We start from the raw sequence: 72089 nt of genomic DNA on the forward strand, positions 1-72089 counted from the left end.
TCCATGACAACACTGAGGGGGGTGATTTTTTTGTACCAGGCTAGTTTTTACTTTATTGGAGGTTAAAGTTTAAGAATAATAAGGGGCACAGCCTCCCATGCGGTGGAACTAATGTAGCTAATTCAGTAAACGTCAGCCAGACAGACGTATCTTCCTCCCCCCAACGTCAAATACATGCCCTTTTTTGGAAGAGGAAATGAGGCGGAGTCTTGTCAAGTTTGACAAGATGGAGACTCCCAAAGGCGAGTACGATTGGATCAAGTTGAGAGAACGGACCTCGGCAGAGAGACTACGTTCAGTTTTTATACAGTCTATGGCTGTCATGCAATGTCTATGAAAACCGCTCTGAGCTCCAAGCACGGCTAGCTACTGTTGACCTTTTAATGGTGAAGTGGGCCAGATAATACCAGATCCCTGTGACTCCTGTGACATGTTGACATATGACCAGGCTGTGAAATATGTTTACAAAGAAAATGTAATTAATTGTGCTGAGCACCACTTCACCACTGCACGGTGTGTTTTCGTGTAAATCATAAACTTGGGCTGTAATAGAGAAGAATGTCTATTAACTAACTGATATTTTACGAATTGATTTTGTCATCTCTGATGATTTCCCTCTTTTCCTTTTCCTCTGGCTACTCAAGTTTCAGCTGAAATAAAGTCCCATCAAGTGAAAATCTAGAATACCATACCAACCACACCAATATATCAATAATGTAGAATATTTAGTATGACTTGCATGAAGTTGTTTTACATGCAGGAATTTTAATCCCATTTACTAGACAGCATGTATACGATAGACCACAGCTTACATATAACAACTATGCGGCTGTGATTTAAATCCACTTTTGTCTCTTGTTTTAGGCATCAATTGTTTTTATTTGTGTCTAACTCCTAGAACATCCTGTTTTGAGCATTTACTGACAAATAAATATCAAAAATAGTTGTGTTGTCAGATTTTGTAAATCTGCTTCCAGTATGGATGAAAGCAAGGACACACCTGAGAACATGAGTCCGGGTCAGAGCTCCGATGCTGAAGCCCAGCATAAACGTTAGCAGCACTGATGCCGCCACAGCTCCTGCAAACTGCCCATCTGAAAAACGTTCCTGCCTCTCCCCTTCAGACACAACATCCCTCCTGAACCTCAACGAATCACACTGCTTGTATTCCTGGTTCTTTTGATTGTCATGACTAACATGAAGATTATACGGCCACAGCATTGTTCCCTCTGTGTGCTGCAGGAGGCAGTAATACAGGCCACTGTGTAGGATGCTGCAGTTGGGGACCACCAGGCTCCCATCATGGTTCATAAAGACAGGGTCCAGCTTACTGTGGAAATCAGGGGTCTGGACATCTCCAAAGGGGGTGTGCCAGTACTGGACCACACCTACACATGAAAGGAGGAGCAGTTACAGGTGAGGGGTTATAGAGCTGCGGGTGTATGTTGATGGAGTGACAGCCATGCAAGAAATTCAATTAAAGTGTAATTCCGGCGCAAAATCATCCTATGCTCTTTTTGTGGAACAACAATTAAAGGAGAAATCCGGTAGAGTCGCTAACGTGGCTAGCGTGATTAGCTCGGGGCAGTACGGAGAAGGCATTAAAACGCCTTTTTTTAACCACCTAATACTGCTGAAAATAACAGTAAACCTCTGTAGTAGCATGAGGAGAGTCCCTACACAGAAAACAAAGCTAGACTAAGAGCACTCATGTCTACACAAGACTTAAAAAAAGACTTATACATGCCTTTGTTACTAGTAGGCTAGATTATTGGAATGGTCTCCTTGCGGGTCTCCCCCCAAAAAACAACAACAACAAAAAAAATAGGCAGCTACAGCTTGTTGAGAATGCTGCTGCTAGAGTTCTAACAAAGACCAAAACATTTGAACACATTACACCAATTCCTAAATCCTTACATTGGTTCCCCGTATGTCAGAGAATTTATTTCAAAATATTGCTGCTCACCTATAAATCACTGCATGGCTTAGGGCCAAAGTATATAATTGAAATGCTTTTGCTGCACAAGCCTTCTAGACACAAATCTGTTAATGGTTCCCAGAGGAAATACAAAGCATGGGGAAGCATTATTTAGTTACTATGCAACAAATAGCTGGAATAAACTTCCTGAAGATTTAAGACTTGCCCCAACTATGATTACTTTTAAGACAAAACTAAAAACCTTTATGTTTGATTTGGCTTTCTGTTAAAACTTTTTATATTTGTTGTTCTTTTCTTATCTCTTTTCACGTTTTTATGTAAAACACATTAACTCTGCCTCGTGTATGAAATGTGCCGCATAAATAAAGTTGCCTTGCCCTGTGATCTGCTACAGGTTATATCCTTTCTGTACCATCATGCCATACAAGGCATTTTCCCCCTGGACAATCATACATTGGAACAGATACTAAATTGATTATTCACATGAACTGAAGTAAATTAAATTGCATGGATGTGGAGGCAGAACTCTCTGTACTGTCTTCTCTGTTTGTGTTGGTCCCCGTTTACTAACCTGCCTTCTTTCCATCACCACAGTGTAAAATCAGCTCTACCTCTGGATGACCTTTGACCCTGCAGCTCGGTGCAACAGTCAGAGTGCCCGGGTCAAAAGCTGCTCTTTCTGGATTCACTGAGCCAACCAGAAAAGCTGTAAAAGTTAACCACCTGGTTAACATTTTGAACCTGCACAGGAAATAAGAGTCAGGTGTTTTTATAGTTCAAGTGCAGTAAATGACTCTGTGACAGTTGGATTCACAGCAGGGCTGCAGGTGCTGGTGGAATATGACTAAGTACATTTTCTAGTATTGAGTATTGAGGTACTTGAACTTTACTTGAGAATTTCAATTTTTTTGCTACTTGTACTCCACTACATCTCAGAGGTAAACATTGTACATTTTACTCTACTACATTTATTTTTAACGGCTTTAGTTTCTTTGCAGATTTAGATTATAGAAACAAAAAATAAATCAACTAATAAGTTATGGAATCATTTTGCATAATGAGTACTTTTCCTTTTGATACTTTAAGTATATTTTGATGCTACAGTAATAGTTTTGTATTTTACCTTAGCAGTAGTTTGAATGCTTTTAGTTTCTACCCTGTGGTATTGCTACTTTAGTAAAATAAATTAATGACTCTTTCACCCCTGGCTGCAAGAAACAAAAGAGAAACCACAGTAAGCAATAGTGAGACAAACAGAGACAAGGATAATTAAGACTGGCCGTACTTTCATCAGATGGACACAAGCACAACTCCAAATGAATGCTATTGCTCTGTAAGTGTCATATGTGAAAATAGTCATTCTGCCATACCAACGTTATTAGGCTTTAATATGTTGTGATTTATGGGTAGGGTTAGGGGTTACGCTAGACCAGCAGCCCTCAACTGTAAAAAAAAAAAATCATCACTGAACATCACAAGATGATCCATGAGATGGATGGAGGATCTCACATCTGATTCTACCAAAACTAACCAAATTTGAAGCTCAAATGTTTACATTTAGGATACAGGATTTTGACAGTTCTACAAGTCAAAATCACACAGAACACCTGACATATGGTAGGCAGTGAATCATTTACATGAGGAGTAGAGCTCTTATGGTTCTCAAAACATTGGCCTTTCAGTGAATATCTGTCAACCTGTTAAAATATGTCTTTTTAGTTAGCAACCCCTGAATTTTAACTATATAAATATATTTACCTGTGACAGCTTGTAAATCCTCTAAATGCAGCAAGGTTCCTTTCTGTTAACTCACACCGTCTGATGGAAGTGTTAAGGTGCTGGAAGTATTGCAGTCTCCTCTGTCTAAGTATAAAGTGCAGTTTCTCACATGACACTGTGGATGTCTTCTCCTCTTATGATGTTAAAGATTAATAGCATCACAGAGGCAGTGGCAGAGTTTTATAAAGCCACCTGCTTTCTGTACAAAAGCTGTTCTTGACCTAAAGTTTTATAGAAGAGAAAAGCCTTGGGAGGGCGGCCAGCTTGATCACATAAATATGCTGCTGTCTACCTCTGTTAAAGCACCATTAAGAAATCAATTGTTCTCTTGTGCTCTACTGGCTGTAGGAACTGCAAAAACATCAGCCTCATTTCCATCCAAGTTAGCACATTCTGAAGAAGCTGCTGCTGCTGCTCTGTAGCCTGGAAACCAGTCCAATCTGTGAGCTCATGTTTTATTTGCCCTGGCAGATACATCTTGCCCCCCTCCCATTCAAAGAGACTTCCAGCAGGCCGTGGTCCAGCTTATCACAACTGTTGATCTCATAGAGCGGCGGGTTTAAGATGATGCATGACAACTTGTGGAGCTTTCGCACTTTACCCAAAATAATTGAAAACATCAGTTTTGGCTCACACACCATTATGCCGGAGACACTTCATCGAGCAAACACTTGGCTGAGTAAAGAAGAGCGCTACTGAGGCATTTTTGAAAAAAACAACCAAGATGGCTGCTTACCTGACACGCCAGTTGGTTTGTTACACACAAGCAATTATTGGAAACTGGTTGGAAAAGGGTGGCGACATAAAAAAAAAAAAAAAAAAATTGGCAGGTGATTGGATGAACCATCTGCCATCACATGCAACTACAACCAATCAGAACCATATGGCGTAGTATGAGAGCCAGTCGGGAGAATAACAAAAGCATCTTTCCCATCAAGGAAAGCCTTCATGGTTCCAACAGTTCTCTCAAGATCATTTTCCAGGACTATCCCCAGACATTTACAGTGATGGTCGAGCTGGTATGATAAACAGGGATCGTGCAGTCACAGCTATCAGGTGACATGTGTTCCAGTGCCTTTAACCACAGCAATCAGTGAAGGGACCTCACCCAAGGACACTATCCTCACACACCCAGTGTGTGTTGGAGGTCACATTCTGATGAAGCAGAACAGATCCAAAATGTCTCCAAAGAGCAGAGATGCAATTCTGAGGTTCCCAAATCTGACACACTCCATACTGTGGCTGCGCCCTGAAATCACAAACAGAATCAGTGACGAGACAACCCATGGCAGAGGACAAATCCCACTGGAGATGTGCTTCACTTTGTGCCGAGTAATACTCACTGTGTTTGTATACTTTCACTTTGGTTATATAAGGACCAGATGGCTCATAGGAATAATCCAAGTATGTCATATTCCTGGATGGGCAAACTCCCATGACCACCAGAAGTCCCGAACTCCCCAAACTCCTCCCACACATGGGATTTTACAATGGCAACCACCCCAGATGCACTTTCACTAACAATCTTACAATAAACTGTTAAACTCTGAACATGAAAAATTATCATTTAATTCCAAACATCATGTGTGACGTCGCAGAGTCAAAGCTAAGGCAAAGGGTGTTGGTGGGAAAAATGGCACAGGGAAGAGCTTGCCTAGGCAGCAGAAGAACACCTCATTATGACACGGCGCAGGGGAAAGAGAGGAGGTCACTGATCCTTGAGGAGGTGCGAGCAGGAGTTGAGGAGAGGCGAGACTGCCAGATGGTGGGAATGCGGAAACAGGGTGCCTGGACGAGATGGGAGCAAGCAGCAAAACACAAGGTCTCCTGGACTGAGCTGTGGAAAGCCAAACCCCATCGGATAAAATTCCTGATCCAGGCAGTCAACGACCAGTGGCGATTGCTCTAAGACTGCAAGGGAAGCTCAGCTTCGCCTAAAATGTCACAAAAAACAAAAAAACAACAAATAAATATGCACTAGAAAGCCTTCATTTCTAGTTCAGAATCAGCTACTTATCACAGGTTCATCGCCACAGCGCTTTACACAGTCGGACGCTCTGCTTCTACTGACTTCAATGGGGAAGCGTAGAGCGGGTTGTTCCACTGCAGTGAAACTAGATGCTCATTAAATCAATGCTGGGCTTTGTCCCGCCCATCGGACGCTCAGTGTCTCTGGGGGTTTATGGGACATCTATTTTTAGTTGCTTTGCGGCTTTGAGATGTAAGTGAACTACAGAGTCCAGGCCTGAGGTGTTAGCTCTCCTGTGTTGGGCCATGCGTTAATGCAGTGGTTGTTTTGTTTCTCCAATGTAGAGATCTTTGCATTCCTCGTTGCATTGGACAGCATAAACCAGGTTGCTTTTGTGGGTGTGTCCTTGGGATGTGCTAGTCTCTGTCTGAGTGTGTTACTGGGTTTGAAATACATAGGGATGCAGTGTTTGTTGAAGATCAAAGATCTGTTTTAGTCGTTTTGCATCTTTTGTGGTCATTTTACATCAGCTTTTAATCGTTTTGCATGTTTTGTGGTGGTTTTACATCTTTTGTAGTTGTTTTGCATCTGTTTTAAGTCACTTGGCATCTTTTTGTGGTGGTTTTGCATCTGTTATAGTCATTTTACTATATCAGATGCCGCCTATATTGAATCTTCGCAATAAAATTTGAGGGAAAAAAAGGACAGTACATCCTATGCTACATACTCCCGCGGTAGGTGGCGGTATGCACCTTCAGTTTGTGTTGCAACCCACCACAAAGAAAACAAAAAAAACAAGTAGAAGAAGCACATCCTCTCACGTCACGGATCAGGAAGAGCAGTTTCTTGACGTAACGTCAGTGTTCACTTCAAACTGCCAAATAAGCAAGTATTATCATTCCATGTTTTTTCTTATGTAGTAAACCCTGTACTTTTGTTCACTATATGATTTTGCTCCTAAGTCTTTACTGGTGAAGGACACGCTTAGTTGTATAAAATAGACCGCTAATCCTAAACAACTGAAAGCTGCAAAGTTAGCACCAGTTAGCTGCAAAGCTAACGTTAACTGCCGAGCATAATGATGGAGTGAAAGCTTCCAATGACTTAGGGCAAATAAACAGAGGAAGACCGATAGACAGTTTAGCTTACTGGCTTAATTAGCAGGTTACACATGTGTATAAAACCATGTAAACAGTATGTTCCCATTGTGATCTCTTGTCTTAACGTTACATTCTTTCATTTCGGTCAGCTTGACGAATCGACATTAGCAAGCTAATAGTTGTTATTCAGACCAAGCTAATCTCCCCCGTCAATAATAACAATGAAATGCTCATTTTCCCCGGAACTTTAAGCGGACTATGACACGTAGCAAGAGTGAGTAAATTGTCGGCCATAACGTAAAAAACTAGACTAACCGAACTAACTGAAGAGCACTCCGCTCCCCAGTGCCACTTGCAGTAGTCTGACATCAGCTGTACCCATGCTCTACCATTGTCTTAGTTATTCAGATTTAATAGTAAATATGGCAGTTAAGGGGAGACACCCCAGGCAAAATAACGATTTGATAAATAAATAACTTTTGGGCTGTTCCTCAACATTTCTCTTTTCACACTAGCAGGAAGAAAACATCCAAAATGCTCATTTAGGTGTTTTCATTTCTACAATCCATACCTTTCAAAGGTTTTCTTAAAACTAGTTCCGCTTCACAAAGAGACCAAACTTTCCAGTTTAATTCCTATCTATATTCTGATGGTTTTTACAGAGGGCTGTGTAGGGATGGGAATTGATAAGAGATTATCAATTCCAATGCCACCGTAGATTCTGCTTATCGGTGCGATTCCTTATCAATTAACATATCAGTTCCAGATCAGTGTGTTAAGTTCCTGGTGTGCAGGGGAGAGATAGCTGATGTCTTAACACGTGGACTGTCCTGTCCTATTTGTCTAAGCCAGGTATCTTAATGGCAGTCTTGTATAAAATATTTGAAAGCAATATTTGAGTATCTTACCAGAAAATGACTTTGGTAGAAGTTAAAGTTACTTCTTGCTTGATTTACGCCTTCAGTTTCTCAACAGTCCGAGGTCTCCATTTTCTTTTAAGGCTGTTGCCAGTATTTTCTCATTTATGAGTGATAAATAGAGATATTTCAATTCTCAAATGTAAGTAAAATTAGCTCTTATTTCATAAGATAATGCAGAATTTGCATATTTATACAACAATTTCAGAACTTACTAAAAATATTTTTCTTAATTAAAAGCTGCTGTCATGGTCACGCATTTACAATTCTACTCTGCTCTCTGTATCGTGCACGGCGGAGTTCCGCCCCGATGGGCACACACAGACACATTTACACGCACATAGGTGCGCTCACTCCCAACAGCAGACAGAGAGTGAGTCAGAAAAGTTATTTGTGATGTAAATGTATTAATTGTACGCAAGTGCCCCCTATACTTGAGTTGAGTTTGAAAATGGTACTGCAGCACGGGAGAGGGTGACACTCAGCTTCTAGAGTCCAATAAGAGCGCACTCACACTGTCCTTCCGCACAGCGCCCCGGGCTTTAGGGTACTTGTCCCCCCCTCCCTCTCCCCCCGCTGGCCAGCCCGTTTGTACTCACACTGCCTGGGCCTCGCGCAAATGCTTCTTGCTTGTCCATACGTCATCCCGCCGTAACACGTCACACGCATTGATGACGTAATCGCGATGCGTTGCTTTGTTTACAAATCTTTCCATAGACCGCAGAGTTTTTGTGCGTCTTGTCCAACTGTTTTTGAATATTTTCATCCGACCAAATCTGCAGTAAACACTCCACCTCCACATCACACCAACGTGAACCTTTCGCCGCCATTGTTGTTGTTGTTAAATGTTCGTGCATGGTCCGTCTTTTCTTTTCTTTTTTTCTAGGTCCAAACAGGCGCACATAAATGACGTGAGAGCCGCCGTAGGCGTCGTGCTCGTGCTCATACACGTGCGCACGCTCGTGCTTGTACATGTGCAAATGCGCTCTACAAAAGCCCACCTCTCTCAAACGGGCTGTGGATGGCCGCAGCTAGGCGCGGAGCGGTTGTACTCACACTGGTCAAACGCACTAGGCTATACCCGCAAAACCTGTTTTGGCCCCGGTGCAGAAGGACAGTGTGAGTGCGCCCTAAATCGTTATTAGCTGATAGCAGCTACTTGGACAGTAAGCCGGCAATTTTGCTGCCTTCTTGCCGTCCTGGAATGCGTATTTAGACAGACCTGACTTAGCCCCCCAATGTGCCGACTCAGACCCTACAAGTATTGGCGGCTTGAGTTCCATGTAGAGTTTTTTTTTTTTTTTTTTTAACTTCAACCTATTTAAAACTTCTTGTTGTTTTTATCGTTTTGAAAATGACACTAATGTTACAGGGCTAATCGCTTTCCACGCATATGATGTGTGTCAAGAAAGAGCTGTGTTGTATCAAAGTGCTCTTTGTGAAGAGAATGTCACTCACTGCTTTTCCTCTCTGTCCATTTGACGTTAATGAGAAACACAGTGGTATCTGGCGGAGGTGAATTATGCATTTGCCGAAATACAGGAGATGCTAAAAGAAATATGGTGAATCTATCACCAAAGCAATTTCAGTCAAAAGCAACTGGACTTGGTTATTTGTCTAGTAAGACGTTTCAACTCTCATCCAAGAGGCTTCATCAGTTCATGTACGCATCTGACCAGGCTGGGACTGGTCCAACTAACTGGTGTGGAGATCCAGGTATTTAACCTCTCGCAAGGCCGATGATATCACTGAAACCCTTTGTGCTCCGTCGTTAGAGTGGCAGTTGTTGGTGGGAAGTAGGTTTGGACTTTGTTAGTGCTCTATTGAGTCTTAACGACAGTCGGACAGTTAGTCACAGGAGGCCATTTGTGAACAGTTGTTCTTTGAGGTTAGATAGTTGGATCTCCTGGGAAGGGATGAAAGGGCAGCAATTTAAATTTGAGATAAGTGGTGTCTCGGACCTCCTCCTCTGTTTAGCGATGGTTTCTCTACTTTTGCATAGATGGCTTCTTTTCCTCCTCTTTCAAACCATCTGCCCTTTCTGTTAAGGATTTGGACATTGTTGTCATCATAGGAGTGGGCTTTCTCCTTGAGGTGTAAGTGGACAGCAGAGTCCAGGCCTGAGGAGTTAGCTCTCCTGTGTTGGGCCATGCGTTTATGCAGTGGTTGTTTTGTTTCTCCAATGTAGAAATCTTTGCATTCCTCGTTGAATTGGACAGCATAAACCAGATTGCTTTTGTGGGTGTGTGGTTTTCTGTCCTTGGGATGTACTAGTCTCTGTCTGACTGTGTTACTGGGTTTGAAATACATAGGGATTAGGGGTGGAATGGTTTATTAAAAAAGTCTGTCCCATTCGGTACACTTGTCATGGTTGGGGACACGTGTTTACCATTCAGTTTATGAGGTGCAACGTAGCGCAAGCCTTCATGACAGCTGCCCTCTTTCTTCAAGATGGCGCCGTGCTAGTGGCAGCCTATCGTAGCAGCTCCCGGTACTTTGTACTTTTTACTAGGTTTTTGTTGTGTTTTTAGCGTATTTTTTTTATTTATTATCTGTACCCCGCGCTGTGGATACACACTGTCCACACATCAAGATGTTTATCATACGGTTTGGATATCTCTTAGTTAGCTTTTTTGTGCTTTGGTCTCTCCTGGTGACTGGAAGCCGTGCCTGCCCTACAGCCGGCATTGTTTACAGTCGCGACCAGCTGATCGCCCTGGGGCCCCAATCCCCCTTCGTCGGGGAGAGACCCACAGTACCGAAGGAGCTAAGGAGGAGACGGCAAGGCTGCAGAGCAGGAGCTAAACGGAGGAGGAAGTTTAAACCCTGCATCCCTGCAGTTATTACTGGAAACGTAAGGTCCCTGGCAAATAAGATGGACGAACTGGAAGCGCTCGTCAGGACGCAGCAGGAATACAGAGAGTCCAGTATCATGTGTTTCACGGAAACGTGGCTACACGACCAGAGACCGGACTCAAACGCCACCATCCCTGGCTTCCATACGGTCCGAGCCGACAGAGACACCACCGCGAGCGGCAAGAAGAAAGGAGGAGGACCCGCCGTGCTCATCAACAACAGGTGGTGTCACTGTGGAAATTAACCAGGATTTTTCCTTTCTTTGTAAGTGTTTTTTTTCCTGTTTATAATGTAAGTCCTTGATTAACATAAGAATCAAGCTGTAAATGAGTGCTGGGGATTGTAGATAGGAGTCACAGGGGTTTGCAAATGGTGACAAACGGGGGGTCGTAAACACTGATAACACCCACTGGGGTCATAAATATGGGGTAGTGTGTTTTGATTGCTTTGATGTGCCTTGTGTCTGTAAGGATCTTTTGATGTCATGGTTTTAAATGTTGAAGTGACTTGAGGAGAGGCAGAGATTATTGAGACCCAGCTGTCGGTCTGACCTCTCTCCTGTCTGCAGCAGTATTTAGTAAAGATATGATTTGAGAAACACTGAGGACTCCAGAGAATTTCTTTCACATTTGGCGACGAGGATGGGATTGGACGTTCTGCTGATCAGGCCTGAGTCCTGACTGAAGGTTAAACCGGTAAGGAAAAATTCCGCTCCACCAAAGGAGGACAGGATTCCGCCTGATGTCAGGAACGGGTGCTGGACAGCAGACGCTCCATCCATTTTAAACGTGAGTACAGTGTTTTTTAAATCATATCTCGTGTGTAATTTTGAAGACAAGCTTCATTTACTTGTGGGGTTTTTGAAGCTCAAAAGAATGTGTGTGTAAAACCTAGGCGACAGTTCGAGAACCTGTGTGTGGTCTGCTGTCAAGATATTCAGTAATTCCTGTGAGTTTGAATATAAGGTCCGACGAGTCTATTTGTAGAGGTCGGATCGTCTTTATATGTCCTTTGTGGTTTCGAAGACTAGTTTCATTTTCTGTGTGATTTTGAGGCTCTGAGAAGGCGAGTTAACCTAGGTGACAGTTCGAGACAATGTGGTCTGCTGTCTGATATTCTATAAATCCTATAGGGTTGAATATCGAGGTCCAATGTGTCCCGTTTGGAGATTGGACCGTCTTCATATTTTCTGTGTAATTTTATTTTGTAGAGCTAGTTTCATTAAAAAAAATATATGCGCTTTAAGGTATACAAGTGATGTCTTAAAATAGACATAAATGAATAGAATGTGTTGTGAGAAGTGTTTTGGGAAAATAACAAACAAAAAAACATAAGCATTTAGGGAGAAAATGAATGATTTCTGAATCAATTATTTAAAGGAGTAGACATTTTTAAAATGCAAATATAATTTGCATGAGTGTAGGGATTCCCAACTGCAATAAAATGGGCGTATGAATGTGGTAAGAAAAATAAACTTTGTGGTAATTCACTTCAGTGTCTAAATATCCAGTTTGGATATTAAAGGGTGCGTTGCTCGTAACGAATGTGTTGTATAAACCACCTGGCTGAAAGGTTATCCGAAGTTAGTGGATGTGTGATAAGATCTAACCATCTTTGTATGGGAAGATCAGCGTGTGTGAAATAGTCTGAGTGATTGATAAGCCCATTGAAAGTGAAAAGCACATCCGTTTAAGTGAATCAATAGACAACATGGGTAACAAAACTGGGAAATTCAAGTCAGTATCTGATCCTCTTACGGGTCCTTCTAAATTAATGGCAGAGAAATGGGGTAAAAGTGTTGTTGAAAATGTTCCACTGTGGCACCATTTGACTGAAGAAGTTTTTCCTATAATAGGCACATTGAGCACTCCCGGGCACATCTCCGTGAAAGACCGGTTTTGCAGCCCGGACATCGAGCTCATTGCCATCGGACTGCGTCCTTATTATCTGCCACGGGAGTTTACCAGTGCCATCGCCATTACTGTTTACATTCCGCCGTCTGGAAATGCCGACGCAGCGTGTGGCGTCATCAGCGCTGCGACCGCGGCATTACAGACGAAACACCCCGGAGCATTCGTCATCATCACAGGTGACTTTAACCACGTCTCTCTCTTATCCACTCTTCCAACGTTTCATCAGTTTGTCAAATGCACAACAAGGGAAAATAAAACCATAGATCTGCTGTATGCAAACGTTAAAGAGGCATACAGCTCCACTGCCCTCCCTCCCCTGGGAAGGTCAGACCACAACCTCGTCCTGCTCTCCCCATCATACACGCCTGTGGTTCAGCAGCAACCAGTGACAGTAAGAACTGTGAGGAAATGGTCTCCTGAGGCCATGGAGTCACTGCAGGGTGCTCTAGAAGCCACTGACTGGGATGCACTGTACAAACCACACGGTGAGGACATTGATGGCATTACTGATTGCGTCTCTGATTACATTGGGTTCTGCATTGACAACACCATCCCCAGTAAAGAGGTCCGCTGTTACCCAAACAACAAACCATGGGTTACCAGCGACCTGAAGGCCCTACTCAACGAGAAAAAGAGGGCCTTCAGGTCAGGGGACCGTGCAGAGCTTAAGCGTGTTCAGAGATAACTCAAACACATCATCAAGGAGAGTAAGGAAAACTACAGGAGAAAACTGGAATCCAAACTGGAGAACAATAACACCAGGGATGTATGGAGGGGGATGAGTGAGATCACCGGCTTCCAGAGGAGAGGAGAAGGAACAGCAGAGGGAAATGAACAACGTCCGAACGAGTTTAACCTATTTTTCAACAGGTTTGACCCCAGCTCCCCCAACAGCCCACCTGCTGCTCCTCCGAGCAACTACCTCTTCTCACAACCCCCCCACAGCTCTACACCAGCCCCACAACCCCACCCCAACCCCCGCAGCAGACACCAGGTTCCACCACCCCCTACCCCACCCCCCACCTCCCTGCTGGCCCCCACCACAGTCTGTCTCGCACCCCCCACCCCCATGACCCTCGCACATCCCCCACTGCTACCTACAAACTTCTGCAGCAGTCACCACTCTGCACTACCAGCCACCCCCCAGTCCGGTCTCAACATCACAGCCAGCCAGGTGAGGAGAGAACTGGAGAAGCTCAGCCAGAGAAAGGCCGCCGGACCGGACTGCATCAGCCCTCGCATGCTGAAGGCCTGTGCCAGCCAGCTCTGCGGAGTTCTCCAGCACCTCTTTAACCTGAGCCTCCACCTTCAGAGAGTGCCAGTGCTCTGGAAAACATCCTGCCTTGTTCCAGTGCCCAAAAAAGGACATCCTGTGTCACTGGATGACTACAGGCCGATTGCACTGACCTCCCACATTATGAAGGTCATGGAGAGGCTGGTTCTTGCACACCTCAGACCCCTAGTTTGCCCATCACAGGACCCCCTACAATTTGCATATCAGCCCCATGTTAGGGTTGATGATGCACTCATCTACCTGCTGAAGGAAGCCTACTCCTCCCTGGATAGACCCAACACTGCTGTCCGCGTCATGTTCTTTGACTTGTCCAGCGCCTTTAACACAATCCAGCCCAAGCTGCTGAAGGCCAAACTGGAGAACATGCAGGTGGCTTCTCCTCTCGTCACATGGGTAAATGACTATCTGACGGGCAGGCCGCAGTATGTGAGATTAAGAAACTGTGTGTCTGACCGCCTGATCAGTAACATCGGCGCCCCCCAGGGAACTGTGCTGTCGCCCTTCCTCTTCACCACCTACACCGCAGATTTTAAGTACCGCACTGAGTCGTGTCATCTGCAGAAATTCTCTGATGACACGGCCATTGTGGGGCGTGTAGAGGGTGGAAGGGAGGATGAGTACAGGGACCTGGTCGGCAATTTTGTCAAGTGGTGTGAGGAGAACCACCTGCAGCTGAACGTGGCAAAGATGAAAGAGATGGTGGTGGACTTTAGGAGGAACAAGCCCCAGCCCTCTCCAGTCTGCATTGGTGGGGCAGACATAAACATTGTGGACTCCTACAAGTACCTGGGTGTGGTGCTGGACAACAAACTGGAGTGGACCACAAACACACAGGCAGTCTACAAGAAGGGCCTGAGCCGGCTTTACTTCCTGAGGAGGCTCAGGTCCTTCAATGTCTGCAACCGGATGCTTCAGATGTTTTATCAGTCTGTTGTCGCGAGCACCATCTTCTTCGCTGTGGTGTCCTGGGGTGCGGGCATCAAAGCAAAAGACGCGAACAAACTGAATAAACTCATAAAGAAGGCAGGGTCTGTTGTTGGCTCTAAGCTTGTCCCCCTGGAGGTGGTTGTTGAGCACAGGATGCTGGCAAAACTGCTGGTGATCATGGACCATGTCTCTCATCCCCTCCATAAAACCCTGGACAAGCTTCAGAGCAGCTTCAGCAGCAGACTCATTCAACCCCGCTGCCTTAAAGAACGGCTACGGCCTACCTGCTGCCGTCAGACTCTACAACGCTGCACAACAACGCTGAGCGACGCTCAGGGAATAAACTTACACTACTCAAAGTGATCACTGACACGCACCTTATCTCACTTGCACATTAAAATCCACATTGCACATTTTAATATAGTGTTTTATCTGCGATACTGTACTTCTATTTTATTCTATTTTATTGTTGTTCATATTTTGTATTTTATATTTTATCTTATTTTTAGTACTTCTGATTGCTCTGTACCGCTGCTACGATGACCTAATTTCCCCTCGGGGATAAATAAAGTTATCTATCTATCTATCTATCTTATCCATCTCAGCGCTACCGTCTCAGCGTGTCAAATCCCGGCGCGCTGGGAGACTTGCTCCACGCGCTCCCTGTAGGCGCACGGCCACAACGGTACTCACGCCCCCTCACGCCTCTTGAACTTTGAGGCCTATGACTAATATTTACATTGATAAAATAAAGACATTACATGTACTCCTATGTCACTACATTGTTTTACAATATGTGATGCTCATATTTTTCCGGCCCATCATTTTGGATAATTTTCGTCAACCGGCCCCAATTCCAAATGAATTGAATAGTCCTGATGTAGCCTATTTCAGTCAGTTCAGTGATTGCTGTTTGTGTGTATTTTAGTGAAAGAAAACCTATTCTCTTCATTTTTTAAAAAGATTTGATAATGTATAAGTGTTTATATTCTTACCTATAAGGCAAACAATTGTTTACCTTTTTGCCAAAAAAATATATAAACACGTAAATGCAGCAATGTCTCTCCTACTGTTTCAAAATCTCACTTCACTTTAATTTAAGTGTTACAGTTATCCCTAAACAAGCTGCCTCGATATATTTCAGTTTTTGCATGACATGTTCTTAAGCATATCTGATTAAAAAATAATCTAATTAATGGGCTATAGATCTGATACATGGTATTTTCCGAATCTAAAAGAAATAGAAAAAAAACAACCGAACCGAAAACCATGACCCCAAAACCTTGATATGAACCGAACAGTGGATTTTGTGAACAGTTCCACCCCTAACAGGGATGCAGTTTCTCTGATACCCCAGCCACATACGGGATGACTATGTTGTTTCTCTTGCTTTCTTTTTCAACCACTTTGGTTTTCTTTCTGGAAGCAGCTGCCGTTTTCACAAAGGTCCAGCTGGTGTAACCTCAAGTCGTGACTCTCAAGTGCTTGTGGTCTTCCCCTTGGGCCTTTGAGCTGGTGGGTACGTTATCAGCTCTGTGTTGCAGGGTTCTGATAACTCCAAGTTTGTGTTCCAGGGATGTGGTGGGAGTCAAACAGTATATATTGATCAGTGTGAGTGGGCTTTCCGTATACCCCAATGTGGAGGCTCCTGTCATTCTCCATATTGATGTCAAAGTCTTAGAAAGGCAAACTGTTGTCCTTGACTTCTTCTCTGGTGAACTTGATGTTTCTGTCCACTGATTTTATATGTTCGGTAAAAGTTTGCACCTCTTTGGATTTGATTTTAACCCATGTGTCTTCCACATATCTGAACCGGTGCTACTCCTTTGAAGGATCTCAAAGCCTTGTATTCTACCTCCTCTTTGAATATATTTGCCTTAAAATCTCCAATTTACAATGCTGCCCTTTCATCCCTTCCCAGGAGATTCAACAATCTAACCTAAAAGAACAACTGTTCACAAATGGCCTCCTGTTACTCCAACGACTTGTCGTTAAGACTCAATAGAGCAACTTCCCACCAATGACTGTCACTCCAACGACGGCCGTTGGCACTTTGAAGCACAAAGGGTTCCAGTGACATCATCGGCCTCGTGATAGGTTAAATACCTGGATCTCCACACCAGATAGTTGAACCAGTCCCAGCCTGGTTAGATGCATACATGAACTGATGAAGCCTCTTGGATGAGAGGTGTAACGTCTTCCTAGACAAATAACCACGTCCAGTTGCTTTCAACTGATATTGCTTTGGGGATAACGGTGACCTGGACAAATGAGAACATTCACAGGCTTATGGCGAATCTAATTTTTTGGTCGGGAAGGTTTGGTTTATTTGAACAGAGTTCTGCTGATACAGACAGTGGCTCAGAGCGGACTGTGCAGCCATCGAGCGATTCATGACTTATTTTCAAGTTCTTTGGTGACCCAATCCATCTAGTTAGTGCTAGCTAACACACACTGCACACACACACACACTGCCCTGTTGTCACACATTGACGCAATTTATGGTTTTAATTAAAACACTGTCATTCCTAAAGTACCAAAACTAAATAAAATGAGGTACTGTGATATTTTACTTTGTTATTGGTATACCTTGCAACACTACATCTAACCTGTTAAACACTTTTTCTCTCTAACTGTCTGCAGCCAAAGCTCAACAACTAAGGAACTAGCACCGCTCTGGCAGACATGTCATACGGCAAAGCAGAGAGCTACCGCCCTCTCCCACGGGACTTCAGCACCGTCATACAGACATGTAGCTCCAACATCCAGAAGATCACACAGAACAGTAAGTGCTCCTCTTACCGCCATTCATCCTGCAGCTGGCCAAAGACCGCCAATCACAGAACCGACCAAACCCCCATAACTGAAGTAATGAACTTGTAGAGCACTTCTCCTAGCATCACATGTACCCAGTAAGGTAAATCACAGACACACACACACACACACACACACACACACAGTAATGTAAAAAACGCACACACGCACACACACAAATTGTGTTTTGTTTACTGTTATTTGTTATTTGTGCTTTGGTCTTCATGTGCTAAAACCTCACGAGTACTTTGCCTCCTCCTGCCTCTATCCATAATTTTGACGTGACAAATTATGGATAGAGAAGGGCACAAGCCTTAGCTATCCCTCCAGGCTCATGACTCTTTAGACTGAGAAGTGCTCCTCTTTGTGCTACAATGTAAGACTGGCCGTCTGTGGGCGCTCATTCACTTACCAAAGGCTCATTCCAACCAACTCACCAACGACCAGGGGCGTAGCCACCATTTCAGAAGTGAGGGGGACAGATTTTTCAGGAGTAAGCCAACTTCTATTGACTGATTTATCATTCTCACATTCAATTGCACCTCTCCTTAGCCACAGTACGGCAAGTAAAATGATCAAAATCCAAAGTTTGCCAAACTCTGGTTGATATGACACAGAATGACTCTCAGGCATCTTCAGGGTAGATTAGGGCTGCCACCAAATAGTCGACCAAAAAATCATTAGCAGACCGAAATTTCATTAGTCCAGTGGTCGCAGGAAAAAACAAACAAACATTTGAAGCCGTGTCTTGTCAAAATTAAGTGAAGATCTATGTTACTGGCGGCTGCCCTAAAAGGCTGGAGGGCTTTTAATTCGAAGGGCCAGATATAGGAAGTTATGACACTCACTCACTGTTTGTTTTTTCTAACATGGCAGGCAGGTCCCTTTTTACATCGTGGTTAGACAGTTAATAATTAATAGCCAATCGTGACGTGACATGACATTAAAAAACGTCTAAAATATGGGATCACTTTGAAAAGAACAAGGATGAACCCAAGAAGGTCACATGCAAACTTTGCGAGGAAAACTTTGTCTATCACTCGTTGATTAGTCGACTAATCGCTCTACATGACAACTACTGGTTAACCAAGAAAATTCTTGGTCCAGGGCGACCCTAGGGTAAACAGCCACATAATTGAGGACATGAAAAATGAAGGTAAAAGTTCAGTAAAACATTGTTCTATTAGCAGTTATGTTAAGTCAATAACACACACAATTGCATGAATGTGACAAGGTAACTGGGTAATAAGCCACATAATTTAATGGCATGAAAACAAAAAGTGACATAAGGTGTATTGGAAATTTACAGTATATAACAGAAGTGAGTACACCCTTGTGCAGTATCACTTGAATGTCAAATGATTCAAAACAGAATCACCTTACAGTATTTGCATTATTTTAAGCTGACAAGCAGATTATTTCCTCTTATGAACAATCAAAAACAAAAACTTTAGAAATACTATATTGAAAATAGAGGCCTCAAAGTAGAAACACAATGCAACAAAAGCGAATACACCTGTGATTACTGACACACAAGTTAGAAAACCTGTGATCACTGAAACAAAATTGAATACACCTGGGATTTCCAATTAGACCAATTGTATGAACATGGTTATAAAATGACCTGTGAACACCAAAACTTTCTTAGTTTTGGACCTATAGGCTGTGTCCTTCTGCATGTCTGCATCATGGCTCCACATGGAAAAGAATTGCCAGAGGAATTGAAACACCTGAATGTGCAACTTCACACAGATGGAAAAGGATACAGGAAGATCGGAGACCAACTAAAAATGAGTGAAAACACAGTTGCAGCAGTAATCAGGAGGTATAGAATGAGCCATTGCACCACTAATCAGAGTGGCTGTCCTCCTAAAATGACGCCACGGACAGTTTGCTACGGGCAGACGTGCTTCAGACTTGGCACAGGGGTTATCAAAGGTACCGTATTTTCCGCACTATAAGGCGCACCTAAAAACCTTCAAATTTCTCAAAAGCCGACAGTGCGCCTTATAATCTGGTGCGCCTTATATATGGACCAATATTGAGCCACAACAGGTCTCGCAACTACGGTAAGCAGCCGCCCCCTCTATTTCCCCCCGTAGAAGAAGTAATGCGCGGGGCATCTTGAGATATATATGACTGCGCGAAGCATGCCGTTTCATTTCCATTTGTGTGTTTGTGTAAAGACCCCAAAAGGGCTCCTATTAAGAGACACGCTTACAACGCAGAGTTTAAACTCAAGGCGATTAGTCACGCAGTAGAACACGGGAATAGAGCAGCAGCAAGAGAGTTTAACATTAACAAATCAATGGTGCAGGAGTGGAGGAAGCAACAAGATGACCTCCCCTAACTGTTTTGTTGACATTCCCTTTAGCGCAGCTCCATATAATGGATGCATAACGTAACCCCAGCCTCGACTGTAGCGTCTATTCTATGCACCTTTATATATGAAAAAAGTTTCAAAATAAGCCATTCATTGAAGGTGCGCCTTATAATGTGGTGCGCCTTATAGTGTGGAAAATATGGTAATCGGAGTTTCTGTGACAGCTCAGACAGTGTGAAGGACATGGATTAAGTCAACCTCTATGGACGCCGTCCAAGAAAAAAACCCTTGCTTGCTTTTTGGCACAAAACTGCAAGATTAAACTTTGCTAAAGAACAAAAATATAAGCCTGATAAATATTGGGAGCATATTCTTTGGTCAGATGAGACCAAGATAAATTTGTTCGGCTCAGATGGTGTCAAGCATGTTTAGCGTGACCATGGCCAGGACTAGCACAATGAATGCGTCGCCCCGACAGTTAAGCACGGAGGTGGTAGGGTGAGGATGTGGGGCTGCATTAGTGCAAAAGGTGCTGGAGAGATGACATTTATAGATGACACCATGAATGCATGTGGATATACCAAAATACTGGCTGACAAGATGACTCCCAGTCTCCAGAAGCTTGGCAGAAGAGGAATATTCCAGCTTGATAATGATGCAAAGCACACTGCCAAAATCACACAAAAGTTCCTAAAGGAGGAAAAAGTGAAAGCTATGACCTGGCCAAGTAGGTCACCTGACTGGAATCCAATAGAACACATTTGGGGTATTTTAAAGAGAAAGGTAGAGCAACACAACCCCTCAAACAAAGAAAATGTATCATCTCTTCAGAAACTTGTGCAACAATGGTGTCCTCCTACTCAGAAGTGATGCAATAACTGTAAGGTGATACAATTTTGAATCTGACATTTCAGTGATATGGCACAGGGTTGTACTCACTTCTGTTGTATACTGTAAGTCAAGTACGACAGCACAGAGAATATTCAGCATATTCTGTCAAATGTGTAAATTAAACGAAAATTTAAAACACAATAATACAGTACCCAAATAATACCTAAAAATGGATAGATAAATAAATTAATAAATAAAAAGTCTGTTTGGAATTAGATATAAGCTACGTCTTTAAACATCTGTCAGTATTTCCCTTTTAAACCAAATGAATCAAAGGCTGACCTGTCTACAGGCTCTTCTGATATCACTATATTTTAAAACGTTTTTAAAATTTTTAAGGAAGCCTCCTGCAACGTGCTCATATAATGCAAGCATGTATGTGTATATGTATACAGTGCATCCGGAAAGTTTTTGCTTCACTTTTCCCACACTTTCTTATGTTACAACCTTATTCCAAATGGATTAAATTATTTTTTCCTCAAAATTCTACAAACAATACCCCGTAATTAAACATCAAAGAAGTTTGTTTGAAATTTTTGCAAATTTATTTAAAATAAAGGGAGAAAAAAATCACATGTACATAAGTATTACAGCCTTTACCATGGCATTCTAAATTGAGCTCAGGTGCATCCTGTCTCCACTGATCATCCTTGAGATGTTTCTACAAATTGTCCACCTGTGTTAAATTCAGTTGACTAAACATTTTCGGAAAGGCACACACTTCTCCATAGGGTCTCACAGATGACAGTGCACTTCAGAGCAAAAACCAAGCCATGAATTCCAAAGAATTGTCTGTAGACCTCAGAGAAAGGATTGAATCAACACAAAGATCTGGGGAACAGTACAGAAAATGTCTGCAGCACTGAAGGTCCCTATGAGCACAGTGGCCTTCATCATCTGTAAATGAAAGAAGTTTGAAACCACCAGGACTCTTCCATGAGCTGGCCGCCTAGCCAAACCATCTGGGGAGAAGGGCCTTTGTCAGGGAGGTGACCAAGAGCCCGATGAACTCTGACAGAGCTGCAGAGTTTCTCTGTGGAGAGAGGAGAACCTTCCAGAAGGAAAACCATCTCTGCAGCACTCCACCAATCAGGCCTGTATGGTAGATTGACCAGACGGAAGCCACTCCTCAGTAAAAGACACGTGAAGGACTCTCAGACCATGAGAAACCAAATCCTCTGGTCTGATGAAACAAAGATTGAACTCTTTGGAACTGGGAGACTAGTCAGGATCGAGGGAAAGATGCAGCAATGTACAGAAACATCCTTAATGAAAATCTGATCCAGAGTGTGCAGGACCTCAGACTGGGGCAGAGGTTCATCTTCCAACAGGACAATGACCCTAAGCACACAGCCAAGATAACAAAGGAGGGGTTACGGGACAACTCTGTGACTATTTTGAATGGCCCAGCCAGAGCCCTGACTTCAACCCGATTGAACATCTCTGCAGACACCTAAAAAATGGCTGTTCATCAACACTCCCTATCCAACCTTATGGAGCTTGAGAGGTCATGCAAAGAAGAATGGGAAAAACTGCCCCAAAGCGCTGTGCCAAGCTTGTAGCATCACACTCAAAAAGACTTGAGGCTGGAATTGTTGCCAAAGGTGCTTCAACAAAGTATTGAGCAAAGGCTGTGAAAACAAACTTTCACATTTTTGAGGAAAAAATTATTCAAATCCATTTGGAATAAGGCTGAAACATGACAAAATGTGGAAAAAGTAAAGTGCTGTGAATACTTTCTGGATGCACTGTATGTAAGTGGAAATAAATCTCTCACTCTTGTCCGAAAGACATTTCCTTGGCCACTTCTAATGTCTGTCCTCCTCAGTGATGATGCTTGCTCTGTCTTCACCTATGTGCTGCTCTCCCATGTTCGGTCTATTGCAATAATACAGATTTTAAAAGATCTGAAGATTAGAAGATAATAGAATTGAGAATAGTAGTTGTGAAACAGCTGTGCAAATAAATCTCAAATTCACTTGTGCTTTAGATATATTTTCTCAACCAATTATTATCTCTCCTCACCTGTGAAGCCCCTGTATGACCGTCAGTGTTGCTTTCTGCTCCATCTTCTCTTCCCTGCTCTTTCTATTGTAGAAATAAATAAAAAAAATATGTGCAAAGCAATTGTGAGCACAGATTCTGTGAAGAAATTGAGGAGTTGGTCTACTCCTAGCATCAAATAATTTTAGGAAAGGTCAGGGGGGTTTGGGGGTGGTGAAGTGAGCCTGTATCTGCTGCTCCCAGCACCATGCGTAATTACGTAACGACGTAGATGGTGTTTATCTTCATTTAATCTCCTGAAAACAACAGCAGTCTGCTACACACACCAAATGGCTCGGCTATAACGGGACTCTGACCGCAGTGTTTTAGTGGAATTCATAAATTAGCAGCTTATTACTGGAGCGGTTAATTTCATCCTGCACTCATGTCTTTTAGGCTTACACTGTTGAAACAGAGCAGCTAACAGAACAACAATTTAGAGACCGTCCTGCAGCTGAAGAGAGGAAAAGAGACCGTGAATGACAACAAAACACAGTATAGTTTCTCGCACTGAGCTGAAATGAAAACACTGTGCTGCAACACATGTCTTTTGGTTTAATTAAAGGAATTCTTTTTTAAGGAATGTGTGGGGGGAAAAAGGGAGATCCAAAAATACAAAAATTGAAAACTGAACATCTACCTAATGAAGGAATATTCATGATTCATTATGTTTAGGGCCCAGCCCTACACATCAGATAGATTTTCACCGGCAAAGGTGGTTGTTAAACAATGAAGACAACGGGTCTCTGGGTGAATACCTGATTCAGATTGCCTGCAGGGTGTCCATTAAAATTTGATATAGGACACTATCTTAGTAGTTCCAGTGAAACTGTCTGCTCACTATCTAAATGAATGCGCAACACTTATTGTAGAGCCTCACTTCCTCATCCTCTGAACACCACAGGATGGAGACTGTAACACTGAAGCTGCCCTTCTAAACCTCGTATGCCAGTGATCATATCACATCCCACTCACTGTTCAACTCACTACTTAAGGCTGTTAGCAGAAAGTACCCATGGATTTTCATTCATTGCAAAAATCTTGATATTGATTTGGGGACTATACTATACTAATGTGTTGTGGCATTTTTATACATGGATGAGATCTTCCATTCCAAGATTGAGGCTTACCACTGTGTTTTATTCTCATGACAGCTGCTCAGATCAAGAGCATGGTGAACCAGCTCGGGACCAGTCAGGACACCAGTGAACTCCAGGATCGTCTGTATGTATCCCCCTTACCTCCAGTCTACCAAACACAGACACATTCTGTCACTTTGACAACTTGTGGCTAGTCACCATGATCTGTTATGAACAGTTGGAACTACGTCAGAGCCACTAAACTCCAGATCTCTGCTAAACTGTCCAAAATGATTTGTGCCTCTGTGATTACTGGCATTATCAGACAGCATTGTCATCCAGAAGGCATGTCAAAACTTACTTGCAAAAATTGTTGCAGCAGTTTTTGGGTTGACCATTTGTTACAGATTTGGTGCTAAATTAAAAGATTTTTACCACTCAAGAATTGATCAGGATGGTCAAAGATCTCTCCAAAATACCACATTAAAACACCCAGACCTTGAGGAACACCATAGAAAATTCATTGGATTGGATGGCGAGCACTTGTGTTGTGTTTACTGCTCAGATACCCCCTTAATGTGAATACAGTGGAGATTAAAATTAGAGAACAAATGATAAATAGTTGATTCTTTCTGGAAAACTGTTATTTTTTTAGAATAGGGTGTGTCCAACAATTGACTTAATTGTGGCAGGGTGAATGCAAATGTTTATGTGAACCTCCTTCAGCAACATGCAATACCTCCACTGTAATTGTCTCCAATCAGCTGCAATTTTCATACCAGACAATGTCCCCTGTTACACTGCAAAACAGGTGAAGCAGTTCCTCGAAGCAGAGAAAGAATATAGAAACAATGAAATGGCCACAGTCCAGATCTAAACCCCATAGAAAATCTCTGGAAAATTCTTGTCAACAAAGTAGTGTCTGAGAAACCCACTACAGTTACTGAACTGTGGAAGAGACTGAATCAGAATGGACCAAAATCAAACCAGAGCAGTGTGAGAAACTAGTGATGTCCTGTGGGTGCAGATGTGTTGAAGTCATTCAAAGCTGTGGCCTCTACACTTCCTGTTCATTTTTGAATCCTAGAGAAGAAAACATTGTTGAAATCTTCTATTCTGACACAGTGGTTACTGTTCTCTAAGTTGATCACTGTTTTTTCACAAAATAAAGGTTTTTGTTGAAGTGCCTTGGTTATTTAAAAAAACATGCTAGTACAGCAGTGGTATAGCCACAGAAGATATTCTATCAAATTATTTGTTCTCTAATTTTGTATATATATAGACAGTATACAGTATATATAGGAAAGCCATCCATTGTCTGTATGCCCTAGGTCTACAGTTTGTTGTTATAAAGACCGCCGCTGTCACACATACACCTGGGTGCCAATTCCATGCTGATGATGTACAGTTGGAAAAATTTAACATACTGTATCGGCCAACCCTAGCAGATACGTTTTGCCACCCTCACAATGAGACAGATGTCCAGCAGCTTGAGATTTGACCGTTTATCTCACGTGAGTCTGGTTAAAGATAATGACTGAGGAGCGTCATGCTTGAATGTAGTTACTGGACGTAACTGGCATTCTCTGCCCAGCGCAGCTTACCAGGCTCACGAAACTCTGATCAAACTGTGAAACTTGGCAGTGCTGATCAAATAACTATAAACATTCCATTACTGTATTTTCTATTTCTATCTTTGTTCACCTAATCTAAACTGTTTGTGTTTCCACAGGCAGCAGATACAGCATTACACCAATCAGCTGGCAAAAGAAACCAACAAGCACCTGAAAGAGTTGGGATCAATTCCTTTGCCCACATCACCATCGGAGCAAGTAAGTATCTGTTCAGTTTTGAGCTCTGCTTGATTTTACCCTATGTTCATGTTCAAATGTATAGAAGACATGTTCAGTAACTGCTGGTGCATTCCCGTTCACACAGCTAAATGGATGTGGTCAGATGCATCCCAGACAACCTCTGAATGTGCTTGTCTGAGTGATCGGATCTCAATGCGTCCTGGGTGCATTCACCCCTGTGACCACATTCTTTCAACAGTGTGTACATGGGTCCTGTGCTTAGATCGGGCTCAGAAAATCAAACCCAACCCTACCCGAGCCTGTGCCAATTAAAAATTCAGAGTTGTTTAAACTACAGAAATCTGTATTATAATTATAATGAATATACTAATATAAGTACGAAGCATGTAACCGTTTTTTAAATTCAGAATGTAATTGATCACAAAAAGATCTGAATGAAAAAAGGTGAACAGTGATGAACACACACAATTAATTAACTTGTTTGGGTAGCCTAGGACTACGCTTGGGCTACTATAACATTCAAATATTAAAATTAAATAATTATTTTAAACAAAATAAATATTTTTAAAGATATTCCGAAATGTAGGGCAAAAATGCTGTTTCACGTATCTAATAGGCTAATTCGATATGATCTAAAACACAGCCTAAAAAATGAACAAGAATTAACTTTGGATGGCCTAGTCTTAGGTTGATGGGCTCGTCAGTTCTGATGGTAGCCTCCTGTCTGAGCCTGTAGATGAATTGTGGGGGATTGATTGGGCCAAGGCTATATGCTGCCTGCTATAGATAAATGTAACCATCATATAATATAATTTTACTCACAAAGCAATAGCCTACTTACATGGTTCTGCATGTTGTAATGTTGACGCAAGAACAAGATTGCGTCCACAGTTGCGGGTTTCAGAGCGGTCCTTCTCTGCTCTATCGTTCGGTATCGTTCCAGTGCTACACCTGCACATGGCTAATTAATATGCATGTCCATGACATCATGGGACAGGATGAAGAACTGATACTGACTGATGTTTGTGTTCTTCATTCTTCCTAAACTTCACTCAGTATTGTGATGTCAGGAATATGATTTATACTTTTTTCTATTCACACAGTGATCCACAGTTGCCTGGAAAGGCAGCCATTGAGCATTGTATCATTTCAGACTGAATTTTTTAGTTTGGGCCCTGAAAACTCTGACTGATGGAATTTGTGGCTCATTGCACCTTTTTAGATTTCTAAAATATGCACTATACATTTAGGTGGTGTAATACCTCAAATACTACATTTAGTTTCAATTTAAAATATGTTCATAATCAAAGTTAAAGGCAAAAATGAAAATGTGTTTTGAATTCTTTCACAGCTTCTCTATGAATTCGTCCTTGTCTTTCTAATTGGTCTCTTACTGTCTGTCTCTGCTCTGTGTTGTCCAGAGGCAGCAAAAGATCCAGAGGGATCGTCTCATGAATGATTTCTCAGCAGCTCTCAACAACTTCCAAGCAGTCCAGCGGCGTGCAGCGGAGAAGGAGAAGGAGTCGGTTGCCAGAGCGAGAGCTGGATCACGCCTATCAGTAAGTAGCAGTCAGTGCTAGTTTCACACCACAGGATGGCAGATAAAGATTTCACCTTACCACATGAGTGAGACAGTGAGCGGTGGAACATCGGGATCATGTGAATCATGTCTTGAGAATCTGTGTATTTTTCCCTCTCCCTCAGACTGAAGACAGTTCTCGGGATGAAAAGCTTGTGTCTTTTGAAAAGTAAGTGACTAAGCTATGCTTATTATGAATTTCCATATATACATGTTAATTACCATATATTCCCATTAACAACCATATATTCCTATTAATTCACATGGAAAGTTTTCAACTCTTTTGCAAAAGATTCCTGTGCTTTACTTATTTACTTAGACAGGCTGCACGGTATCAGAGGTAGTAAAATCGATAGAAAAATCATTCCTGCTGTATTGAGAAGGGAAGGAAGCTTTGGTGGCCTAGGAGGGTTTATTTGGGCTGGCAGGAGACAAAGGGTCCGGTATAAATAAAGAGGAGGGCGGAGGGTCTCTGTCTAATCTGAGGCAATATTTTTATGCAGCCCAAATGAGGTTCCTAGTATGCAGATGCTGCCCCCTATATCAGACTAGATGGTAAGACATACTGTAGAAATCAAGGTAGGTGCTTTCCAAATCCAAGCAGTATTAGGTATTAGCATTAGGGAATAGAATTAAGGGAATATAATTAGGGAAAGTACGCCAAGAAAGCAGTAATGACATTATCAAACAGACCCTGAGGATTTGGAGAAGATAATAAAAGAATACAGGAGGGAGGAAGACATTAAAGTTTTAACTTGGCCTACCCTGGATCCCAACTTCAAACCAGGAGATTATGATATTGGATTCAGAGTGTGGTGGGACAAGGGAATCTCAGCAGTATGTACGCTAAAAGTTTTGAAGAATTAAAAAAAAAAATTTTTCTAGGAAATAAATACTGTTTCTGATACCTACAAATAAGGTATTACCATGATAAAATAATTAAGCCAGCAATGTCTGAAGAGGGTAATGCAGTGAAATCCTAACAGAATCTTAGAAAAAAAGAGCAAAAAAATTATTTCCAAAATATATCAGGGCCTATAGAAACAAAATAGGAATTACACAGGATATACTAAAGCAAAATGGAAGAAATAATTAAAGATATGACAGGAGGATTGGAGGATTGGTGTTCAATGTGGAAAGCACAGCATTCATCCTTAAGCTCCAAGAAGTGGAGAGAATTTGGTTGGAGGAATTTGATTTGCTTCTTTATAACACCACTTATCATAACTAAACAAATTCAGTCACAGGTGTTTGAGGCAGTGCGGAAACATGGACACGAATCACTCATGTTTTCTGGTTATGCCCAAAAATTCAAATATTTTGGGGAAAAATGTGTCTAACGTTAAAGAAGCTGCTGTGATATGAAACCCCTAACAGTGTTAAGGTACTTTACTTGCTTTAAAAGTTGTCATTTTGGAAAAAAGACTGGTGTCCATGTAAAATATTGATTGCTTGTAAGAAAACTTTCACTAAGAACTGGTATTAGCCGGACTCTCCAAACCTCAAACAATAGATGGAAACAGTTAAACAGATCTATGCAATGGAAAAGATGACTTTTTTCTCTGATCCAGAGGAGCGATATAAAAGTAGAGGACGCCACATGCTCAGGATAAGCTTTGAGCAATTAAGGATAGTGGAAGTAATACAACACAACAATACTGGTGTGCCCCATTTTATGTTCATGCCTTGTTTGTTTGTTCTTTAAAATGTATTCAGTTATTTAAAAGGAAAAACTAAAACAGTCCTTAACTAGAAATGCACCAATATGAACTTTTGGCTGATACGATAACCGATATTAGCATTGCTGTTATGGACGACAACCAATATTTACCAAATGTCGATATGACCTTTATAAAAATAAAATGTAAATGTCCCCACTGTAGGACTAATAAAGGATTATCTTATCGTATCTTCAAAGTTTCTATGATGATCATATTCGGTGTATACAGAGAAATGTGTACACACTGTGACTTTGAAATAGAAGGGTCTTTCATAGTCAAAACATTTGGAAAATCGCCTATAAATCATAGTTCTAAAGCACTATTCAGGGTTCCAGACTAACTTTTTTCACTAGGAGCACTGTGGCCCCCAACTGAAAATTTTAGGGGCTCAACCATAAATTTTAGGGGCACACACGGTAAATCAATAATAGATGCAGAAATTACAAAGTGCGATTTCAAATTCAGTGTCACATTTTTATTGTGCTCTTTTGAAGATGCAACTTCGAAGGTAAACCATCAGCACTATCACTGAAATGACAGTACAATAATAAAAAATATACCATACATTCAGAATAAGGGGTGTTACGAGACGATACACGATATTGTGTCCACGAGAACAAGACGCAACAAGATTTTAAGACTATTTTAAAATTTCAGTATTTTCTTTACAGCTGTGGTGGGGCTGCAGGTGTCTTTGCATAGTACCTGTGTTAGCCGCGGTGTAGCCTACTGTACTCGGGGGTATAACCGTAAGATAACTGTAAGATTTTCATTTATTTAATTGTTTTTTAAGTTAATATCTATCAAAGAGTGAGTTAAAACAATAGTGATTGATCAATTGACCAATTAATGAAAGCACTTGTTGCCTCTTTGTTGAGTATTCCCATCTGTGTCTGTGAAGACATTCCCTCTCTAGATGTAAATAAGTCTCCATGTTAGTGACTCTGCTGACAGAGGTTGGTCTGCAGGTGGAGCTCGTCTGACATTTATGCTGCGTTCACATGTATACATGCGTGCGTGTGTCAAAATTTACAAAGGAGAAAAAAAAATGGCCGCATGTGACAAGATGGAGGCTCTGAAAGAACAGAGCCAAACAAGGATCGCAATTCTTACAGTTTATGACTTTAAGTCAATTTCTAGTTCCATCTGAAATAGCTAAAACAAACATCAGGAACATGTTCTGACTATAACTTGACAATATTTATTTACTTTATTGACACTGTAGCCTTTGCACATATCCCAACTTTCGTTCTCAAAGTAAACTTAACATTGCAACAGTGTTTAAATCTGACACTAAATTCTAGGCCTACTTCAAGGATCAAAACTTCTCTTTTCATTGACGACACACTGCGACTGTCACAGGGCTCAATGTGCTCTATAAACTAACAAAATCCTGGGTCCTCCACTATGGAAAATGGTTTGTCGTCAAGAGCAATCAGCTCTATTATTTTAATTGTAATCGACCTGGCCTTGGCACTGTTCTTGCATCTCCTGCATTGCATACTGCAATTTGCATGTCTTCTATTTTTTACAATGGAAAACACCCAGACCCCGGACACTGCTTCTCTTTCGTCTTTAGAATGTAAATCCTTTGCTGTGTTGTTGCCTCTATGTGGCCCCCAAAAAATAAATAAACGGACATCAGCTAGGCGGAAATAATTGTTGTTAACACTGGACCAGTTTTGCTCATTAGACTGATGCCGATGTATTAAAAAAAAAAATCATTCATTCACTCATTCAGACCAGTGTAATCAGACTAACAAATACATAGATAGACCCAGGAAGAAGGTCATCTGTGGTTTATCGACAGTATTTTGGAGCTGTGCTAAGGTTTATGCCATTACAGCTGAAGTCTTTGTTCACACACATTATTCCAACTCTTTACATGTTTTTTAAAATGTTGTCCTGTGTGTGTAAAGCCAAGACGACTGGGGTCAGATGACCACTCAGACAGAGGAGGTGGCCATCACAGAGGAGGACCTGGAGCTCATTAAGGAGAGAGAAACCAACATCAGACAGCTGGAGGTCAGCCTTAGCTTACTATTTCTAACATTAATACATACCCGAACACAGACCATGGCTACTGGCCTCAAATCTACCGTCATGGACCCAAAACCTGCACAGCTGATTCTAATTTTTTTGTGTTTCAGTCTGACATTTTGGATGTAAACCAGATCTTCAAGGACCTGGCAGTGATGATCCACGATCAGGGAGAGATGATTGGTGAGTAGCACTGGGGTTGTTCCAGGGCTCTGTGGATCTCGAGTCCTAAACACACACAATGAACAATGCTCATCAAAAAGCCTCAGTATGATAAAGACAGTGAAACACTCGGTATGATAAAGACAGTGAAACACTCGGTATGATTAAGACAGTGAAACACTCGGTATGATAAAGCCAGAGGAACACTCGGTATGATAAAGCCAGAGAAACACTCGGTATGGTAAAGACAGTGAAATGCTTGGTACTGTAAAGACAGTGAAACACTCGGTATGGTAAAGACATTGAAACACTCGGTATGGTAAAGACATTGAAACACTCGGTATGGTAAAGGGAGTGAAACACTCGGTATGGTAAAGACAGTGAAACACTCGGTATGGTAAAGACATTGAAACACTCGGTATGGTAAAGGGAGTGAAACACTCGGTATGGTAAAGACAGTGAAACACTCGGTATGGTAAAGACAGTGAAACACTCGGTATGGTAAAGACAGTGAAACACTCGGTATGGTAAAGACAGTGAAACACTCGGTATGGTAAAGACAGTGAAACACTCGGTATGGTAAAGACAGTGAAACACTCGGTATTATGAAGCCAGAGAAACACTCGGTATGGTAAAGACAGTGAAACACTCGGTATGATAAAGACAGTGAAACACTCGGTGTGATGAAGACAGTGAAACACTCGGTATGGTAAAGACAGTGAAACACTCGGTATGGTAAAGACAGTGAAACACTCGGTATGGTAAAGAAATTGAAACACTCGGTATGATAAAGACAGTGAAACACTCGGTGTGATGAAGACAGTGAAACACTCGGTATGGTAAAGCCAGAGAAACACTCGGTATGGTAAAGACAGTGAAACACTCGGTACGGTAAAGACAGTGAAACACTCGGTACGGTAAAGACAGTGAAACACTCGGTATGGTAAAGACAGTGAAACACTCGGTACGGTAAAGACAGTGAAACACTCGGTACGGTAAAGACAGTGAAACACTTGGTATGATAAAGACAGTGAAACACTCGGTGTGATGAAGCCAGAGAAACTCTCGGTATGGTAAAGACAGTGAAACACTCGGTATGATAAAGACAGTGAAACACTCGGTACGGTAAAGACAGTGAAACACTCGGTACGGTAAAGACAGTGAAACACTCGGTATGATAAAGACAGTGAAACACTCGGTGTGATGAAGACAGTGAAACACTCGGTATGGTAAAGACAGTGAAACACTCGGTATGGTAAAGACAGTGAAACACTCGGTATGATAAAGACAGTGAAACACTCGGTATGATAAAGACAGTGAAACACTCGGTGTGATGAAGACAGTGAAACACTCGGTGTGATGAAGCCAGAGAAACACTCGGTATGGTAAAGACAGTGAAACACTCGGTATGATAAAGACAGTGAAACACTCGGTGTGATGAAGACAGTGAAACACTCGGTATGGTAAAGACAGTGAAACACTCGGTATGGTAAAGACAGTTAAACACTCGGTATGGTAAAGACAGTGAAACACTCAGTATGATGAAGACAGAGAAACACTCTGTATGGTAAAGACAGTGAAACACTCTGTATGGTAAAGACAGTGAAACACTCGGTACGGTAAAGGCAGTGAAACACTCGGTACGGTAAAGACAGTGAAACACTCGGTACGGTAAAGACAGTGAAACACTCGGTACGGTAAAGACAGTGAAACACTCGGTATCGTAAAGACAGTGAAACACTTGGTACGGTAAAGATAGTGAAACACTCGGTACGGTAAAGACAGTGAAACACTCGGTACGGTAAAGACAGTGAAACACTCGGTACGGTAAAGACAGTGAAACACTCGGTACGGTAAAGACAGTGAAACACTCGGTACGGTAAAGACAGAGTGAAACACTTTATGATAAAGGTAGAGTAAATCACTGATGTAAAAAGGAAAATCTTTTGCTGTCTTGGTTCAGACCACGTTCAAGTTCAGGCACAACTAAGTGCTTAACATGTCTTTTGGGCTGTAAAACAAATAACAGGAGATGGTACCCGGTGAGAGATAGGAGATGGTATGCAGTGGCAGAAAAAATTGCATAGTGAAAGCGAGGTTTGTGGAGAACCAGCCTTTACACTGCAATTAACATTAACTTCATAACAATTGGCGTCAGCGAGGGACCTATTGTTTTTCTTATGATTCTTCTTCTTTTTCTATTACCAAATGAATTGCCTTTTTGAGGGCCTCAACATATGTAAAAAGTCCCCAAAATTTGCCAACCTGTCAAGTCTGCTGTAAATTTAGGTATTTTATGGCTCTCATGCAAAAAAGACGCACAAAAAAGCCTCAAGAAGCCATATCCTTAACCCGACAGGCCATTTTCAATTGAATAGGCAAATTTGGACTTTTGATGGTGCCGTACTTTAACAAACTCCTCCTAGAGATTTAACCTTATCGACTTCAAAATTGTCCAGTACTTTTTCAAGACCCTTGTGATCAAAGTTACCTCATATTGTTTTGTTTCTCTGGAGGGTGTGGCCATGGCGTGGCCGTAGCGTAGCGGGGAACATTGGCGTCACATCAGAACACATAAAGTAGCAATAACTTGAGCAATAATTGTCCAATCTGCCCCAAAAATCTAATTGACTTACAGTGAGAGGGCCCCCTACCGGCACACCTTAAATTACATACTTTTATGAAAATCGGTAGGCATATATAACCTCCAGACATACAAAAAAGCCTCTTGGAGCGAAATCTTAAACCCACCGGAAGTCAGCCATTTTGGATATGATGGCCATTTTCAGATATTTTCAGGTGTCATACTTTGACAAACTCCTCCTAGAGATTGAATCCCATCACCTTCAAAATCGGCCTGTACCATCTAAAGACCTTTGTGATCAAAGATACCTCATATCGTTTTGTTTTTCAGGAGTGTGTGGCCTTGATGTGGCTGCAAATATTTGTATCTTGTTCTAAAGCAGAAGATTGCTGTAACTTGAGCATTCATAGTCCGATCTTCACTGTATTTCTGAAGCATGACAAGACCCCCAGCCTGAACTCACCAGCATCTCAATATTCACTCACGGCCACAGCGCCACCTGTTGGCAACAGGAAGTCAGTCTAATGTGACAAACTTCATCTGATTTACATTATGATTTCAATGTGTGTTCTTCATTTAATATACAGCAAGGCAAAGCATGTTTGGTAGGTGCTCTCTAGCGCCGCACAGTGGATGCAGGAAGTGGGGCAAACATTGCGATGGATCGCCTATGGCCCATTCCCTTCATCCAGTGTTCGATGGTCGCTGAGACATGTGGCTACACAGGTTGGAGTCTGGTCACTTCCCCAGACTGCGAGGGCCCATTCATTGCTGCTTGCAGCTTTAATTATAAGTTAAAACAGAAAAGTTATCTGTGGTGACTTTAAGTTTAGGAAACTAAAACTACTTCTATAAAGTAAGAGAATGATCAAATAAAGCAACAGTGACTGTTAGTAGAAGATAGGATGTGAAGAGCTTGCTCTGCTGTCAAAGTCATTGTACATCTGTACACTTTGATTCTGACACTCATTCATTACTCACACACCAGAGTTTATATGCCTGGAAAATGTTTTAGTGTTTAAAAGGTGACCATTGTTTCTTGATCTCCTTTTTCCTGCTAACTGATACCTGAAGTGTGAAATAGGAGGGAAAATGGTGGCAAGATTTCAGAATGGAGTTGTGCATGAAGGGCACAAGTCAAGAGATGAAGTATCTGTTTTTATTGTGGATGCTGCAAACCTGAAACTGTAAGAATCCTGTGAATTCAAAAGTTCTCAGCCGACCTTGCTGTATGTTCTGCCTTGCAGATAGTATTGAGGCAAATGTGGAGAATGCCGAAGTTCATGTAGAACGAGGAACAGAGCAGCTCCAGAGGGCCGCCTACTACCAGGTGAGTCTGCATCTGTCACGTAAATGTGTTTCATGCTTCTTATGGTTAGGTCACTTCGCAAGGTGTCGATGGCGATATTGCGCCCTGGTGTGTGGAGGGTCTGAGCACTGAGCTGTGCACTTCCTCGCGATTCCTCAACATGTTGTAACAACATGAAAAAAGTCGCACAGACCGCAATGATTGGCTAGCTACATATCCTGGAATTTGTGTTGACTGACAGCATACATCCATGGCTGAGGGATCGGTTCTTGCTCTGACAGCAGTATGAACGACCACACCTTCCAAGGATCGTTGTTGCTGTCGTCACCGTGCCGACCACAAGAAGCATGGAGCAGACATTTAAGCTCCGTTCACACTGCCAGTCTTAGAGCACAGTTCAGATTTTTGCTCAAATCGGATTTTTTTGTTTGTCTGTTCACATTACGTCTTTAAATGTAGCCTGTCTACAGATTGCTGTGTGAACAGCTCACACTCCTGAAGTGACACATGTGCATGTTCTTTTTTATCACAGCAAAAGTCCCGGAAGAAGATGTGTATCCTTGCCATGGTGTGTTGCATTGTGCTTTTCATACTTGGCATCATTATCTGGCTAGCTTCTAAGTGAGTTGACTCCGCACAAGCGATATGTCACTACTATACTTTACTCTGCCCTTCCCACCCGCAAGTACCTGCTTGGAATCACAAGAAGAGGCTGATAACTTCACCAAGGTCAGCAGATTATCCGTGTGCAGTCAATGGAAAGACGAACGTGGAAAACATACACATCCGAACTGATCATGCCTGTTTTGTAAAATAGTTGAAAAACATCCTATTTAAACTGAGATGAAGGACTGAGATGATTTCTTGTCTTATTTACTGCACTAACACTAGCTGTCACTGTATTTCAAAATGAAAAAATGTTATTGGGAATAATAATAATTAATTCCAGAACAGGAAAAATGAAAAAAGAAACACATGACTTGTTTAAGTAAATTAATGTGTGGTTTTAAGGGGCTGTAATTAGTTTTTTGTTATTACTTGTTGTAGCATCTTCTGATGTAAAGTGTTCGGAGAGCCTGGCCTTCCCTGTAACAGTACATGGGACGTGTATGACTCGTGGTGATGGCAGCCGTGGTTGTAAAATATGTGTTAAATGAAAGCAGATCACCAACATGAATCAAATCCATGTCTGTAAATATTACAAAGTGCTGCATTATATTCTGTTAACAACATTATGGATGATAAATAATGACAGTATCTCGAAAAAAATGAAAGTGCAGTCTACGTCTAAACATTTTTAAATTGATTTCTATGACTCTTGATAGTATGCCTAATAAATGTCTTAAACACTTTATCCTTTCTGGTCGTGTCATCAGTTTTGTTACATTACATTAGCTGATGCTTGTATCCAAAGTGATGTAACTAACAATCAGTGCATTCAGCCATGAAGATTTAGAAACAGGACAGAGGTTTTCAAATTGATTAAGGGTCAAGCTGCTGCCTGAACAGGTGGAGGTGGCGACAGGACACAGAAACAGGGATTTGTAGGGTGGTAGCCTGGCCCCCCTTCATAATGGCAAGTACCAGTGTCTTGAATCTGAATATAACAGAATTGTGATGTCTAACGGTGTAGTGTTGGCAAACTTTCTAGTTTGCTAATATGAGAGGGGATGTTACGGCTTTGGGGGTTATGTGTTTTGTTTTTTTCTGGTTGCTGTTCTTTTCTCTGTGCTCACCAGCTGTAGCTGCCTTTCTCCACCTGGTCTCCTAGGCAGACCATAGACTGTAAAAAAAAATGTATGTAGCATCTACGTCAAGGTCCGTTCTCGCCTATGGGAGTCTCCATCTTGTCAGACTTTGACTCCTCATTTTCTCTTACCAAAAAATGGCATTGATGTAACGTTCGGGGGAGTGAGCTACAGCTGTCTGGCTGACGTTTACTGAATTAGCCACCACCGTACAAGAGCTAGGCTAACAGCACAAGCTAGATACATTTAAAACATTTTAAGCCAGAGGCTAGCTGTCACTCAAGCCACACCCCTTATTATTCATTAACTTTAACCTCCAATCAAATAAAAACTAGCTTGTTACAAAAATATTCACCCCCCTCAGTGTTGTCATGGAGATATTACCTAAACATACAGACTGGAATGATTATTCGTACCAGGCCTTAAATAGGTTTAATGATGCTGTGAAAACGGCCTGTTTAACATGGAGGTCAATGAGAAACTGCTCTATCATGAAATATGCCCCTAGTGGACACTCAGAGAACTGCAGTTTTAGGAGCTTCCTGATGGGATCACTGTAGTGTGGGGTTGAGGCTGACATCTATTCCAGCCAATCAGCAATGCCTTAAAAGGGGGAGGGGATCTGTGGTGGCCCTCTCTCTCCCACTCTGCGTTTTGTGACGGTGGCGTGTAGTTGTGTATTTTCCAGCTGTGTGTGAGGCTGTGTTTATTTGTTTAAGATATGTAAGGTTTAATAAAAACCTGGTTTATTTTTTAAAAACAACTGGTCCTTGTCTCCTTTTCCTGCTGGGTTATTCTAATTAAATTTTGTGTTCGTTCCTATTCCCCTAGACATCATTCGGGACGTAACAACTATAATATGACTTTTTCCCACGTGTTTTTAACATGCTATACACTTATTATTGAATTTTTTTTAGACACACTATACCATGACTTTTTTCAACATATGCAACATATACTAGGATTTTCCACTGTTCACTGTGACATTTTTTCCTCACGTTTCACTTTATTTCCCACTTTTTACTTTGACTTCTTCCGCACATTTTTCAGTTACATATAACTTCTGCATACTTTCAGCTACAAAAACCATTCAACCAAATATTCAGCTTTTTAAGAACATTTCTGCTTTAATTCAACTTTTTGACTTTTTTCCACTTTTCACTGTGACTTTTTTCCACTTTTTCCTAGTTTCAGCTTCTTTTACACATCCAAGCCAGCATTACAGTGGAGTGTCAGCCTTTAGGCATTCCCACGCATTTCCGCAGGAAATCCATTTTTTTCGTATACTATTATGTTTTATGGATACTCTTACCACGTGTGATTTTCTTAAAACATTTCTGGAGAGAGGCTGAGAAATAAGAATTTCATTGTCAACAACTGCTTTAGGAGTCTGATGAATTAGGTTTAACTCATTTTGACTTACATACATACATACATACATATAAAATGCATCCGCAATCTGCTATTTAATTTATTTCTTGATTAACAGGTATAAACTATGGAATCTAGCATAATAAACATAAAATAATCTGTTAACTTTCAGACAATACATTCCATACAAAACAGTCTGCACTGATGCAGGTGAAGCGGACACTTACCTAGTGTCCTTTTCACTGATGTAGTGTTAAACATCTAGCCTTGAATGTTCAAGTTACAAAGAGTCAGTACAACAAACATTCAATGCTTGGACATCTCTGCTGGTACACTCTTAAAACAGGACCGTCCTTTAGAAGAAGGCTGGAGTGGTGTATGACACCATAATGACCTCACATGTGACAGGAGCTGGGAACACTACATCAGGTGCTTTAGCTGTTTCTTGACAAAGATGGTTTGTTTATCTTCCCACCCTGGTTTGTGAGCACAGGTTTAAGTATGGTACCAAACCTGGTAACCTTAGTCACAGTTCTTCTTGCCAATCCACAGTTCAAGCAAGTAACTTTCCCTAACACAACAAATAGCAACTTTTGAATTTGTGTAAAAGGGTATTTGTAGGTGTTTCTTTTGCTTTAGACAAGGCCAGGGGCCTGTTTCACAAAGCAGGTTTAGTGAAAACTCTGAGTATGTTAACCCTGAAATGAGGGAAACTCTGAGTTTTCCGTTTCACAAAGGGAGGTAACTCAAACCAGAGACAGAGGGGTAACTCTAGCCTGTTTCACAAAGAGAGGTAACTTAACCTCTCGGTCAGTTACCATGGTAACATGCTCTCTGAAACTAACCTGGTCGGGACCAGGTTTTTCTCAGAAAACCTCGAGTTTCTCTCTGTCTCCGCCCTCCCCGTTTGATTTCCTCATTCATTCAGTCAGCGGGCGAGTTTTGGTGTAGTATAGTTCCGTCTGTTTTTTCAGAAAATCACTGCAAAAATCAGACATTAGAAGTTATATTAGGTCGCAACTATTTCACTACCATGGCGTGTCCTTTTGATAACGATCCCGTGGATGAAGCTGCAGCATTACTGCGCAGAGAATTAAATATTCGTCGGGAGATGATTATCAGACTATTTATTATAGATGTTCTTGCATTTCCAGGCAATTCTCTTTTTGAGCGGTACCGTTTCATATCACAGCAGATATTCTGTGTTGCGCTGTGTTTTTTTGCAAACGGGAGTTTTTGTATACAACGTATAAAAATCATTCAGTAGGCCTACATTAGAAGTTATATTAGGTGTTGAATATTTACACTACCATGGCATGTCCTTTTGATAACGATCCCGTGGATAAAGGTGACGCATTGCCGCAAAGAGAATTAAATATTGGTCGGGAGATGATTATCAGACCGCGCATAGACGTCCTTAATATACTGCAGCCATAATTACAAAATGAATGAAATGGATCTTTTGAGCAAGTTGAATGTATTTGACTTAGCGTTTCCTAAATATAATCCCAGCTTTTCTTGCAATTCATAGGTTCAAAAGTGTGTGCTTTTAGTTGGGTTACCGGTATATAAACTACTCCTATAGGTGGAAACAACAGCCTTCTGATCCAGAATATCACCTATAATGCGAGGGGGCTGAATACGCACAACACCGTTTCATGTCACAGTCCATCTCACCCCTCCTTACATTTCCAACATTAACAACCAGTAATGCTCTCATATCACAGCAGATATTGTGTGTTGCGCTGCGTTTTTTTTGCAAATGGGAGTTTTTTATACAACATTTATATGATGTATAAAAAACAGCCACTTACGGTAATATTTACTTTACCATGTAAAACATGCTCAAAATGAGGCGTCACCATGAGACTGTGCTGAGGTTTTACCTGTTTCAAAAATGTTTTTATGTTTCATCTTAAGCTGCGCTTCTCCCCCGCGGGGTTGCACTTAAATGAAATAAATTAAATATTACTGTGATTGCAACAGGACTACATTTAAACTTACGCACTGACCCGAGCCGCAATGTTCTCCCGCAGGTCTCCCTCTCTTTTGCCGCTGCAGCGGTGTAAACCTGCTCAAACTCCGTATGAGCGCATTCATATTTACAGTTGCAGTGGTAGCGTAGCCCTTCGCTTCCCCGTTGCCATGGTGACTCGTCGAATCAGGGCTCCATTGATGCTGTCTTTTTTTACTTGTGGTGCACGTGCTTAAATCCAGGTCAAACTACTCTGAGTTGATCAACCTAACGCAAATCTGCTGTTCTGGAACCGAAAACTCAGAGTTTCCTATCTCAGAGTAGATTAACTCAGAGTTCAGGGTTAGACTCAGAGTTTTTTGAACCTGCTTTGTGAAACAGGCCCCAGGCAAACGGTTTCCCCTGCTTCCAGTCTAAGTTGGACTAACCACATCCAGGCTTTAGCTCTGTACTTGACACAGACATGAGATTGGCATCTCGCTCTCTGATAGAAATTAAATGAGCATACTTCCCAAAATGTTGAGCTCTTTAGACATGTAGTGTATGATTGAATGTTGAATGCGTGTATGTAACAGTACCAGTGTACTGATACCATTTTGTCTGTGTACAGTGCTAAGGTATCCTGAAGACATGGCTGCACCAAGCAGCCAGCTGAAAGGAATCTTGTCCACACAGGCGAGAGTTTAGGGCTGTTTTGACTGCTTGGAGCTGGCAGAGGTAGACATGTCCCCTTTCAACTAGAGCAGGTCTGAGAGGAAATACCTCTGGCACAGAGTAAGGGCAGGCATGCCTCACCTCCAACAGTCTGGGTAAAACACTTCAGCACTGCTGCAGGTTTAGAGCAAAGCAAGGAGAAGGCGGTGGCATGTTCCTGTGTATTGCTGTAAACTGACAACCCTCAAGGACAAGAGAAGGGATTTTTGAAAGCATCCATGGGTCCTTTAGAGTCTGGAGTGGCATATCACGTTGTCCTCCAGCCCACCCCTGCTCTCGGTTTCCTCTGAATGCATTCACACACACCCAGACAGGACAGGCCCTTGAAGGCCTTCCAGCTTAAACATTTGGCCCATCTGGAAATAATTAAAGAGGAAAAGGAAGGTGGATGAGGTGGTCAAACCAATTTTCCCAGAGTCAGACCCACCCTAATACTGCACTATGTGCACTCAGAGTTATTTCCCCATTCCCCCTGGTAACACCATTCCTTCTCATTTGGTAACCTCCTCTGCATCACACCATCACTCCTGTCTCCGGCTTGAGCAGGGTCATAATACGCTCTGTTATCGTCTGGAGCGATCCTCGGCTCCTGTAACTAACAGAGCAGGATCATATCAGCGCTCACTCTCACTCAGGCGTGATGGATTAGTTTGAGCTGAGAGTGGACTAGAAGGCAGTGGTTTCTACTCATAATGGGCTCAGGGGAGCCCTGGGAACACATGACAGTTGTAAAATATGAATTTATCAACAGGTCACTAATAAAGTAAACAACTCCTCAGCCAACTATTTCTACCTTCATGAGTACTGGAGCTCCTGTGTCTTAGAAATCACTGAGACTTGACTGGACAGTAACATTGTGTTCAGTGAGGTGAAAACTTCAGCCATCTCTGCATTCAGGCCTGACTGAGAATCCAGTATCAGTGGGACAACTTACCGGGAAGGCGTCTGTCTCCTCATCAGGGACAAGTTATTTCAGAAAAATAAGAGTAAAAAATAGATCCAGTGCATGGTTTTCCACTCAACTATCGATCTTATTCATGCAAGAAATAAAGCTTGGTCGCTAGATGCACTGGAGAGACATCCCACTGGGTTTTATTTAGAATACTTAAAAAAATAGACATTTCTTGTAAGAAAAGCTAAGTTCTTTCTCACTTATTCAAACCCACCAACATTCTGGAAGGTGGTCAAATGTAATAAAAGCAATTCTGCTGCCTCCTTACCGACTAATGTCTAGCCTAATGATCATTTAGTGTATAATGATAGTGAAATCTGTTTTGCCTTCAACAGACACCTTGCTGCAGCTGGTCACATTATTAAGGATGAGTATATTGGATCACCAACTACTAAAAATGACCATCTTCCATTAATTATGAATGTTTACCCACTCCAAATCATTCCTCTGTTTACTTTAGAGCCTGTCTCTTTTAGACTAGTTATTGAGGCCCTTTAAATACTTGGTCTCATTTCTTCATCTTTCTGCTCCCTTAATTGCCAAGCATAATAACTCATATTCTCAACTCTCCATTTCTACTGTGTCACCCCCTCACATAAAAGTGGAGAGGAGAGTGATCCAAATAAGTACAGACCAATATCCAAATTGTATTGTTTAGCTAAAACCCTAAGGTCACTTGTACATTTTCATCTCAAGGAATTTCTCCTAACAAACTCTGTTCAGTCTGGATTCAGGTCTATGCACAGCCCTGTTTCTGCAGCTACCTTGGTTATGAATGACATTGTCAGCATCTTGGATGAGAAAAAACGTGCTGCCGTCTTTGAAAACCTTTCCAAGGACGATACTTGATTTGACATATTTGAAGTTTTGTTGTTTTTAATTCAAGTGCTTGTGCTTCTGGTTTTGTGCTTTTGGTTCTTGCTAGTTTCTAAATGACTTGTCTGAGACCATGGCAGTCAGTGACCTTTTTTTAAAAATCAATAATAAGAACGTTCCAATCCTAGGTCCAAGGATTTTTTTTTTTTTTTAACCAACTTTCATGCTCATTTGTATGTGGATGATACATTATTGTATTGCATTGCATTAATAGTCTAAAACAAAGTTTATGTTGTTAATGTTGTTCTGATAGTGGTATTGGTAAAGAATGTTCTAATTTCTATTATACAAGAATCCAATATTGAGAGAGTAACTGAATATTAATACATTGGTATTTGGATAGATGAATAAATCACTTTTAAATATCATTTAGACAATCTCAGATTATGTTTTTTATAGAAACAGGAAGAATTTCCCAATGTGTTGTAGGAAAATGATTGTTGAAGCTGTTTTTCTCTCAGTTAAGGATTTTGCCGATGTGATTGATAGGCATGCCTCTTCCTGATGCTCCCTATCTCGCTGCATTTAGGTTTATTACTGCCGATGCTTATAGCACTCATCATTGCATCCTGTATGGAAAGTCTTTTGGTACACTGGTATTTTTTGCTTAAGATCCAACAAACTTATTCTGCCTTTGGAAAGTTTCAGTCTCAAGGTGTGTTGGAGGTTGTTCCATGAGTAAGGAGCACTCATGGAACAACCTCCAACACACCTTGAGAACCTTTCGCTGGAATAAACTCACATAAACTCACAGCGTGTGTGTCATCATTGCAAAATGTGCTCCTGGAGACACCTACTGTAGCGGGAACTACCACAGAGGGTATTTGTTTGAGTATTATAGGGAAGGTTTTCGTTGCCACCTTACTCTACAGGGGAATTGTTGGGTCTATGTAAATAATAAATAAGTCATAGAGTGTGGTCTATACCTAGGGCCTGTTTCACAAAGCAGGTTTAGTGAAAACTCTGAGTCTGTTAACCCTGAAATGAGGGAAACTCTGAGTTTTCACAAAGGGAGGTAACTCAAACCAGAGACAGAGGGGTAACTCTAGCCTGTTTCACAAAGAGAGGTAACTTAACCTCTCGGTCAGTTACCATGGTAACATGCTCTCTGAAACTAACCTGGTCGGGACCAGGTTTTTCTCAGAAAACCTCGAGTTTCTCTCTGTCTCCGCCCTCTTTCAGCCACACACGGTGTTTGATTTCCTCATTCATTCAGTCAGCGGGCGAGTTTTGGCGTAGTATAGTTCTGTCGTCTGTTTTTTCAGAAAATCATTGCAAAAATCAGACATTAGAAGTTATATTAGGTGGTGACTATTTCACTACCATGGCATGATCTTTTGATAACGATCCCGTGGATGAAGCTGCAGAATTACTGCGCAGAGAATTAAATATTCGTCGGGAGATGATTATCAAACTATTGATTATAGATGTTCTTGCATTTCCAGGCAACTCTCTTTTTGAGCGGAACTGTTTCATATCCCAGCAGATATTCTGTGTTGCGCTGTGTTTTTTTGCAAGCGCATTAATATTTACAGTTCCAGTTGTAGCGTAGCCCTTCGCTTCCCCGTTGCCATGGTGACTCGTCGAATCAGGGCTCCATTGATGCTGTCTTTTTTTACTTGTGGTGCACGCGCTTAACTCCAGGTCAAACTACTCTGAGTTGATATAACTAACGCAAATCTGCTGTTCTGGAACCGAAAACTCAGAGTTTCCTATCTCAGAGTAGATCAACTCAGAGTTCAGGGTTAGACTCAGAGTTTTTTTTAACCTGCTTTGTGAAACAGGCCCCTACTCTGTAAGTGTCCTGAGATAACTTTTGTTATGATTTGGCACTATAAATAAAATTGAATTGAATTGAATTATTATGCTAGGTATTTATATGTGTCTGTCTGTGGACACCTTTTGGGTATGGAAGCCCGTTTCCACCACTGAAAAAAAAATATCGCCATGGTAAGTTATAATTATGAGATAAAAGGTCAAAATTATTAGATAAGAAGTCTAAATAATGAGAATAAAAGTCAAAATTATAAATCTAAAATGTCATAATAATGAGATACTTTCACAACAGTTTTCATCAACAGTTACAGTAGCAGCAATTTGTCCTGAGATCTCCTATTCTATTTGACACTGAGATGGATTGTGTTTACATAGAGGCCTACTTTAAACGTGGCTTTACAACAGATGAAATACTTAATTTGCTGGCAAATTCACATGGGATTGTATTGCAAACTCACTCTTGAAAGGACTTTAAACAAGAAGTGGCTCCGGCGTCAAAAGAATAAAACCGATGTGTCTGAAGTGGCAACCTTTATTGGACAGCAACTGGAGACATCTGGTCAGTGCCATTGTTACAGATGGATGAACCAAAAATGTTGGTTAAATGGAATCCTGACTGACAGAGAAACATTTTTGACTATAACTACTGTTATTGGATGGTGAAGGTGTTGATCTGTGGTCTAGAAACAGACTACGGAGGCGTGTGTACCACAGTCATGGTTCAAACTATGTCTGGCACATCGATGGCTACGGAAAGCTTAAGCTGTTTGAAATTGAAATCAGTGGATGCATCGACGGGTTTTACAGAAAGACGATATGGCTTGAAGCTTACAAAACAAACAATGATCCAAAGATCATCGCTGGCTACTTCATGGATGCTGTGATCACTGCTGATCGAACATGAGTGAGCATGTTGTCCCATTGTTCAATCACGAAAGCTGGCTCGTGAATTAGTTATTGGTGAGCAAGCTCCCTCAAGATTTGCTCTATGTTATCTACTGTTGGAAGCCTCCAGCAGTTGTGAACGTCCAAGATTTCCATCAATTCTTCTTGGTCAACAACCTCAAAATCTGAACGGCAAGATTCAAAGATCACTCACTCAAACTCTGACACATACTTGAGGAAGGTGCTTCTCCTTTTACCAGCGAAAATTGTAAAAAGTCGGCCTACACTTTCCCATCTTGTTTACCAAAATCACGACGTAGGTATGGCACTTTGAAGTCATTTCCCATAGTGCACTGTTCATAAAAGTCCTCCCAAAATTCTGACAGCACATCCCTCAAAACACCTCCATTGTCCACAGCCTTCTCAAGCTTTCCATCAGGAAGAATCACTTTAAAGCTAATGTCATCCTCAATGATACTTTCCCCAGAAAACACTTGAATAAGTTCTCTAAGAATCTGTCCATGATGAAGCACAACAAGTTTCTTCACTCTCTAATTGGCTTGTTCGTTCAACATATCCATAGAAGGAGGCAAGGGTCCTTCAAAAGAGAGTTCCTCAGTGAGAGGCAAGGTATCATCAAGACTGGAGTCCCCCTTCCCAGAGATGCTTTCTAGGTGGAAAGTTACAATGCCACTATGCTCTAAGCATGCACATGAAGTAATGTTTCCTGTTCTGGCAAAGCATCAGTTGGGTTGACTGTGCCGTAAATAAGGGAAACACTCTCACTGCTTGCATTTACAAATCCTTTTGCTTCCAGCATAAATGACATCTGAAGTATTTATCTCCACAACATTTGTTGCAGATGTGTCTGAAGTGTGGTGATAGAAATTAGGTCGGTCATGTGTTTTTGACCCTTCTTGTACAGTTGCATCACTAGTCTCCTCCTCCTCATTTGTGTCACTGGAAATGTCTCTCTTCTAAGTTGTTAAATAGAAGCGTAACAGGGGTAACTTTGTCTCTTCATACATTTCCCCGACCGTGTTATTATCCTCCAATGGATGCTGCTAAAAGTCAGTTAAATCTATGTCAAAATCAGAGAGGCTCCCATCTGCATTTTTTCCTCCTGGAAAAAACAACCTAATAGCCTTTTCAATCAAGTTCTGTTTTTACAGTCCTTCGATACAGTCTCTTTTCTGTTTCCACAGCTTTTTTGGTACGTATCTGCACAAATGTTCCTTCTCTAATAGGCATCCATCCCATCTAAATTTTCCTCTGATTCTTTTTTGCATTCTCTGGAAAGGTTTGGTGCTCTTTCTCAGGCACATAATCTGCTTTGTTTCTTGTGAGCTTTCCTCCAAGTCTCTCAAATATCTTGGACTTGCGACTGTTGGGTTCCTTTTCCTTCTGTCCACAGTATCCAAAAACATCCACTTGATCATCATAGGATGGCAGATACTCTCTCAGCTGTTCATTGGTTATTAGTTGCATGACACTGGAATCAATCTAAAATTAAGAAATATTTCAGGAATACATTAATTAGTGCATTAAATGAACAACCGACATATACAGCAACCAGAAATGATTTACAGAGTTCTTCAAAACTTAGTAGGTTTTTAATTTTTTTTATTTGTTTATGTTTTGTTAAAACTCAGCATTCCCCATGTATAAAAAGTACCTTGTCCTGTTCCATTCGCTGTGTCTTCCTCAGACACGTACCGTGACTTTAAGTAGTCCCGTAGCTCATCCATCTTGTGATCTTGTGAAAAACCTCTGCACCTCAACCCCTGTTGAATAAAAGTAAATCTTAAATGTGGCTTTAAATAAAATCTATATATTTTATACAAAATCTTTTTTTGTTTATAGTATTGGTATTCAAGCATCTTCATAGACATTCTTTGTGTTTAAATAAGACAAAAACTTTTTCAATGCTCTTCATTCATCTACTAAGGTGAAAGGACACATGATTAACTAACAGGACCCACCCCTCTATATACACGCACACAGACATGCAAGTAGCTGCGGAGAGCCACACACACTCATTACCTCTGAGACTCCTCTTGCCTTGTCTGTCACTGTTTAGCTCCAACAACTCATGTATTTTGAGGTCAAAAGTTCAGCTCAAAATGGCCGTCGTCATGCAGCATAGCTCTGTGTGTCATTGTAATGTATTCTGTTTCGTGTTTTATTTTGTAGTTTCTCTCTTATTGTGCCATGTCTTGTGTTACTTCCTGGTTGTGTTCCTGTAGCCCTGCTTGTTTTCCCTTTCTATGTATATTTTCTTGTATGTATTGTACTTGATTTGTGTTTTTTCATGCCACTAATGTTAATAAAATGATCAAATGCGTTCAGTGGCACTCATCATTTGTTTTATTTTCATCGGAAAAAAAATTGGCTTGTGGAAATTCTGATTGGCTGGTGATCAAAAAAAGTTATTTTAAAACCCTGGTGGTATATGGGAGTAAAATGTATGGTACAATGTGTAGCCCTGTACAAAAATCATATAAGTTACAGAGCATAAAAAGTAATTAACAGTATAATATTGTGCTTTATTAAAAAATGTCATAAATAAATAGAGTTTATAATAGTTAAAAACTGTTAAAATGTGTGCTGGTTAAAAGCATAAATATAATATATACAGTTTAATAAATAAGACTATTTACAGTTAAAAGATAAATTCATATAAAGGTCTTTAAGTTCAGTAAATCTGTAAAATATCTGTGATCCGAGATAAAAAGAGAGAGGAAGAAGCCGTGTTTATGTGTCACCTAACCTGTTACCTGTCAATCATTTCATTCCTGTTTTACCTTTGGTGGTTAAAACTCACGAGACAATCAGAGTAAAGTCACCGTGTAAGACTAGTGCCGCAGGTTAGTGTGGGAAGTAGTGAGCACGCATGAGGAAAGAACCAGAAGCTATCGACCAGAGAGCTAAAGAGAGGAGGCATCGTGTTGTGTGGGAAGCATTAACTTTCATCGTGGAGGTCGACTACTTGTGGTCCTTATATAAACTTCTGTGTGACCTGCAAGAGGAGACGGACGTTGGAGAGAGAGACGGGTTTCCAGCCGATGGCCCTGCTGTGTGTGTTCTTCTGCCCTGTTCTGCGTTCGGCTGTGTCGTGCCGAGTCCTGCTGCTGCTGTGTGTTTTTTTTCTTCGCTACGCCATTGCCCGCAAGTGTGTGTTTGGATCATCACTGCCACCGCCATTGCCATTATCATCGTGAGACTTTCATCCCCCATTCCCCTTCTACCCCTACTAACTAAAACCCTGGATTCGTGAGTACTAACATACACATGCACGTGCTTTTATTTTGTGCTCAGCTTTGAGTGAAGCGGCCATTACAGTTTTTAGGCCCCACCGCACACAAGCTTCAATAAACAGGCCTGCAACGGGTTTAACTCTCATTTAAAGTGTGTTTCATACGAGTGTGTGGGCCCACAGGTACAATTTTTGAGGTTTTGTGTTGTGAATTAAAGAGTACTGTTTGAAGGTAACTTAAAGTTTCTGAAAAAGGGATTAATATTATTTATTTTTCAAGTATACAAACAAAAGGTTTTCTTTTGAAGAGTAACTGTTTTTGAATGTAACAAAAGTATTTAAAAAGGTACTAAAGGTATTTTATTTTGGAAAGTATCTAACAAAAAGGCTTTATTTTAAGTTAAAGGAAAGTGTGAAACCAAAAGAAAGAAACTGAAGTCTATTTTCTAAATCTCTTTATTCATACTGTGCATAATTCTGTGCTTTTTTATTTTATATATTTTTCCTAAAAATCATTCAACTCTTATTTCATTTTCTGTCAATAAATACCTGTGAAAGGACAATTTTTGAATTTAAAGTACAGTTGTGGTGGTCATTATTAGTAAAGTAGTAAACATTATTAAAGGTACACATTCTAAAAGTAACATAAAAAAAGTTGTATTTTTCCTACAACGAGCCCAGGCCCAGTTTCATAGTATTAACAACTATAGCTTTATTTTTAACTACATGGGACCTGGGTTACAATCGTATGTACACTCAAATGACTTGTGCTTTGTGCACTTTTTCAGTTCGTTATCTATTTTTCCCATGCTGAAGATCTTTTTTTATCCTTGTGCTCTGCATGTGTTTTTTTGTTTTTTTTACCTGTGCTTGCTGCAGACTCCTTATTTTTAGACATTACACAGTTTATTCTTAAGTTCTCATCTCCTGCCTGTTGCTGTTTTCTGCGATTGGGGTCACCTGCATGCTACAAGCAAGACACTGCATTGAAAAAAACAACAACTAGTTAGCTGAAATTTCATGATTAATGTGTTCATAGCCAATGACCCAAGACATGATGCAGCAATACTGACATTCCAAACTGAGAGCGTTTGCTGTACTTGCGGCTGTCTCGGGGTGAAAGCTAAACTGAAAAAGGTGGGACTAATTTTGTAGGCAGAAACTTAACAAAACAAGTATACCCAACACCCTGTGCAGGAAGAAGGGACATGTACTTTTGGTCCATGTTGGCAATGGACTCCACAAAAACAATATTCACAACTTGGATTCATTTTTATGAAAAACCCTTGTATTCTTTTGATTGGTGGATGTTTACAGACTAGAGGAGTATAAAAACTGAGGAATTGTCTCATGTTCAGAGTTAACGACCACCAAACAGGTAGGGAGTCGCCATGTTGTTTATTCCACTAAATCTAAATTAATCATGCTTTGGTGCTCATGGTTTCCATAAAATTAACTGAATAATTGATGGATGGATGAATAGATGGGTCACTGCAGACATAAATAAGGCTGTGTGGACTAGACCTACTCTATATGTAAAATCAAATCGCCAAAGTTTAAAACATATGTATTGCACCGTATGAGTATCAATGTCATTACTGTCCAGTAGTAGTTTGGATAGGTAATCAATCCCTCCTCCTGCTCTGGTACGTGCTGACGTGTTACGGTGACATATTACGTTATTTCCGGTGCTTGTGTGTTGGTCACTCGTTGTTGTTCCACTGTTAGCTGCTCTCACTAAATTCAACTGTTTTTGCTATAATATTCACCACAGTGGCTAACTACCGCTTAACATTTAAACATCCACTAGTTCTACTCAAGCACTCACAGCTCTCCTTCTTTCAGCCGCTTTCTGTCTAATTAATCGTTACACGCTGTTAGCCACTTTAGCTTAGCAGTTAGCTTCACGGCTGGTGATGGCTTCCCCCGCTCTCTCTCCCGCTCTCTCTTGCTCGGAGTGTCGTATGTTTAGCTACTCCTCTGCCTCCTTTAGTGATAATGGTAAGTGTAATAGGTGTAGTGTATTTGTAGTGCTGGAGGCGAGGCTCAGTGAGTTAGAGGCACGGCTCCGCACCATGGAAGCTCAGTCTTACGCTACAGTAGCTAGCCAGCCACCTACAACTTTAGCCGGTGCGAAGCCACATAGTGTAGCGTTAGCTTCTGCTAACCCTCCCCCGGCAATCCCTGAGCAGCCAGGGTCCTCCTGGGTGACTGTGAGAGGAAAGCATAGTTCTAAATCGAAGCCCATGGTTAACCATCCGCCCGTTCACGTTTCAAACAAGTTTTCTCCACTCAGTGACACGCCTGCTGAGGAAACAACACAGGTTATTGGCAGCTCCATTTTGAGAAACGTGAACTTAGTGACACCAGGGACCATAGTAAAATGCATCCCAGGGGCCAGAGCGGGCTATCCTATTTGGAACTTCTGGCTAGGGATAAACGTAAATATGGTAGGATTGTTATTCACGTCGGCGGTAATGACACCCGATTACGTCAATCGGAGGTCACTAAAATTAATGTGGAGTCGGTGTGTTCTTATGCAAAAACTATGTCGGACTCTGTAATTTTCTCTGGTCCCCTGCCCAACTTGACTTGCGATGACATGTATAGCCGCATGTCATCATTCCGTCGCTGGCTGTCTGGATGGTGCCCGGTAAATAATGTGGGCTTCGTAGATAATTGGCAGTCTTTCTGGGGAAAACCTGGTCTTATTAGGAGAGATGGTATTCATCATACTTTGGAGGGTGCCGCTCTCCTATCTAAGAACCTGGACGCAGTTGTTAGCGGTCTAAAACCATGACAACCCAGTGTTGGGATCAGGAAGCAGAGTCGCAGTTTAATACACCTCTCTGCGCTGCCCTTATCGCAGGTGCCCAGGAAGCAGAGTGGCAGTCTTACACACCTCTCTGCGCTCCCTGTGGAGCATTTTCCAGCTCAGTTTAGTATACAAACACTGTCTGCCCCACGATCATTTAAATTAAACAGATCAAAAATGAACAGAAGAGGAGCTATAAAGAAAAACTTGATACAAATCAACGCAAAATCTGCGACAATGCAACAATATCAGAAAATAAAATGTGGACTTTTAAACATTAGATCTCTGTCATCTAAAGCTGTATTAGTAAACAATCTGATATCAGATAACCATATTGATTTACTCTGTCTGACCGAAACCTGGCTGCGTCCCGAAGAATATGTTAGCCTAAATGAATCCACTCCTCCCAGTCATATTAATACTCATATTCCTCGAGGAGGAGGCGTTGCAGCTATTTATGATTCAGGCCTATTAATAAACCCTAAACCTAAACTAAATTATAATTCATTTGAAAGTCTTGTTCTTAGTCTTTCACATTCAACCTGGAAAACTGTGCAGCCAATTATATTTGTTATAGTGTACCGTGCTCCTGGTCTGTACTCTGAATTTCTGTCTGAATTCTCAGAGTTTCTGTCAAATTTAGTACTTAAATCTGACAAAGTAATCATTGTAGGTGATTTTAATATTCATGTGGACAGCCATAATAATAGTCTCAGTATCGCGTTTATCTCTCTATTAGATTCGATTGGTTTTAGTCAGAGTGTACATAAACCTACTCACTGTTTTAATCACACCCTCGACCTTGTTTTGGTTTATGGTGTGGAAATTAATGACTTAATAGTCTTTCCACAGAATCCTATTTTATCAGACCATTATTTAATAACTTTTGAATTCATATTACAGGACTACTCACCTCTGGGCAAAAGTGTCTACACTAGATGTTTATCTGATAGTGCTATAACTAAATTTAAGGAAGCGATTCCATCTGCATTTACTTTAATGCCTTATCCTAATATTCAAGACTCCTGCACTAACATTAGTTTCTCTGAAATTGATCACCTTGTTGAAAGTGTTGCAGGCTCTCTAAGAACAACACTCGACTCTGTTGCTCCTTTAAAAAAGAAGGTAATAAAACAGAGGAAGTTAGCTCCGTGGTATAACTCACAAACCTGTGAATTAAAACAAATATCGCGAAAGTTGGAAAGTAAATGGCGCTCCACTAAACTGGAGGAATCTCACTTAGTTTGGCAAGAAAGTCTTAAAACCTATAGGAAGGTCCTCCGTAATGCCAGAGCAGCCTATTACTCATCTTTAATAGAGGAGAATAAGAACAATCCTAGATTTCTTTTCAGCACTGTAGCCAGGCTGACAGAGAGCCACAGCTCTATTGAGCCATGTATTCCTATAACCTAACCCTCAGTAGTAACGACTTCATGACCTTCTTTAATGACAAAATTATAACTATTAGAGACAAAATCAACTCACTTGGCACCAATTTTTTCATCAAACCCAGGAACCTTACAAACTGTACGACCTGATATATTCTTGGACTGCTTTTCTACAGTCGACCTTAACAAATAAACATCTACTATTTCAGCATCAAAACCTTCTACTTGTCTCCTAGACTCTTTTCCAACTAGGTTACTTAAAGAAGTGTTACCTTTAATTAGCACTCCTGTATTAGATATGATTAACATGTCTTTATCAGCAGGTTATGTACCACAGTCTTTTAAAGTAGCTGTAATTAAACCTCTTCTTAAAAAGCCCAGTCTTGATCCTGAGGTACTAGCCAACTATAGACCTATATCCAACCTTCCTTTTCTCTCTAAGATCCTCGAGAAATTAGTTGCCAATCAGTTGTGTGACTTTTTACATAATAATGAGTTATTTGAGGATTTCCAGTCAGGATTTAGAGCAAATCATAGCACTGAGACAGCACTGGTGAAAATTACTAACGACCTTCTAATAGCTTCAGACAAAGAACTTGTCTCTGTGCTTGTCTTACTAGATCTTAGTGCTGCCTTCGACACTATTGACCATCACATCCTGCTACAGAGACTGGAGCATCTAATTGGCATTAAAGGAACCGCACTGAGCTTGTTTAAGTCATATTTATCAGATAGATGTCAGTCTGTACATGTTAATGACAAATCCTCCATGCACACTAAAGTTAGTCACGGAGTCCCACAGGGTTCTGTCCTTGGACCGATTCTTTTCACCTTATATATGCTTCCCTTAGGAAATATTATAAGGAAGCACTCCATAAATTTTCATTGTTATGCTGATGATAGACAATTATATTTGTCGATCAAACCAGAAGAAACCCATCAGTTAGATAAACTTCAAATGTGCATTAAGGAAATAAAAAGCTGGATGACCTGCAATTTCCTGATGTTAAACTCAGACAAAACTGAAGTTATTGTACTTGGCCCCAAAGGCCTCCGAAACTCAATAGCTAAAGACATTGTTACTCTGGATGATGTTGTGTTATCCTCCAGCACCACAGTAAGGAATCTGGGTGTTATTTTTGATCAGGATATGTCCTTCGATTCTCATATAAAACTAACAAGGACTGCATATTTTCACCTGCGTAATATTGCAAAAATTAGGAACATTGTGTCTCAGAAAGATGCAGAGAAACTTGTCCATGCATTTGTTACTTCTAGGCTGGACTATTGCAACTCCTTATTATCAGGCTGCTCCAATAAGTCTGTTAAGAGTCTCCAGTTGGTCCAAAATGCTGCAGCTCGTGTACTAACTAAAACAAATAGAAGAGAACATATTTCTCCTGTATTAGCTTCTCTGCACTGGCTACCTGTAAAATCTAGAATAGAATTTAAAATCCTTCTCCTTACGTACAAAGCTCTTACTGGTCAGGCTCCGTCGTATCTTAAAGAGCTCATAGTACCACATCACCCAACTAGATCTCTGCGCTCTGAGAATGCAGGGCTACTCGTCGTTCCTAGAGTCTCCAAAAGTAGAAGTGGGGGCAGAGCCTTCAGCTACCAAGCTCTCTCCTGTGGAACAAACTCCCAAGTATTATTCGGGAGGCAGACACTGTCCCCTTATATAAGAGTAAACTTAAAACTTTCCTTTTTGATCAAGCTTACAGCTAGGGCTTACAATGAGACTTTATTCTGCTTAATTATGCTGCTATAGGCCTAGTCTGCCGGGGGATAATACTTTTCCTGATACTCTGAGCTTCTCTCCTCTCTGTCTGTATCATTCATGATTCATCAATGCATGTTACTAATTCAGCTTCTTCCCCGGAGCTGTTTGTGCTTTGTCGTCTCGCAGGTCTCTGCTGATCGTGGTGGTGCCTGCTGCCGTGGTCCTACATGACGCTTCCTGCTGCTATTATCACTGTTACTCATATATACTATCACTAGTTTAATAAACTATAAAATGTGTAGCTGTATCGTAGCTGCTATTGCCACTACTCATCATTGATCATGTTTGCCACCATAATTATTATCATTTTCATATTCTGTCACCTTAGCTGTGCTTGTTTCTTCTATTCTGTTGTATTAACTGTCTTAACATATACGTTATATTCACATTACTATAGATATTATTATAGTTACTGTTACGCTTTGGTTGCTTGCATCTCTGGAAGTGTGTCTGCCTGTCTCTCTCTGTCCATCTGTGTGTCTTTTCTCTCTTTCTCTCTCCTTTTCTTCCTCCCCAACCGGTCAAGACAGATGGCCGTCCTCCACAGAGCTGGGTCTGTCTGACGTTCCTGCCTGTTATAGGGAAGGTTTTCGTTGCCACCGTACTCTACAGAGGAATTGTTGGGTCTATGTAAATCATAAATAAGTCATTGAGTGTGGTCTTTACCTACTCTGTAAAGTGTCCTGAGATAACTTTTGTTATGATTCGACACTATAAATAAAATTGAATTGAATTGAATTGAATGAGTGCAGTAATATTTCCAGTCCCAGTGTTGTGAAAAACGCAGCCCTCCACTTCCCCGTTGCCATGGTGACTCGTCGAATTGGGGCTCCATTGATGCCGTCTCTTTCCAGGAAAAACTACTCTGAGTTGATCAAACTAACTTAAATCAGCTGTTCAGGGGCCTGTTTCACAAAGCAGGTTCAAAAAACTCTGAGTCTAACCCTGAACTCTGAGTTGATCTACTCTGAGATAGGAAACTCTGAGTTTTCGGTTCCAGAACAGCAGATTTGCGTTAGGTTGATCAACTCAGAGTAGTTTGACCTGGAGTTAAGCGCATGCACCACAAGTAAAAAAAGACAGCATCAATGGAGCCCTGATTCGACGAGTCACCATGGCAACGGTGAAGCAAAGGGCTACGCTACAACTGGAATTGGAAATATTAATGCGCTCATACGGTGAGTTTGAGCAGGTTTACACCGCTGCAGCAGCAAAAGAGAGGGAGACGGTGCAGGAGAACATTGCGGCTCGGGTCAGTGCATAAGTTTAAATGTAGTCCTGTTGTAATCACAGTAATATCACAGGGGGAACTGCTTGAGTGGGAGCCTATTAGTTTATTTCATTTAAGTGCAACCCCGCGGGGGAGAAGCGCACTTGGCAGTAGCTTAAGATGAAACATAAAAACATACAGGTATTCAAACAGGTAAAACATCTGCAAAATCTCATGGTGACGCCTCATTTTGAGCATGTTTTACATGGTAAAGTAAATATTACCGTAAGTGGCTGTTTTTTTATACAACATATAAATGTTGTATGAAAAAACTCCCATTTGCAAAAAAACGCAGCGCAACACACAATATCTGCTGTGATATGAAACGGTACCGCTCAAAAAGAGAGTTGCCTGGAAATGCAAGAACATCTATAATCAATAGTTTGATAATCATCTCCCGACGAATATTTAATTCTCTGCGCAGTAATTCTGCACCTTCATCCACGGGATCGTTATCAAAAGGACACACCATGGTAGTGAAATAGTTGCGACCTTATATAACTTCTAATGTCTGATTTTTGCAATGATTTTCTGAAAAAACAGACGGAACTGTACTACGCCAAAACTTGCCCGCTGACTGAATGAATGAGGAAATCAAACACCATGTGTGGCTGAAAGAGGGCGGAGACAGAGAGAAACTCAAGGTTTTCTGAGAAAAACATGGTCCCAACCAGGTTAGTTTCAGAGAGCATGTTACCATGGTAACTGACCGAGAGGTTAAGTCACCTCTCTTTGTGAAACAGGCTAGAGTTACCCCTCTGTCTCTGGTTTGAGTTACCTCCCTTTGTGAAACGGAAAACTCAGTTTCCCTCATTTCAGGGTTAACAGACTCAGAGTTGTCACTAAACCTGCTTTGTGAAACAGGCCCCTGGAATCGAAAACTCAGAGTTTCCTATCTCAGAGTAGATCAACTCAGAGTTCAGGGTTAGACTCAGAGTTTGTTGAACCTGCTTTGTGAAACGGACCCGAGGTTGTCATTGTCAAGGAAATAAACATTGACTGGTGGTAGGTAACAATAAACAATTAGTTGCCAGCCATGTGAAGTCATTCACTTTCTTTCACCCCAACCTTCAATTTATAAAGTTTTAGAGCACTTTAAATCATACAGCCACTAGAGGTCCTTGATAGGTAAACATCATTGTAGCTTATCCCCAAAGCAATTTTTTAGTCAAAAGCAACTGGACTTGGTTATTTGTCTAGGAGGACGTTTCACCTCTCATCCAAGAGGCTTCATCAGTTCATGTATGCATCTGACCAGGCTGGGACTGGTCCAACTAACTGGTGTGGAGATCCAGGTATTTAATCTCTCACAAGGCCGATGATGTCACTGGAACCCTTTGTGCTCCAAGTGCCAATGACAAAGTGGCAGTCGTTGGTGGGAAGTTGGTTTCGACTTTGTTAGTGCTCTACTGAGTCTTAACGACAGTCATTGGAGTCACAGGAGGCCATTTATAAGAACGGTTGTTCTTTGAGGTTAGATTGTTGAATCTCCTGGGAAGGGATGAAAGGGCAGCATTGGAAATTAGTGGTGTCTCAGACCTCCTCCTCTGTTTAGGGATGTGTGAGCCTCCCTGCTCACAGGACAGACGGTAAATGAGAGAGACAGCATTGTCAGCCACGACCATGCGGTTACCCGGCCTATGGATCACCTTGACGGAACGGCTGTAATGCCAGATACCAGCGAGTGATCCGCGCGTTGGCATCTTTCATGCGGTGGAGCCATTGGAGCGGGGCATGGTCCGACCAGAGGGTGAATGAGCGCCCCAGGAGGTAGTAGCGGAGGGCCCCGACCGCCCACCGTATGGCGAGGCACTCCTTTTCCACCGTACTGTAGTTCACCTCCCGCTGAGCCAGCTTTCGGCTAATGTACAGTACGGGGCGGTCGATCCCCTCCACCTCCTGGGACAAAACGGCCCCCAGCCCACTGTTCGAGGCATCGGTCTGCAGGATGAAAGGGAGAGAAAAGTTAGGAGTGTACAAGAGTGGCTTCCCACAGAGGGCTCGCTTCACCCTCTCAAACGCCAGCTGACACGGCTCCGTCCACTGGACCGGATCTGAGGCACCCTTTCGGGTCAGGTCGGTGAGGGGGCTGGTCACCTCCGAAAAGGCCGGAATGAACCTCCTATAGTAACCGGCCAGCCCCAGAAACCTCCTGACCTCCTTTTTTGTCTTGGGTGTTGGGCAGGCCGCCACTGCTGCGGTCTTTTGCACCTGTGGCCGCACCTGCCCGCCCCCCAAGTGGTACCCCAAATACCGTACCTCCCTCCGTCCAACCGCACACTTCTTCGGGTTGGCCGTGAGCCCCGCCTTCCTCAGAGACTCGAGCACCGCCCCCACCTGCTGCATATGCTGCTCCCAGGACTCACTATGAATGATTACATCATCCAAGTAGGCCGCAGCATATGCAGAGAGAGGCCGCAGTACCCGGTCCATGAGGCGCTGGAAAGTAGCTGGGGCCCCGAACAGCCCGAACGGAAGTGTGACAAACTGGTACAAACCGTACGGAGTGGAGAAGGCCGTCTTTTCCCTGGACTCCGGCGACAGGGGAATCTGCCAGTAGCCCTTGGTCAGATCCAGTGTCGTGAAAAAGCGAGCCGTGCCCAGCCGATCCAGGAGTTCGTCGACCCGGGGCATTGGGTAGGCATCGAATTTGGACACCTCATTGACCCTGCGATAGTCCACACAGAACCGTATTGACCCATCAGACTTGCGAACCAGCACAATGGGGCAACACCAGTCACTGTTGGACTCTTCTATTACCCCCATCGCCAACATGGCCTGAAGCTCTGCCAGAACCATTTTCCTCTTGTGTTCTGGCAGCCGATAGGGTCGTGAACGCACGGTCACACCTGGGGGTGTTTCTATGTGGTGGTGTATGAGGCTTGTGCGTCCTGGCAGGGGCGAGAACACATCCGCAAAACGCTGCTGCAACGAGGCCACATCTGCTATCTGGCTCGGTGAGAGATGGTCATCAAAGGGGACCGGTGCTGAATAGTTCGATTTTGCCACCTCCGGCCCCAACTCATCTCTCTCGATCACCGTAGTAGCCAGAGAAACAGCAGTCACCTCCCTCCAGGCTTTAAGGAGGTTGAGGTGGTAAACCTGTGTGGCTCCGCCCCTGTCTGAACGTACAACCTCATAGTCAACATCCCCCACTCGCCGTGTGACCACAAAGGGCCCTTGCCACTTGGCGAGCAATTTGGAGCTAGATGATGGTAGCAATACAAGCACTTTATCTCCCGGTGAAAACTGTCTAAGTTTTGCCCCTCTGTTGTACAGACGCTGCTGACGTTCCTGGGCCTGGAGCAAATTCTCCCGTGATAACTGACCCAGTGAGTGGAGTTTTGCTCGCAGGTCCAGGACGTGCTGCACCTCGCTCTTGCTGGTGCTTGGACCCGCCTCCCAGTTTTCCTTGACCAGGTCCAAGACACCCCGCGGTTTTCGGCCGAACAGGAGTTCGAAGGGAGAAAATCCCGTGGAGGCCTGGGGAACCTCCCGCACTGCAAACAACAGAGGGTCCAACCATTTATCCCAATTACGGCTATCCTCATGCACGAACTTACGAATCATGTTCTTTAGCGTTTTGTTAAACCGCTCCACCAGGCCGTCGGTCTGGGGATGGTACACACTAGTCCGGATTGAACGGATGCCCAGTAATTCATATAGTTCGCGTAGTGTACGTGACATAAAGGATGTGCCCTGATCAGTCAGGATCTCTTTCGGGATCCCAACTCGGGAGATAACTTGAAACAGTGCCTGTGCAACACTCTTTGCAGAGATATTGCGCAGAGGCACCGCCTCGGGATATCGGGTTGCATAGTCCACTAGGACTAACACAAAGCGATATCCCCGTGCACTCCGGTCTAATGGCCCATGGCAATTCTATCAAATGGGACCTCCATTAGTGGTAGCGCAACGACAGCGTCGGGATGCGGCACCCCCGTCTCACCACTAAGCACGGCACACCACTCGCATTCCCCTGACGTACGTGACCGCACCCTCATAGTTTCCCCCGCTAGGCTAGCAAACCCCGGCCAATTCGTGCCCAAGATTAGAGGGTGCGTGAGGCGAGTACTAACTCCAGCCCTAACTCTATGCTTTTTCCCTTTAAAAAGAATTTCTAGAGCCACCACCGGATAATCGTGAATATCCCCATGCACACACCTCACCTTCACCCACGATGCCTCTAGCAAAGCCCCCGGTCGAACCAAGCGCTGGTGGATCATGGTCTGTTCACAACCAGAGTCCAGCAGAGCTTGGTGTGTACCCCCCTGTATACATACCGGTATACGGTACGTCCCTTCCGGACCGGGGGAGGGAGCTGGCGGTCCCGCAACCCGCACCACTTGTCCCACCTCCATGAGGGGGCACTCCGCCCGGAGATGGCCGGGCTGCCCACACCGCCAGCACCCCTGCCCTGGCGTCTGAGGAGCCCCCCGGGGTGCCGGTCGATCAGACACGTAGGCTGGGCCCTGCGGAACAGAAGGCAGTGCGTTACTAGTGGACCAGAGCGGGGCGGGCTCGGGTGTGTGGGCGTGTGCGGGGCAGGGTGCGGTGCAGCGGCCGCCGGGAATCTCCTCCTCGAGGCCGGGGTGGGACGGCCCGCAGGGATCGCCGCTGGCCTGGCCTCCTCCCTCATGCTCAGCCGGGGAAGGGAGAGATGGTCCTCCGCGAGGGCGATCGCTGCCTCGATGGTGGGGGGACGGTGGCACTGGACCCAGTTGGCGGTGGACGAGGGTAAGCCGGCGATAAACTGCTCCAGCGCCACCTGTCCAACGACGTCCTCGGCGGAGTGGGTCCCCGGCTGGAGCCAGCGCCTCGCTGCGTCGAAGAGCCGCTGCGCGAAGGCGAAGGGGCGGCCGGCTTCCTCAAAAGAGAGCCCACTGAACCGCCGCCGGTGTCCCTCTGGCGTACTGCCCAGCCGGTCCAGGATGGCTCTCTTCAGGTGGGTAAAGTCGTGGCGAGAGGCCGCCGGCAGGCTGTGTGCGGCCAGCTGCGCCACGCCGGTAAACAGGGGGAGAAGCCGGACCGCCCTCTCCTCCTCCGACAACCCGCACGCCTCCGCCGTGCCCTCGAAGATGTCCAGAACTGCCTCCGAATCATCCTCTGCTGTCATCCGTTGAAGGGCAACAGGCGGAGGCCGGCCGCGACTGGGCTCCGGGTCGGGCTGGGTGGCCGGGCGCTGCAGCAGCCCCTGCAGGAGAGCACGATCTTCCCTCTGGGCCGCCGCGATGTCGGCCAGGGCACGGGACTGCTGCTGCTGGAGAGCGGTAGTGCTCTCCTGCATCGCGGCGAGGTGCTGGAGGGCCAGCGCCAGCGGACTTTGGGCTTCCGACATTGTCCCTGTTAGGGCGCCAGATGTGAGCCTCCCTGCTCACAGGACAGACGGTAAATGAGAGAGACAGCGTTGTCAGCGGTTAACCGTTTATTTCCCGGCTTCTTCCCCCCCCCCCAAACGTGACTCAACGTCTTTCAAAGCTGTACGGATGAGCGGCCGTCCCTCTGACGGCCGTGGTCCGGCGTCTGCTGCCTCTTACTCGGTCCCCGCTCTGGTCCTCTCATAGGACCCAGTCTACTGCAAGAGACAGAACCAGGTTACAAACGTGCTTATATAGCTGACTGATTACCTGATTCTGTCCAGCTGTCTGATCACCGGCCGAGCCACTCCTCCCTCTCCTCCAGCAGTCGACACCTTAACCACACCCCACTGCCACAGGATGGTTTCTCTACTTTTACATAGATGGCTTCTTTTACTCCTCCTTCAAACCATCTGTCCTCTCTGTCCAGGATGTGGACATTGTTCTCTTCAGAGGAGTGGGCTTTCTCCTTGAGATCGTAAGGAATGCAAAAGGTCTCTACATTGGAGAAGCAAAACACCACTGCATAAGATGTGTTTAGCTTCATTTTGACCCCTTAACTTGTTTTTTTTGTTAATTTGTTTTCTTTATCCCACCTGTCTTTGATATCCTTTGGTTAATTTGATTTAATTAACTAGTGCAATTCCTTTGTTTAGGGCAGGTGGTGTTTAGTTTTGTTTGCATCCAATTGGTGCTATTTGCTTTCTTTTCTTGGTTTATTCCAGGCAATAGATATTTCGTTTGGTTTAATCATAATTTGCCCAGTTTCCATTTTTATACTAGTTTTGTCCCACTAAGTGACTATTCTTTTGTTGTTTGTTTTCTTTGCAAAGGCCGGTGGTGGTGGTGTCCCTTCCTTCCCTGTGTGCTGTGCTTCCCTGTTTTTTTTTCCGTTAATCACAAAGTGTGTGTGTGTGTGTGACTTATATTTTGTTTGGACCCCTTCCCTCAGTAGTTTCCCCACACCAGCGAGCCTCGGGCTGAATAATTTCTTTTATAACTTGTAGGCGCTGCATTGTTTTAATATTTAATAATAAAAATGTACTTGATTGTGAACCACGTCTCATGCCTAATGAGTGACCTTACTTGCGTGTCCTGAGATCAATTGACGGAGTTAAATCTTTGGGTGAAAGTTCCATGGTGGCGTTGTTGCATTCCTACCCTTTGAACACACGCAATTTGATATTACTGTGTCTTGTGTCCTCCCTACGCTCGCCAGTTATATCACTTTTAATGTTTCTGAACATTTGACTGAAGTCTACTGGGTAAATACTGTGTTTAGGGAATTAGCATTAAAGTAAACTCAGCCCATTTCCACAATAACCTGACCTCAATCCCTGGTATCTCACGCAAGGAAAGAGATACCGTAGTTTACCGTAGGATTTACTTTACTACCAACCATAGCAATGAGCCATGATAGTAATTATAACAATAATAATAATAATAATAATATTAACTAGGATTTATATAGCCCTGTGATAGACTGGCAGGGCTGAGCCTGGATTTTTCAAATACAAAGGTCAACTTTTGGCAGCTTCTCTTTTTCCTCCGGCACCAGGAAGCCTGCAACAAGTGCTGGTTCGCTATAGATTCAGCAAACCTGGTCCTCAGTTCTTTGGTGACATGATCAATGAATGGTATGAACAATTTCACCCTAAAATGTTCAGTCTGCAGGTATATGCCTCTATGTTGCTGCTTCACTGCTGTTCTCTTATATATACTGGAGTAACACCAATGGTGCTGGCCATCTGCACTGCTTGTTTATATATGGCAGTGAAACTCTCATCACTTCTCAGAGAACTGAGGGACCAACGTGGTGAAGCAGTGTGGCATCCATACCTGTCGTACCAGACGAGCCTAGAGCCGGAAATGACGCAAAAGGACGAGGCGGCGGTGAACGGCAGCTTTTATACCAGCCCACCTCATGACAGCCACCAGTGGCATTAAAATATTAAGATTCAATTACATTTTTTAGTATAGGCTACATTTACAGTAGGTTACAGGTAAGCATCCCTTTTGGTTATCTGTTGCATGATCTGTTGGCGAGTTTACTATTTTTCTCTTTTCTTGGCTTATTTAAATTCTAATCTTTCCTCCTCTTTGCCTGATCATCCTCTGCCTTTCTTGCAGCAACAAATGATAACTTTGATTGATGCAGCATCTTTGCACTCACTTCCCTTGTTCTGTGCTTGGTTATTGGTTAACCCAACCGTAACAACAGTGGTAGCTAATGGTAGCTACAGCCTTGCCAGGATGTACCCCGCTGTTGTAATGTTAAGTTGTATTGTAAGATAAGTGCATTCTTATTTGGATGAATATAAGCTCAAGGCTCCCGTAGTTTGGGGTTTTGACTTCTACTGTCGAGTTGGTGTGTACGTTGGTGTGTGCCATATCACATAAAGTTATTAACCGACTCTTCGCCTCAAGTAATCCTTTTTTTCAACCCTTGCCGCCGGCCTGCATTGGGCAGAAGTTACCAAATATTTTTGGCGACGAGGAGAACGGGTATTTGTGTGTTTTTAATAGCATGCTCAGAGGCAAGCACGGCGGCTACATGAGCGTTGACGAGGGACCTCGAGTGCAAATGGATGTATTTGGGACTATCAGTGAATTTGCGGAGGGAAACGAAGACTGGCTGGAGTACAAGGAAAGCTTGGAGAATTTTTTCCTTGCTAATGGGATTACTGAGGAGGCTAAAAAGCGCTCTATTCTCCCGAGTGCATGTGAGCTGAAAAGGAACTTGGACACGCCGTGAAAACCAGGGGAAATTCCGTATGACAAACTTGTCCAGCTCGTGGGTAACCATTACAACCCAAAACCGCCTGTGATAGTCCAGTGGTTTAAGTTTCATAGGTTTTCTGGAAGCGCGGTCAGTCTGTTGCCAATTTTGTAGCAGAGATACGGCAGCTCTCGGAGCATTGTGACTTCGGAGCAGTGTTGGATGATATGCTCTGTGACAGATTGGTGTGCGGGATAAATAGTGATGCTATAAAGTGGCAGTACACCAAGTCAGGGAAGAGACTGATAGACCTGCATAGCGGGTGGAATGTTTTCGGTGTGGAGGGGCACACTATGCAAATGACTGCAAATTCAAAAATGTTCTTTGCCATGCATGTAACAAAAAGGGACATTTAGCTCAAATGTGCAGGAACTAAAAAAGGAAGGGGAAGCCTTGGAGTGGAGACAGATGAGGACAGCCTAAACCCTATTATGCCACAGTCACGGTAGAGGAGGGGGACATCAAGTTTGAGTTTGATTCAGGTGCCACAGCGTCAGTCACCAGCTAGGAGACCTACAGGAGGACACGGGGGGTCTAACCTGCCTCCCCTCAGGCCATCACAGCTAAAACTCAGTACCTATACGGGGCAGCCCATACCACATTTAGGGGTGCTATTTGTGGACATTCCAGCCGAAGGACAGAAGACGACGGCCAGGTTGGTTATCGCTTAAGGCAGAGGGCCCAGTCTTTTGGGCCGTGATTGGCTACGCAAGATCCGACTGAACTGGCATGAAGTCAAGTATGCACACACAACAGAGGACGTTCCGCAGCGGTACAAGGGCGTGTTCAGGGATGAGCTGGGCACACTAAAGGGCATAACAGTGAGACTCCATGTTGATCCTGACGCCACACCACATTTTTTCAAGCCCAGGTCGGTGCCCTAAATCGTTTGGCTGAGCGGGCATTCCCGTTTCCTGTTCAAATACCGGCTCACGCCACAGACTACAACTGCACGCTCACCAGCAGAGATGCTCATGGGGCGTAGGCCCAAGTCAAAGTTTGACCTGTTGTGCCCAAATATGAAGGCAAGAGTGGAGAGGAAGCAAGTGAAGCAAAAGGAGTTGCACAACCAACATGCAAGAGAGAGACAGTTAAAACCAGATGACAGAGTTTATGTGAGGAACTTCAGCAACACCAGCAAGCAGCAGTGGATTGTTCTTAAGCAGAGTGGTCCAGTTTCCTATGTTGTCAGGCTGACGGACGTACGTGTTTTACACAGACATCAAGACCATGTGCGCCTGCACTATAACATAGACTCTGAAACAGGCAGTACCAAAGAGTTTCCTGATTTGGGACAAACTTCTTAGGAAGCAAGTATGCCCATGATTTTGCTAGTAAGAGAGACAAATGCAGAGGTGTTGGTGTCAACTGAAGAGGATGGACATTCTCACATTGACCCACAGTCTTTCCCCAATCCCCCAACACAAGGTCCACCCGAAATACCCTCAACAATAGTTGTAGCTGCAGGGTCAGAGGGGGAAGTGAGCAGGTCGCAGCGTGTTCGCAAACCTCCAGACAGACTTCATATTTGACTGGACACCTGAAATGAATTAAAGTCATTCAGGTTTTATTTTTTATTTTTTTTAAACTTGGCTAAAGTTACCAGTATATGTTCAGAGGTATGCCAGTTGCGCCCAATGTCAACTGGGATCGGCTAGAGCCCCCCATGACTCTGACTGGGATAAGCAGTTGCAGATGGATCGATGAATGCGCCTTTCAAGGAACCCAATGACATTTTAGATAATGACAGGTTCAATTAAATTCAATTTTATTTACAGTGCCAATTCATAACAAAAGTTACCTCAGGACACTTATACTACACTACATATAGAGTAGGAAAAGACCACACTCTGGGACTTATTTATGGTTTACATCCAACAATTCCCCCATGAGTAGCAACAGCAATCTTGTGCATACAGTGGTGATGAAAACCTTCCCTTTAACAGGAACATGGAACAGACCCAGCTCTATGGAGGACAGACACCGGTCTTGACCGTGGGGGAGGAAGAAAAGGAGAGAGAAAGAGAAGAAAGACGGACAGACAGATGGACAGAGAGAGACAAAGATAGACAGAGAGAGACAAAGACAGACAGAGAGATAGTCCCAGAGATGCAAGCAACCACAAAAGTAACAGTAACTATAATAATATCTATAGTAATGTGAATATGACTTATATGTTATGGAAGTTAATATAGTAGAATAGTAGAAACAAGCACAGCTAAGGTGATAGAATATGACAATTATAATAATAATTATGGTGGTAAATATGATCAGTGATGAGTAGCGGTAATAACAGCTGTGATACAGTGAGATATATTACTGATGATGTTTTTATGTCTGTGAATATTATAATTTATAAGACTAATGATAGTATATATGGGTAATAAAAATAGTAGCAGCAGGAAGTGCCATGCAGGACCACGGCAGAGGACACCACCACGATCAGCAGAGACCTGAAAGACGACAAAGCACAAACAACTGTGGGGAAGAAGTTAAATTAGTAACATGCATTGATGAGACATGAATGATACAGACAGAGAGGAGAGAAGCTCAGAGGATTAGGAACAGGATTATCCCACGGCAGACTAGGCCTATAGCAGCATCATTAAGGAAACATATCAAAATCAGCTTAGGCCCCCATACATGCAGGCTCTAAGAGAAATTGAATGCCAATAACAACATAGCTAAGGGCTAGTAAGCCCCAACTATAACATTTATCAAAGAGGAAAGTAAAGTGGGACATACAATCAAACAGTCATACACAAATAACACAAAAAAATCTAGCAGCCAAAGGCCTTGGTGAACAGGAAAGTTTTGATAGCATATTTGAAGGTTATCGGGATGGGAGCATTGCAAATGTTTGTTGGGAGAGAGAGTTCCAGAGGGTGGGGGCTGACCCAAAGGCTCTGTCCCCAAAGGTCCGCAGGCTGGTGAGGGGGATGGAGAGAAAATCTGTTGACATAAGTGAAATATCTTTTTTAACTGCTGGTGTGAACCAACTATAAGATAGCCTTGGTGTGTAAAGATAGCGAAATAGAAACAATGGCTAAAACTGCAAATATCCTTGACATGGTGGAAGCTGGTCTGACACAGATGGGAGGGAAAAATGCTTCCTGTCCAGTATCAGTGTGAAGGGAACAGGTGCTTACTTCAGCGCCAAAACAAGCACATTCCCAAAAGAGGATCAGGTCACTGGGGACACACCTCTGGAAGTCCTGTTATCATTATTCCATAATGTTATACAAAAACAGCAGCAAAGCCGTGTGCCAGGACCCAGACGTATAATGATACAAGATGAAAACAGAAGTGAAGGGGGCTGGAGGGTAGAGAGGGTTAACAGCCCAACAGTCCCATATTACAGACGAGACAATAATAAATATTATAATTTAGTGTAAGATTAAAGTGTTGAAACCATGTCTGGGAGATGGAGAAGTTTACATCACCTCAGCACAACTTAAATCCCCGTGTCCACTTTTGTAGTTTCCTTACACATGTTTTTCCTGAGTCCAGTTTTACAACTTTTCTAGTTTATAATCAAGTTAATAATATTGACATAAATTTATAGTGTAAGTTCAAAGAGCTGGTCCCGGTCTAACAAAACAAGGCCTGATCTATGATAAACGAGATGTTTTCTTCTGCTTGATGGAAGAGGCCCACGTTGGAGTGACATATTTTTCATGTAATATTTGGACATCCAATTTTGGTCCACTGAAGGGGTTGTCTTGTAACAGCAGGCGATGTCTTTTTTTGACGTTAACCAAACGGTCAATGTTGAGGTCCGTGGGACCTCCAGGTAAGGGTTATTTATATTCCAAATGTGGTCGTTTGTGGACGTCTTTTCAACATCAAATTTAGACAAATTTTAGACTACTTCTATAATGATAACAGACATAATGTGAATGGCGTCCCTTGTAGCAATGAACCCACTGAGCTCTGATAAATCTGCTGTACACTGGCTCCGCAGCAGACAGCAGACAGACACAGTTAATTCAATTCAATTTTATTTATAGTGTCAAATCATAACAAAAGTTATCTCAAGTCACTTTACAGAGTAGGTAAAGACCACACTCAATGACTTATTTATGATTTACATAGACCCAACAATTCCTCTGTAGAGTACGGTGGCAACGAAAACCTTCCCTATTACAGACAGGAACGTCAGACAGACCCAGCTCTGTGGAGGACGACCATCTGTCATGACCGGTTGGGGAGGAAGAAAAGGAGAGAGAAAGAGAGAAAAGACACACAGATGGACAGGGAGAGACAGACAGACACACTTACAGAGATGCAAGCAACCAAAGCGTACAAGTAACTATAATAATATCTATAGTAATGTGAATATGACGTAAATGTTAAGGCCGTTAATACAACAGAATAGTAGAAACAAGCACAGCTAAGGTGACAGAATATGACAATTCAAGATTCAAGATTCAAGAAACTTTATTTATCCCGAGGGAAATTATTTTGCAACAGTTTCAATACAAAGGTGGGAAAGGATCAGAGTAACAATAAGCATAAACATAAATCAAATCAAAATAAAGCTAACATCAGATAAATCAAGCAATGAACTAAGTGTGACAAGACATCGTGGTTAAGCGTAGGTATATACAATATACAACAATACGCACTGTTCAGTTTAGCAGCTGATTGAAATGAAGTAAGTACAAACTAGATAAGTGAGAAGGAGCGATAAGTTATAAGTGTTAAAAATGTTAAAAATGTAGCATTTCCTACAGAACTAAGTGACAGTATGGCACAGTGGAGTGTAGCAGCATTTCGTACTGAAGTAAGTTACAGTAAACCACAGTGAAATGTAGCAGCATGTCCTAAAGCACAGTAAGTGTAGCAGCAGATAGTTACAGTACCATTAATAAATAAATAAGTGATGTAGTGGTGATATAAAGTGACAGTGTAGTATAGCAGCATTACTTACTGAAGTGACAGTACAACTGAATAAAGTGGTGCAGTGATGGTATAGAGTGACAAAGTGACATTTTCAGGATACAGTGTCTCCACTGTTCCTTACCTGACTAGCGGGAGATGAATTATAAAGTTTGATGGCCGCCGGAAGAAAAGACTTCCTCCGGCGTTCAGTATTACACCGGGGGAGAATGAGTCTATGACTGAAGGTGCTTCTGCTGGAGGTCAGCAGCTGGTGGAGAGGGTGAGAGTTGTTGTCCAGGATGCTGTGAAGTTTAGACAGCATCCGCCTCTCAGACACCGCCACCAAAGAGTCCAGTGTGACCCCCAGGATGGAGCCAGCCTTCCTGATGATCTTACTGATCCTCTTTGCGTCTGCTGCCCTCAGTCTGCTGCCCCAGCACACAACAGCAAAGAAGATGGCACTGGCTACCACCGACTGATAGAACATCCTCAGCATGGTGTTACAAACATTGAATGACCGGAGCCTCCTCAGGAAATAGAGACGACTCTGGCCCTTCTTGTAGACAGCCTCAGTGTTCTTGGACCAGTCCAGTTTGTTGTCCAGGTATACTCCAAGGTATTTGTAACCCTGGACAACATCCACAGTCACGCCGTTGATGGAGATGGGTGTGGGGGCAGATTTACTCCTGCGGAAATCCACCACTAGCTCCTTAGTCTTGGTGGCGTTTAGAATCAGGTGATTAGCTGCACACCAGTCGACGAAGGAGTCCACAACGCCCCTGTACTCCTCCTCCTTCCCCTCACTGACACAGCCAACAATTGCAGAATCGTCGGCAAACTTCTGCAGGTAGCAGGACTCAGAGAGGAACTGAAAGTCTGAGGTGTACAGGGTGAACAGAAATGGGGAAAGAACAGTACCCTGTGGAGCTCCAGTGCTGCTGACCAGTGTCAGACACTCCGTCCTGCAGTCTGACATACTGTGGTCGACCCGTCAAGTAATCCGTAATCCAGGAAACCAGGAGAGGGTCCACCTGCATCGCCGTCAGCTTCCGTCCCAGCAGAGCAGGCCGGATGGTGTTGAACGCACTGGAGAAGTCCATGAACAAGATTCTCACTGTGGTCCCCGCTCTGTCCAGGTGGGCGCAGGCACGGTTGAGCAGGAAGATGATAGCGTCCTCCACACCTAGTCTCGGCTGGTAGGCAAACTGTGGAGGGTCCAGTGATGAGCTGACCAGGGGCCGAAGAAGTGAAAGGACCAGCCTCTCCAGGGACTTCATCAGATGCGACGTCAGCGCCACCGGTCTGTAGTCTTCGGAGGTGCTGGGACGCACCTTCTTTGGTACTGGTACCAGGCAGGATGTCTTCCACAGCACAGGGACCTTCTTGAGACTCAGGCTGAGGTTGTAGATGTACTGCAGGACTCCACACAGCTGGATCGCACATGTTTTGAGGACCCTCGGGCTGACACCATCGGGACCTGCTGCCTTGCCTGGGCGGAGTCTGCACAGCTCCTTCCTCACCTGCTCTGCAGTGAAGGTCTGTCTGCTGTGTGTGTTGGTGGGGGTGGAGAGAGGTGATGGCGGGGGGGAGGGGACAGGTAGGGCAAAATCAGGAAGGAATTAAGGGGGAGGTGTCAGCAGGGTTGGAGGTGGGTGGTTGTGGAGGAGCCGTGGGGGGGTGGTCCAGAGCCCTTTCATCAAATGATAATAATTATGGTGGCAAACATGATCAATGATGAGTAGTGGCAATAGCAGCTACGATACAGCGAGACATACCACTGGTGGTGTTTTTATGGCTACAAATTTTATAGTTTATTAAACTAGTGATATTATATTTATGAGTAACAGTGATAATAGCAGCAGGAAGCGTCATGTAGGCACCACCACGATCAGCAGAGACCTGCGAGACGACAAAGCACAAACAACTCCGGGGAAGAAGCTGAATTAGTAACATGCATTGATGAGACATGAATGGTACAGACAGAGAGGAGAGAAGGTCAGAGTATCAGGAAAAGTATTATCCCCCGGCAGACTAGGCCTATAGCAGCATAATTAAGCAGAATAAAATCTTATCGTAAGTCCTAGCTGTAAGCTTTATCAAAAAGGAAAGTTTTAGGTTTACTCTTAAATATGGGGACAAATATGGGGACAACGATATAGATGTTCCGGCGCTGTGTAAAGCGGCAGCCAGCAACAGTTGCTCCCTCTCCTTTCCGCACCTTTTTGCTATTTTATCTTATTTTACTGTCTTTTTATTAAGTACTTTTTCCTGTAAGTCGTAGTGCTAACCTTAGCCAACCATGTTCGTGAACTTTCTTACGTGTTTTTTGTCCGTTTGTCTCATTCTTGGGACTATTTTTGCCGACCGCGTCTCCGTCTGGACGCAACAATGCGGCGGCTCCATTGTTTACACCCGTGAACAGCTGTTGTCGCTAACACCAACGGCGCTAATGCGGGAGAGGCCTGAAATCCCCAAAGAACTGAGGAGAAAGTACAGGGGATGTAAGGCTGGACGTAAACAACGGGAAAAGAAGAGGAGATATAAACCATCTCTCCCTTCCATCACCATGGGGAACGTGAGGTCGCTGGCTAACAAGATGGACGAGCTGGCGGGCCTGGTGAAGACTCAGTGGATGTATCGTGTGAGCAGTGTGCTGTGTTTCACGGAGACGTGGCTCCACGAGGACATCCCGGACTCGAACGTAACTGTGGACGGCTTTCAGACTGTTCGGGCGGACAGGAGTCACCGTGAGAGTGGCAAGAGGAAAGGTGGGGGACTTGCTATTCTTATTAACAACAAGTGGTGTCATCCTGGACACGTTACTGTAAAGGAGCGTGTGTGTAGCCCGGACATTGAGCTGCTTGCCGTGAGTCTGCGGCCATATTATCTGCCGAGGGAGTTTTCACACGTGATCGTTCTGGTTGTTTACGTTCCTCCGACTGCAAACGCGGCGCGCGCGAGTGACGTCATCCACACCGTCGTCGCGGGACTTCAGACACGGCACCCAGACGCATTCATTGCAATATCTGGGGACTTCAACCACATCACTCTGGCTGCAACACTGCCCACTTTCAAGCAGTTTGTGGACTGTCCCACCAGGGAAAACAAGACACTGGACCTGCTGTATGCTAATGTTAAGGAGGCTTACAGCTCCACTGCCCTTCCTCCTCTTGGAAGATCAGATCACAACCTCATCCATCTGCAGCC

General features: G+C 42.9%; 1 protein-coding gene across 4 annotated transcripts; it reads left to right on the forward strand.

Annotated features, from left to right (window-relative positions):
- The first annotated feature begins 6487 nt into the window (after positions 1–6487).
- On the forward strand, positions 6488–36399 carry LOC310955572 (syntaxin-12-like). Of its 4 annotated transcripts, none has more exons than XM_083925483.1 (11): positions 6488–6572; positions 17338–17479; positions 23920–23989; positions 25577–25676; positions 27080–27217; positions 27363–27406; positions 30878–30983; positions 31109–31181; positions 34992–35074; positions 35586–35621; positions 35740–36399. In XM_083925483.1, exons 2-11 carry the CDS (start codon positions 17380–17382, stop codon positions 35767–35769), a joined length of 780 nt encoding a protein of 259 aa, XP_083781609.1. In that variant the 5' UTR covers positions 6488–6572; positions 17338–17379; the 3' UTR covers positions 35770–36399. The 4 variants fall into 4 exon arrangements, with proteins under 4 accessions (XP_083781609.1, XP_083781606.1, XP_083781608.1 ...); XM_083925481.1 differs by lacking the exon at positions 6488–6572 and adding exons at positions 10532–10824; positions 12416–12649 and having other exon boundaries at positions 35586–36399; XM_083925480.1 differs by having other exon boundaries at positions 35586–36399.
- The last annotated feature ends 35690 nt before the right edge of the window (positions 36400–72089 follow it).

The sequence above is a fragment of the Echiichthys vipera genome, assembly GCF_963691815.1.
Source record: "Echiichthys vipera genome assembly, chromosome: 13".
In the NCBI taxonomy this organism is placed as follows: Eukaryota; Metazoa; Chordata; class Actinopteri; order Perciformes; family Trachinidae; genus Echiichthys; species Echiichthys vipera.

Coding starts and splice junctions, on each gene's coding strand:
- LOC310955572 (XM_083925480.1), top strand. CDS start 17,380: ATGTCATACGGCAAAGCAGAGAGCTACCGCCCTCTCCCACGGGACTTC. Junction 25,677..27,079: donor CCACATCACCATCGGAGCAA/GTAAGTATCTGT, acceptor TGTGTTGTCCAG/AGGCAGCAAAAGATCCAGAG. Junction 27,218..27,362: donor GAGCTGGATCACGCCTATCA/GTAAGTAGCAGT, acceptor CCTCTCCCTCAG/ACTGAAGACAGTTCTCGGGA.